At 35.8% G+C, this 72,089-nt stretch overlaps 1 pseudogene; it reads left to right on the top strand.

Annotated features, from left to right (window-relative positions):
- Positions 1 to 16,593: 16,593 nt before the first annotated feature.
- Positions 16,594 to 48,652, top strand: LOC122218507 (annotated as a pseudogene).
- Positions 48,653 to 72,089: the final 23,437 nt, after the last annotated feature.

A 72,089-nucleotide genomic window follows, 5' to 3' on the forward strand; every position in this document is an offset into this window, starting at 1 on the left:
TTTCTATAGTTTTCAGTGTATAGATTTTTCACCTCTTTGGTTAGATTTATTCCTAGATATTTTATGGTTTTTGGTGCAATTGTAAATGGGATCGATTCCTTAATTTCTCTTTCTGTTGCTTCATTGTTGGTGTATAGGAATGCAACCGATTTCTGTGCGTTGATTTTATATCCTGCAACTTTGCTGAATTCATGAATCAGTTCTAGCAGTTTTTCTGGTGGCATCTTTAGGGTTTTCCATGTACAGTATCATGTCATCTGTGAAGAGTGAAAGTTTGACCTCCTCCTGACTGATTTGGGTGCCTTTTATTTCTTTGTGTTTTCTGATTGCAGAGGCTAAGACTTCCAATACTATGTTGAATAACAGTGGCAAGTGGACATCCCTGTTTTTAAGCCTTTGTTTAACAGAAAAAAAGTGACATGAGAAAAATCATCCACAGAATTATTTGAACCATTAAAATAAGAAAAATTTAGTTCCATTTTTTTTTCTGGATGGCCCATAAAAATGGACTTGAATATTATGGGCATTGAAGATGTGTAGATTGTTAAGAAGTAGGTATAGATTGCCAGGCTTCATTGTAATTGAGTAAAATAGCTAAGTATTTGAAGTTTATTTTATTTTATTTTATTTTATTTTATTGCATTAAGAAATGCATGTGGTGTAAGATCATACTAGAAAAATAAGTAACATATCGTGCAGTTATTTCTTTTTCCTAAAAGGTATATAGAAGTGTAATTGACATACTAAAAACTGCACATATTTAGAAAGTACTATTTGGTAAGTTTTGGTATAAGTATACACCCATGAAACCACCCCCATGATGAATATAGTGACCATAATCATCACCCCCAAAGTTTCTCCATGCTGTGTTATAATCCCTCTCTTCCGTCTTTGTCTCCTACCCACAATCACCAAGCACTCTTCTGCTTTCTGTAACTATAAATTAGTCTGAATTTACCATATTTTTTCATAAATGGAGTCATGCAGAATTTACTCATTTTGCCTGGCTTTTTTTTAAACTTACCATAATTATTTTCAGATTATCCATGTTGCATATATAGGCACTTCATTTTTTTAAATAATAGAGGAATACTCCATTGTACACATTTACTACTATCTTTTTATCCATTTATCTGTTGGTGGATACTTGTGTTGTTTTCAGTTTTTGACTATCAGAAACAGACCTGTTATGAAGATTTATGTACAAGTCTTTATACGCTCTTATGCTTTCTCCTTTCTTATGAAATGCCTAAGAGTGAAAATACTGAGTTAAAAGTTGGGCATATATTTGACATTTTAACATATTTCCAAAGTGTTTTCCAAATGGGGTAGGAACATTTTACATTCTACCCAACAACACACATGAAATTTAATAGTCCACATCCTTACCAACATTTGGTATGATCCATATTTTAAATTTAAGCTGTTTAAATAAATGTACAGTGGTATCTTTTTGTGATTTTAATTTATGTTTCTTTAATGTTTAATAGTGTTGAGCATCCTTTCATAAGCTTATTTGACATCCTTATGTTACCTTTGCTGAATTATCTGTTCAAATATTATTCTCATTTCTCAACTGAATTGTCTATAGTCTCATTTTGAGAACTATTGAATTTTGAGAACTATTTATCTAGAATTGTCTATAGTCTCATTTTGAGAACTATTTGAATTTTGAGAACTATTTATCCATTCTGGATAAATCCCTTATCAAATATATGATTAGAAAATATTTTTTGCTAGTGTTATCTTTTCATTATCTTAACAGAATCTTTTAAAGAGAAGTTTCTAATTCTATGATGTCTATCCATCATTTTTTAAATAAGTGGTGCTTTTGATAGTGTATATAAACTTAGATAAATGCTTAACAGAAGTTCAAAAGATTACTATAGTTTTCTAGAAATTCAATTGTATTTTTAATATGAAAATTTCAAACATATGCAATCTAAGGGAACTGCTTACATTCGTCACCTCTTTTCAACAGTTATCAATTCAAGGCCAGTCTTGTTTTATGTGGATTTCTTCCCTCTTCCACATGCTTCCAAGATATTAAAATTTTTAAAGCATATTATTGATGTATATAGAGAAATCTGCAAATCATTTAGTGTTTAACTCAATAAATGTTCACAGATGAAAACATTTTACTGTATTTTCATTGTATGTATGTGTATATATTCAGAATCTCAATCAAAAATTTAAATATTACTAGCTCACAAGAAGACCACTCATGTTCTCAAAGGAAACTCTATCCTTTCACTATCATGCAAGAATTTTGTCTGTCGCTAAATTTATATAATATAATCATACAGTATGTCCTCTTCTATGTCTCAATTATTTTGTTCACTATACGTTTATTAGTTTATCTGTGGTGTTCCATGTAGTAAATTATTTGTTCATCTGATTGCCGTATAATATTCCATTGTATGAATATAACAATTTACTTATTATTAATTCTGTTATTAATGGATATTTGGATTGTTTTCGGTTTTTGGCTGATCTGAATATATATTTTTTAAGTTTATTTATTTATTTAGAGAGAGAGAGAGAGAGCAAGTGAGCATGAGTGGGGGAGGGGCAGACAGCTAGCTATATATATAGAGAGATTGAGAGAATCCCAACCAGGCTCCACACTCAGAATGGAGACTGACATGGGGCTCATTCTCACAACCAGGAGATCATGACCTGAGCTGATATTAAGAGTCAGATGTTTAACTGACTGAGCCACCTGGGTGTCCTGCTCCTCTGAATATTCTTATACATTTTGTTGTTATTGTTGATTATACACATAAATTTTTTGTTGGGTACATAGCTAAAGAAGAAATTGCTGGCTGATTTGAGTACACATATGATTAGTTTTAGTAGATACTGATGGTTTTTATAAGTACATGCACCAGTAAGATATGAAACAATATTGCATCCATGCATACCATATGATATTCTGAAAAATAATTTTTAATCATCTAATTGCCTTGTTATAGTATGCTTGCACCTATAGTTAATGAAAACAATATTGTTTTAGCATATTATTACACTTATCTGCCATTTGCACTTTTTTTTCATAACTAATTTCTGTGAACTTGTTCAATTCTTTGGTTCAATCGCTGCATTTCTAGAAGTGCAAAGCTGAAAACTGGATCTTAAATGAGGAAACTGACCACAGTTTTTCTACTCTCTGATGTTTCAACACAGTGTTGATTTGGTCTCCCTAGATAATATTTTTGGTCCATTTCATTATAACTGCAATAGTTTTAAAACAACACAAAACAAAGTAGTATCCTAAAGCCTGGTACATAGATGAACAATAAATGTGATTCTCCTCTTTCTATTACAGTAATCTTTTTACAATTTCCTTTAGCATTTTCATTATTGTTAACATCTAGTGTTTTATAAAAAGTGCTTCCATGGCCACAGCTTTAGTACCATCTAGACAAAAAGTAGCAATCCATTGCCATGTAACCCTTCAAGTTTCAATGACAAATCAATACCACATCTCTATGAAACAAGTATATTTTAACAGTGTTTTCACAAAGGACCTGACCTACCCCATCTTTATGTAAGTTTGGGACCAATCCAAATAGCAGTATAGATCTGAGTAAAATGTTCCCATGTGAAGAAATACTGTTGAAGGCTTTGAAATAAGCTCATAATAATAAAAATAAAATAATCACTTCAAAAATTCAAATAACTCACTGTTGTTATTGCAAATAAACCAGTTACTGATTCATGGTTTTCAGTATAGTGAGCAAAATTATTTGGATTACACATAGACTATCTTATACTTAGTTATTATTTAAAAACCATTGCATTTTTGTGTGTTCATATCTGTCTGGATTCCATATTTATTGGAGGTAACAGACAGAAAGCCAGAGAATTCAGGGAACAGAGTAGTAGTATAGCACAGTCTGGTGTTCTGTATGATTTTACTTATTGCAACTTGTGAATAAATATTTTCACATTGGATAGTGAACGGATAAATTGATTACAGGTTATAAACCAATTAAGTTGCCCGAAGTGATTGAGGCATACAAGATTAGAGCAGAAGCAAACATGAAGACTCATTTGTACATAAATAATGTAACCAAAGAGATATAAAAAGTAAAGCTGCTCATTCTTTTTCTCAAGTCACTCACTAATTGATGCGTAGTCTTCTACACAAGCCTGTTAGCAAACAAAGGACAAATGATAGAACTTGATCCTTTGATATTTGTTGATCCCAAGTAAGTACTAATTATTGCTGGAGATACTCTTAGAGGACAAAAGGAAATTAAAAAAAAAAAAAGTCCTCAGAGAGTTTATAGTTTAGTTGATCATATGTAATATGTGTGTACTATAGGTGGAAATTTAAGAAAATGTGCAAAACAATGTAGAGTTTCTAAAGGGTTGAGTATAACATTTATTTTGTTGAGTTTTTAATGGGAAAGGTCAACCGTTTTATTCTATTTAGTATTTAACCTATTTTAAGAAATCTTCTAATTTAGTCTGTGCCATAAGAATTCTTCCCATCTGTGTATGTTATCAGGGCTGTTCAGTAGTCTATTTAGTTTTTACCTGTAGAATCATTACCCTTTGTATACAGCAAAATTATCTGTGCAAATACAGACTCCTTAACTTTCTGGCTGGATATTAGATATAAAAGGTTTAGGATAGTGGCTCAGGCATTGGTATTTTAAAAAAGCTCCATAGAGAATTCTGATTCCAAGAATTAGTTTGCCATTCAATTCACTTTCTTTCCCTGTGTCTGCCATATGTCTGTGGCACTAAATTCTAGCAGCTCCACACCAGAATGATTGTTCTCTTCTTCCTTGGCAGACAGATTGCATTTCTCAGCCTCCTTTACAGTTAGGTATGGCCATTTGGTTGAGTTCTAGCCAATATGGTGTGAGCGGTAGTGATTTGTGATTTCAACAAAGAAGATATTTCTATTAAGGCTTATATGCTTTTCCTTTTTTGTCAGTTGGATGCTTTTTTCATGACCAGCTTTTATAGCCATGAGTTGAAGTTTCCAGACACACCATCAATCCATGTCCCTAAATCAATGTGTGGAGAAGAACATTTCTACTGACATAGAAATTGTTTCTGAACAAGAAACAAACCCGTATTGTGTTTGAGACATTATTTAAATGTAGAACTTTTTGTTATAATTAACCAGCTGTAACTAATATAGTACCAAACTACTAGTTACTAAACTAGAAGACATTGTTTCTGTCCTTTAAGAGGACCAAAGTCTAAGGGTAAAATAAATAGATAAATAAATAATGATGATATAATGTGAAAACCTATTTAATAAGATGAAAAATACAGATAGCAAGCAATTTGTCTAAGGGAAGGAGGGAGGAGGGGTGGATGATCAAAAGAGTCAGGGAGGTATATAGAGAAGAGGTATTTTGAATAAGGCCTAAAGAATGAATAAGACTTTACCAGGTAGATAAAACAGTTTAGACTGAAGGTTCAGGCACATAGAATTACAAGGGTGTTTAAGTGACTAGGACTGGAGACATAGCAATAGAGGCTGATGGCTAGTAATGGATCGGATTGTGATCTTTACACCATGCTATGAACTTGGAATTTATTCTAAAAGCAATCAATAGACACCAGTTTTGAAAGAAGTAATAGAATCAATAGAATCAGCTCTGTTTTGAGAAATAGTACACTCAAGGAAGAGAGAATGGGGACAGAGAATATGACCAGGAAGTTTTTTTTTAAAGTTTATTTATTTATTAGAGAGAACGGAGAGAAAGAGGGAGAGAGAGAGAATCCCAAGCAGACTCCGCACTGTCAGTGCAGAGCCCGATGTGGGGCTCGAACCCATGAGCCATGAAATCATGACCTGAGCCAAAACTAAGAGTCTAATGCTTAGCTGACTGAACCACCCAGGTGCCCCTGATTAGGAGGTTTTGAAAAAATGTTCTGACATCAAGTGATATAATTATGGTACTAACAATAGGATGGCTAGAAGATAGATGCAAGAGATCTTTAAAAGGATAAAAGGAAGTATTTAGCAAGGAATTGAATATCTGGGCCATGAGGATGTTGGTAGAATTGCTTCAAAGTTTCAACTTGGGCAAATGGGCATATAGTGGTGATCTTCACTGAGGGAGGAAACTTAACAATAAAAACAATAAAAGTGAAAATGGCTTTCTTTTATCAGGCTCTTAATATGTATTCTACTAAGTAATTTCTATTAATTTATTGAAACCATACGACTACTTTATGAAGTTAGTACTATTTTTTCTGCTCTTTGCAGAGATAGTAACTGAGATTCAGAGAAGCTAAAAACTTGCTCAAGATGATAATAAGGAAGTAGATGGAAAAGCAGGATGTGTGAGTATAGCCCAAAACCAAGATCTTAATCATCACACTGTTATGCCTCCCCCCAAAAAGATGGAAAATTAATTTCTGATATGCTGAATTGTAATTGACTGTGAGTCATTTGGCTGAGAATTTGTGGACAGTTTAAATATAGCTATGTGTTTTGTGACAGGACAGGCTCAAGCATAGCTATGACAGTTGAAGATGCGTAAGTAAATTCTATTTCACAGTGAGAATATTATAATGAAGAAATAGGAGGGATTGAGAAGGTTATATTAATGAATACCAATATTTATGGACATGGCAAGGAAAAAATCAGTAGAAGTGATAAGTATCAGCACCCTATGAATCAAAACATTTCAAAGGAGTTGGGGCATCTGGGTGGCTCAGTCAGTTAAGTGTCTGACTCTTGATTTTAGCTCGGGTCATGATCTCATGGTTCGTGAGTTCAAGCCCTGCATTGGGCTCTGTGCTGTGTCAGTGAGAAGCCTACGTGGAGTTCTCTCTCCCTCTCTCTCTGCCTCTCCTTCACTCTGTGCTCTCTCTCTCTCTCTGTATTTCTCTTTCTCAAAAATAAATCAATATACTTTTTAAACAATTAAAATGAGAATCAAAAAGGAAAGAATTTGGTGTCATGGACAGCTAGGAAATGAGAGTTCCTTAAGGAAGAGATGATAAAGATGCCAGGGGTAGCAGAGTCTTCAAGTCATATGAAAGTGGAAAGAAATCAGTGGTGACTATTGCCAGGTTAATTTGAATATATGCCAGTTGAAGCGGAAAGAGTTGAAAATTCTTTGGGGGGAGAGGTAAGAAAATAAGTGGAGGCAACAAAAATCTCCCAAGACTTGAGGAGATGGACGTCTCCAGGTAATACATTTTCAGGATGAACACAACTTGAAACTGTTTTCAAGATGTACTTTCATAATTTTCCATAAAACTGTCAATCTCCCAAAGTCTTGATTATCTTCAGAATTTTGACTCTAGTTTATAGCATTAATTGTTTATAAAAATCTATTTTGTCATACAACTCTCAGTAAGAGTCCTTCCAGTTATTTTATTTAAATCTTGCCTTCTGCAGTTTTACTCTTATTCTTTTATATGAGAGAACAACTATGGCTATTGCCCCTAATCATTTACCATGTCTGGGAACATTGCTGATTTCTAATAACATAAATCAACTTCCAGAGCTACATAAATGCTAACTGGACAGAATTGAAACCTAGTGATCCATTATAAGGCTTTAACTTAAAGCCAGAGAAACCATGGGATTAAAACAACTTGGAACAATGGAAAAAGCCAATAAATACAAATTTAGGCTTAATGCCTTAAAGTAAAAATTTTAAAGATAAAGATCTATTACTTTGTATAGAGATGATCAGAAATAAGTAATATGTTGGCAACCAGATTAATAAAGACTCCCTCCTAAACTGTTAAAATTTATTTCTCTGGTTTAATGTCTGATTAGACAGGGTAAGTCCTAATATATGAACATTAAATCTCTGGGACTTTTACACAAAAGAAAACCTGCACAAGAGCTATCCTTGGAAGCTGACTTTTGATTTTTGTTTATATTTGGGTGTGTGGGAGAGGACAAGAAAGCAAATGTTACCTATGAAGTTGCCAGTCTCATTTTCTTCATTGTCAGTTGACGTTTTTCTATATTTATTGATGCTCATCAATTAGGCCACTGAAATGAAAATGGGAAATATTTTGTCCTCAAGAAAATTATACAGTAGTGGTAAAGACAAATAGTTAAAAAATAATAGATTTAATATAGACTGTGACACATGGTGTAATGGAAGAAAGGAAAGTGATAAAGTAGTTCTGAAATAAGTAGGTCTGTTCTCATAGATTATACTGTATTCTCAATAGACAAATCAAAAAATAAATAGCTCTTAGTAGCTAATTACATTTTAATCCACAACGAGTTAGAGTAGAGGGTAGTACTGACATGGCACAAAAAGAGATGCTGGCCCATTTTATTCCCCAGCAAGAGCATACAAGGGCTTGTGATGTGGCATTTGTGTGCCCTTACTAGTGGTATCAGAACATCTGGAGCTTCAGGAACAGTAAGGAGAGAGTAAACAGCAATTCCTGGGAAATGAGTAAGTTATTAATAGACCTCGCCAAAAATTTAGGTAAGAAATGGTGAAAGCTAGGGCTAGTGGTAGAAGTTTAGGTAAAGAAAGGGAAGAACTGAAATTTAAAAAAAAAAAATATATATATATATATACACACATATATATGTATATATATGACAATAAATATATACAATAATGTAATTAATAATATATAAAATTATATATAATAGCAATATTATATATAATTATATGTAATAGCAATAATATATAATTATATATAATAGCAACATAACATATAATAATTAAATATATCTATCTATATCATCTGTACCTATATCTATATCTTCTATATCTATATCTATATCTATATCTATATCTATATCTATATCTGTGGCACTGGTTATAGATAAAATGAAGGAAGAGGGAGATGTCCAGAACTCCAAATTTTTGTCTTGGGTAATAACTGGAAGTAAACATAGAGATAAGTTTGGAGGAGATATGTAGAATTGGAGGTGCCTTTGAAATATCTGAATGTTGAGTGTCTTAGTCCTTTTGGGCTGGCATAACAAAAATAACATAGACTGGGTGGCTTAAACAGCAATTGATTTCCCACAGTTCTGGAGGCTGCAGAATCTAAGATTAAGGCTCTGATATATTGAAGGTCTGGTGAGGACTGGCTTCCTGCTTCTCACTATAGCCTCGCATGGTGGAAGGGGCTAGTAAGCTCCCTGGAATCTTTTTTATAAGAGCACTAATCCCATTCATGAGGGCTCCATCTTCATGATGTTATAATTTTCCAAAAGCCCCTCCTCTCTTTTTTTAAGTTTATTTATTTATTTTGAGAAAGAAAGAGAGACAGAGAGAGAGAGAGAGGGAGCACAAGTGGGGGAGAAACAGAGAAAGAGGGAGAAAGAGAATCCCAACTAGGCTCCATATTGTCAGTGCAGAGTCCAATGAAGGGCTTGAACTCATGAACTGTGAGATCATGACCTGAGCTGAAATAGAGAATCGGAGGCTTAACTGACTGAGCCACCCAGGTGCCCCTAAAAGCCCTCCTCTTAATACCATCACATTGTGGCTTAGTTTTCAACATGTGAATTTGTGGGAGACACAGACATTCAGTCTATAGCACTAAGGTTAGAGGTCAGCACTAAAAATTGACTTACACAATTGCTGATGGATCTCATACTATCTATCAGTAGTAAACAACCTAGATTTTATGACTATAAATAGATTAAGAAATAGAGCTGTATAATCCAAGCAAGCTGTCCGTTGAGACAAAACAGGAAAAATTTTAAGATGTAGTATTAATTCTCAGTGATATTTAGCTCATGCCCTTGATATCAGGAAAATAACTTCAAGATCTGTGATAGAAGATGTTTCAAAATATAAACCAAAACATGGTTTGTGAATTAGAAAACTTGATATCAATAGGGAATCAGAGAATCCTAAAAAGTGAAGAAAAAATAAACAAAAAATTGTGTTCTACTGGAAAAAATATAAAAGAGAAATAAATTTTAAAAGAGAAGAATGCATGAAATTTAAAAGAGTGAATTTGTTATTTATTTAATTATAAGAAAGGAAGAGTGAATCAGAAGGAAGATAGCCAATAAACAAATAAACAAGAAGAAACATTGCATGATAGCCAAAACCAAAAAACAATAAAACACCCAAACTTGTTCCTTAGTTACTGAGCAGGATTACAAAAAAAGTAGCTATATTAGATATTTACTAATGACATGTCTTTATTTTGCAACGGTAAAATAAGAGTTGCAGGTAAACTAAACCAGAATCCTACAAAATCCCATACATTGAACCAACAAAAAAAAAAACAAATATAAAAAGACTGGGGTCTGGACTGGTTTCAGGTGTCTAATATGGTAGTAAAAGTTTGGATGACATACAGCAATAATTATAGATTTTTGAGTCTTTGATTTCTATACCCAGAAAAATTATCTTCCCTTTGGGAAGTAGAATTAAAAAAAACATGCAGTTGATCTTCATTTGTGGGTTCTGTATTTGTAAATTTGTCTAGTCAGTAAAATGTATTTCTAACCCTGAAATCAATACTCATAGTGCTTTCATAGTCTTTCAGGGATATGCACATGTGCAGAACAGCAAAAAATTTGAGTTGCCTAATGCAAAATTTCCTGGTTGAAGTTAGACAAAGTGACACTCTGCCTTGTTTCAGCTCTCCTTCTGTAAAAGAGCATACTTTTCACAGTCTAGTGCTCTGTTTTTCACTTTTTTGTGCTTTTGTTAGTGATTTAGCTGTTTGAAATAATTTCTAAGGGTAGTGTTAAAGTGCCATCTCTTGTTCCAAAGTAGAAGAAAGCTATGATGTATGTTAGATAAGTTCCATTCAGGTATGAGTTATAATGCTATTGCTGTAAATTCAATGTTAAAAATTCAAAACAGATTAAATAAGCTGTCTTTAAACTGAAATTATGTATTGATGGGGTGGTGGAAATATTGAGATTGGGGACTCACAATAACCTAACTCTGTATTTCTGTTAGGAGTCATGAATCAACATTCACTAATTCTGTATTTGCAGCAAATTTATAGAACATAACTGCCGCAGATAACAAGAATTGTTGTACTTGTGGACATAAAGGATTAGCCATTTCTGAGAAGAAATCTAAAGGATGAACAAACTTCAGTTACAATGCTGATGAATCCCACAAACAATGTGTTAGGCAAAAGAAGCCAGACACAAAAGAGCATATACATTATTAATTCATTCATATAATGTTCAAAACCAGGTCATACTACACTGTCCTGGTAGAAGTCTGGATAGTGGTTGCTTTTGTGGGGATATGTGATCAGAGAGGGCACAAGAAGTGTTTTCTGGATGTGGTAATCTTCTGACATTGATGTAGATGCTTGTTACATGGATTTGTTCAGTTTCTGAAAATTCATTGAGATGTACAATCATGATTAGTGTCCTCTTAACTATATATGTTATACAGAAAAAAATGGGATATTATGCATAAACAAAAATAAGTGATTTATATTTATATTAATATAAAGGAATGTCAAACACAATATTAAGCCAATAAAGGAGATTGATGATAATGTATGATATCATTTATATACTTTTAAAAAATAGTCAAAAGCCTATAAAAGAATCAATACTGTTTACAGATAAATAGGCTTATGTTAAAATTATGACAGAATGCATGCAAATGATAAACATGAAATACAGGAGAGTAGATAATTTGGGGAGGAGAAGAAAAACTTAAGCAAAATTATTTAGAGGCTTCTAATTATTTTATATAATACTTTATTTTTAAAGTGTATGGTTGATACATAGATGGGCTATTTATCTACCCACATCTTGAAATAATTTCATATTTCTGATCAAATATTTCATTATATTAAAAAGGTACACATTAAGATAAATCTTACAGAAAATTCCTGATTGCTTTACCAATATAGGCAGCTCAAATATACAAGAACATTCTTTGTTTATTTTTTATTTTATTTACTATTTAAAAAAATTTTAAGTTTTAAAATTTATTTTGAGAGAAAGAGAAAGAGAGCATGAACAGGGGAGGGGCAGAAAGAGGGAGAGAAAGAATCCCAAGCAGGCTCTGTGCTGCCATTGTGGATCCTCAGGGCAGGACTGGAACTCAGGAACCATGAGATCATGACCTGAGCCAAAATCAAGAGTCGAATGCTTAACTGACTGAATCGCCCAGGCGCCCCACAATAACGTTATTTAAAAGCAAGTTAAAACTTCCATAATCACACTAAGGGATAACATTAAAATTAGGGGTTAGATATAGTTCCAAATAAGGAGCTTCTAAAATTCAGCTATGTCAAAAGAGTGAATGAATGTCCAGGATGGCATTGGGGGGGGGGGGGGGGGAATGGGTAACCTCAAGAGATTTTTAACCATATGAAGCTTACAATGCCATTGAGTGGGCATTTAGCCATCATGTGGCTGTTAATAGAATCCTGAAACAATATAGTATAAATGGACTTGCCAGAATATCATTTACATGTAAAGACTTTCTTGAGTTATTTCAATCTCGGTGTCTGCATTTATAAAACTGATATTGAAAAGCATTTACCACTCAAACTGGTAATGAGGATTAACAACAAAAAAGACTGAAGCTTAAAAATTTCTTGGGGCACCTGGGTGGCTCAGTCAGGTGAGTGTCCAACTTCAGCTCAGGTCATGAACTCATGGTTCATGAGTTCGAGCCTTGCATTGGATAATACTGCACTGGTAGAACAGAGCTTGCCTGGGATTCTCTCTCTCTCCTTCTTTTTCTGCCCCTCCCCTACTCTCTCTCTCAAAATAAATAAATAAACTTAAAAAAACGCCACATAATTTCTAAAGAATGATTTAAAATATTTGTGAACTGTAAGACTTTTTAAAATTTGTTCAACATTATATAATTATATGATTTGATATAATACTAAGAGAGATTAAGTTTGTTTGCTTTTGTGTTTGTTTTATGTTGTTGCTGTAAGCAACAATGCCAGATAAAACAAGGGATAGCTCCCAACTCATGGTAGGAGCAGTTAATTCATGTTTCTCTTACTGAGTTTAGATAGAATCCATTCCTATAGGACAATGGAAAAATGGGGTTGGAAGAATTCTCTTCCTCTCCCCTGTCTCCTTTAAAACAAACAAACAAACAAATGACCACTTCCATAGAAAGGATGCTAGACTAAATGGATCATTAATATCATTTGGAATGGCAAATTCTCTCCTTTTATGCTCAGAAAAACTGTCATTCTTTGAGCTATGACCTTTAGCCTGGTATTCTTGGGGACATGCAGTAATCTGTCGACAGATCTGGAGTAATGACAACTCTTATTCCTGACGTTATCTTGCCAATTCTCTCTTCTTTTGGTGGTTTAGCTAGTTATTTATCATGCAACTCTTCCACTTCCAATGGCTCAATAGTATGTGTAATTTTTATAACATTAAATATAAAAATAATATTTCACAAGAAATCAGTAAATAATGTAAATATTGTTTTAAAAACTTTTCTTGGCCTCACAGGCTTTATGTTCCCCATTTGCTTCCGGCTATTAAAATGTTACACAAAACACCAGGCTAAAAAAGACAGATTTCCAAGGAGCTGAGCTGTAAATTCTTGACATATTATTTGATGAAGGTAAATAGTGTCATTTTCTACTTTATTAACTTCATGTGATAAACACTCTGATCTTAAAAAATTTATTATATTTGGAAGAGAGAAGAGATAGCTTGTTTAGAGTCATCCTACCCATAATTTATTGGGCCCTTCTGTGACTGCTATGGATCTCAAACTCTGATCTGTTAATGTTATCTAGTATTTGGCTAATGGGATATATTTTCTTTTTTTCTTTATCTAAAAATGTGACAAAAGAAGACTAAGAAATGTTTTCCCAAAGGGCAATGGGATTTATGAATCATCAAATACATAAATCAGTTGTCTTCCTCTCTTTCTTTCTCTCTTTCTCTTTCTTTCTGACAGCAATCCATTCCTATTTAAATCTGTTTATAGATTATCATTATCCTAGTTCTCTTATAGTTTTTCTTCTTATTGTAACTTCTGTCATTTCCAAGCAACACATGTGAATTTGACCTTGACATTGTTAATCTTGGCTGTGCTTTGCCACAACTTTATCTTCATTTCCTCCCTCAAAGCCTCAGTAAATAGACTGTGATTAATCAGGTAACTGAATAATTTTTAGCTCATATATTTTTGAGCCTAAGCAGTCAAATTACTTCTTATATCTCGGGGAATTATTAAACAGGATGTCCATTAACATTAGTGAATATGTGTGGCATTTTTCCTTAATAAGGACGCTGAGTATATATATACTATAACAAAGGATAATTTCTCTAGATTAGTGGCCCTCATCATTTATTGTTTTTTGCAGAGATACACTTGACGGCTGATACTCTCATGACCAACATGTTCGCATGGAGTTACACTGGAGGACTTTCAGTCCCCCCTGCAAGTTCACTCTTTCCTGGTCACTCATGAATTCCCACTAAATGGCAGTGAATTACTATTAGAGTTATAACTACAAACAACTTTATTTAAATACTTTTTTGGAAGTAATTTATTTGGGGAAAGCAATGCTTAAATATCATCGGTAACCAATCAGTTCACATGCCCCTCTCGGCCTGCCAGTACCTTACCCACAGTGGAGCGTTGTGGCTCTGATGATATCTATGGATATAGACCTGAACTCAACACTGAAAACTCAGAGACTGGTCACATGGCTATCTTTGCACACCTCTTTTATAGAATATGCTGTTATGGAAGTAGTAATGGTTCAAGTTAGGAAACTAGAGAAGAGAGAAGTCCAGTTCCTAGACTTCTTGGTAACACTGGTAAAATAACAAAAGAATATTGACACTTGTTATGCTCTTGCTTTTGTTTATACTAAGACTTTGAACTCTCAAAATGAAAGAATGAGGATCTTACCAACCTAGAGGAGTCTAAAGATGCTATGGACTTGATTAGTAAAAACAAATAAAAGCAACGACAAAAAAATTGGTTCCCCATTAAAATGAAACCCTGATTACTGAAGGAATTATTTGCCTGATAGATCATTTCAGGTCACATATGCTTTTAAGTATTTGATGAGTTAGTAGGTACCATGTTTGATTACAGTTCTTTGACATTTTCTACTATGCTATTTAATAATAAATTGGAAAGAAAGGCCATTTAAAGCAAATGTTTACATTCTTTTAAATACACAAAGCAACTATGAGCCACAGAGACAACAAATCTAAAAAGAGAAGAGATTCTTAAGAAAAGGGCTTAATTCATAAACCCTTAAAATCAGTATGCAAAATTATGGGTATATGCATACGTGTGGTGAGAAAAATGTTCATAACCTTTATTGGTTTCTTAAGTGGGGTTCATGATCTATTAAAAAGCTAAGGACTAGGGGCGCCTGGGTGGCTCAGTCGGTTAAGTGTCCGACTTCAGCTCAGGTCACAATCTCGCGGTCCGTGAGTTCGAGCCTCGTGTTGGGCTCTGGGCTGATGGCTCAGAGCCTGGAGCCTGCTTCCGATTCTGTGTCTCCCTCTCTCTCTGCCCCTCCCCTGTTCATGCTCTGTCTCTCTCTGTCTCAAAAATAAATAAAACATTAAAAAAAAATTTATAAAAAAAAAAAAGCTAAGGACTAAACACTACTTTAATAGTAATGTTTTAAAAGAGACAGAATAACAATTTTCTGGTGGACTGGGGAATGAAAAGGATACAGGTTGCCAAGTTAGATTGCTTTCCAGCCATTCTGACTGAATTTGCCACAATAGTATTTCGTTTTTAGTTAAAGGAAGTTGGCACAACACATATAATCACAAAAATGTTCACAATATCAAATACAAACAATTCTAGGGCTAATCATCTTGTGGGTCCTTTTCTGTTGCGTCTCTACATCGAATTGGGCCGAAGTTTGGCAAATTACGACCCATGGTCTAAATCTGACCCACAGTCTGTTTTTATATGGTCTGCCAGCTAAGAAAGCTTTTACATTTTTTGGAGAATTTGCAACAGAAAGCCTATGCATCCTGTAAAGTCTGTATATCCTGTAAAGATATATACTTTATGTTCCTTTATAGAAAAGTTCAATACCCCCAATCAGTGAATTAGACAATTCAGTAAGTCTTTTGGACAGTAGCTAATATTTATTAAGGGCTACAAATTGCCTGGTTATGTCCTGGAGCTGGTGATACATCAGTGAGAAAAAAAATGACCCAGATTATTTGCTTTTACGAATCTCATTTAGAGGTTATTTAGAGGACACAAAAATAAAATAGCAGATGAATAAATTGAATCAATTTTATAGTATGTTCGAAAGGAATAAATATTGTGGAGAAAAATGGAGCAGGATATGGGAATTTGGAAATTTTGAGGGACGAGTGAGATTAGCTCTTGAAAAGGTGGTTAGAGTTGACCTCACTCAGAAGGTAATATTGGTGCAGACTTGAAGGAGATAAGGAGATAAAAGTGTAGCAAACAGTCAGTGCAAAGACCCTGAGGTTGTATCTGATGTTCAATAAAGGTGGAGGAGAACAATTAAAAACTGACTTTTTGCATTGATAAGCCATGTGTCAGTCTCTCTCAGGCACAGTTTCTCTTAAGCATATATAGTTTAAATTTTGCCACAAGTAAATCTCTCTTTATGTTATGAAAATTCACCCAAGCTTAATGAATGAGTCGTCAGGGTTTCTGAATCAAAATGTTATCTGACAGAGCATCGAGCGGGCTCCGTCAGCAGCTCCTGCTGGGATGTACCCGCCACGACTCGGTGGAGTGTTGCAGAGTCGAGGGGAGCGACATCGGAGGAGCCGGATCTTGCTCGGGTATCAGGTTCAGGTCAAGGCAAAAAGTAGGCGCCACCGCCTCCTCCTGGGTCGTTGCTTCTGGTCCAAGCTTGGCGGTGTCCCGGGCTCCGGAAAGGAGGCCTGCGGAGGATCCAAACTGATGAGGTCTGGGGTGCCCCTAGGGGCGACAGAGGTGGCGGCTAGAGGAACCCCTGCGAACCGCCGCTCCGCCTTGGATTGAAGCACGTGTGGGTCAGCGCTGTCATTGGTCGTGGCGCGTCGAAAATCAGAGACCTCCAGGGGTGCCTTGGTGGCTCCGGTGAAGCTCTTACTTCAGCTGAGGTCGTGATCTCACAGTTCATGAGTTCGTGAGTTCCTGCCCCGCACTGGGCTCTGTGCTGACAGCTCAGAGCCTGGAGCCCGCTTCAGATTCTGTGCCTCCCCCACTCTCTGCCCCCATCCTGCTTGCGCTCTGTCTCTCCCTCTCTCTTTTTTTAAAGTTTATTTATTTTTGAGAGAGAGAGAGAGAGAGAGAGCAAGTAGCGGAGGGGCAGAGAGGGAGAGGGAGAGAAAGAATCCTAAGCAGGCTCCAGGCTCTGAGCTGTCAGCACAGAGCTTGACATGGGACTTGAACCCACAAACCCTGAGATCATGACCTGAGCCGAAATCGGATGCTCAACTGAGCCACCCACGCGCCGCTCTCTGTCTCTCTTTCTCTCAAAAGTAAATGAACATTAAAAATTTAAAAAAAAAAAAAAAAGCCTCTTAAAAAAAAAAAAAAAGACCTCCAAAGTACAACAAACAGGAAAATACAGATAATCAAAGATTATCTCCATGCACAGGTCAAAATTTTTGGCAGCAAGGCAATGAAGAAGAAGCCAAAACAGTGACAGATAATTTTCTTAAAAAAACAAAACAAAACAAAACACTAAAATTACAATGCAAAGCCCAGAATTGATATTGTTGCATTCCAACCTTCTGTGCGAAGACATGTAAGGACAGATAGTAATGTTACAGAGAATCAGCTATTCACTGATTGAGATCAAATTGGAGAAAATGCTTTGAAATGCAGGGAGGGAATGGGAAGATTTACCTCCAGTTAAGAAAAACTTTACATGGAGTCAGAAACAACAAGTTCAGCGTCCAAGTGCAAGTAGACACTTGGAGGAAAGAAAATTTTGATATAATGTGTGATGACTTGAAAGATGGTCAGAAGTGTCATATACCCAGTCCTACTTGTAAATTTGAGGATGTTTTTCAATGCAGGCATGGCCAATAGTTCTACAAGGAAAAGATCTTATAGGAGTAGCCCAAACTGGAACAGGGAAGACGTTGTCCTACTTAGTGCCTGGATTATCCATCTTGATTTACAGCCCATAATTAGAGAAAAAAAAGAACGGACCCAGAATGTTAGTTCTTACACCCACTAGGTAATTAGGTCTTCACGTAGAAGCAGAATGTTCTATGTATTCATATAAAGGCCTTAAAAGTGTTTGTATATATGGTGGTGGAGATAGAAATGGAAAAATACAATAACTGAAAAAAGGAGTAGATATTATCGTAACTCCTGGAAGACTGAATGATTTACAAATGAGTAACTGTTTCAATCTCAGAAGCATAACCTACTTGGTATTAGATGAAGTCGACAAGAAGCTAGACATGGGATTTGACCCCAGATAATAACGATTTTATTAGATGTGCACCCAGACAGGCAGACTATTATGACAAGTGCAACGTGGACATATGCTGTCCGTGGACTTGCACAATTTTATTTGAAAGAGCCAATGATTGTATATGTTGGTACTTTGGATCTTGTTGCTGTAAGTACCATGAAACAAAACATAATTGTCACCACAGAAGAAGAGAAATGAGCTCATATCCAAGCGTTTTTAGAAAACTTGTCTCCCAAGGACAAAGTCATAATGTTTGTGAGCAGAAAAGTTTGCTCATCAAGTGACCCAATTCTGTGACATGGATTGGTGGGAGTCCCTTCACGGCGACAGAAAACAGATGGCCAAGAGAGAACATTAGAAAAGTTTAAAACAGGTAGAGTAAGAATATTGATTGCTTCAGATTTGACATCTTGAGGTCTCAATGTCCATGATATCACACATGTCTATAATTATGATTTCCCTGGAACATCAAAGAATGTGTACATAGAGTAGGGTGCACTGAAAGAGTGGGGAGGACTTAACATCCATTACCCTCATCACTAGAAATGACTGGAGGGTTGCTGGTGAGTTAATATTCTGGGTATCTTCTTTGAGAAATATCTGTTCATGTTGTTTGTCTATTTTTTACTTGGATTAGTTTTTGGAGGGATGTTGAGTTTTATAAATTCTTTATATATTTTTGATACTAACCCTTTACTAGATATGTCACTTGAGCATATCTTCTCCCATTCTGTAGGTTGCCTTTTACCTTTGTTGATTGTTTCCTTTGCTCTGCAGAAGCGTTTTTCTTTGATGTAGTTCCAGAATTTGCTTTTCGTTTTTGTTTCCCTACTTGGGAGACATATTTAGAAAGAGGTTGCTATGGCTGATGTCAAAGAAGTTACTCTGTGTTCTCTTCTAGGATTTTTATGGGTTCCTTTCTCACATTTAGGTCTTTAATCCATTTGGGTTTATTTTGCGTATGGTGTAAGAAAGTGGTCTAATTTCATTCTTTTGCATGTAGCCGTCCATTGTTCTCAATACCATTTGTTTAAGATACTGCATTTTTCCCATTGGATATTCTTTCCTACTTTGTCAAAGATTATTGACCAAATAATTGGAGGTTTCTTTCTGGATGTTCTATTCTATTATATTGATCCATATGCCTATTTTTATGCCAGTACTCTATTTTGATTACTACAGGTTTGTAATATAACTCAAAGTCCAGAACTGTGATGCCTCCAGTTTTTCTTTTCTTTTTTTGTTTTTTAAGATCACTTTGTCTATTCAGAGTCTTTTGCAGTTCCATGCGTATTTTAGGGTTTTTTGTTCTAGCTCCGTGAAAAATGCTGTTGGTATTTTGATAGGGATTACATTAAATATGTACATTGCTTTGGGTAGTATAGACATTTTAACAATATTTGTTCTTTCAATCCGTGAGCATGGAATGTCTTTGCATTTCTTTGTGTTGTCTTGAATTTCTTTCATCAGTGTTTTATAGTTTTCAAAGTACAGATCTTTCACATCTTTGGTTAGGTTTATTCCTAGATATTTTGTTAATTTTGTTATTTTGAGTACAATTGTAAATGTGGGTTGTTTCCTTAATTTCTCTTTCTGCTGCTTCATTATTAGTGTATAGAAATGCAACAGATTTCTGTGCATTGATTTTGTATTCTGCAACTTTACTGAGTTTGTTTATCAGTTCCAGCAGTTTTTTGGTGGAGTCTTTGTTGTTTATATGCTGTATTATGTCATCTGCAAATTGTGAAAGTTTTACTTTTTCCTTACTGATTTGGATTCCTTTTATTTCTTTTTGTTGTCTGATGGCTGTGGCTGGTACTTCTAGTACTATGTTGGTCATCCTGGTCATCCTGGTCTTGTTCCTTAACTTAGGGGAAAGCTCTCAGATTTTCTTCATTAAGGATGATGTTAACCGTTGGTTTTTCATAGATGGGCTTTATTATGTTGAAGTAAGTTCCTTCTAACCCTGTTTTGTTGAGGGTTTTTATTATGAATGGATATTGTACTTCATAAAATGCTTTTTCTGCATCTATTGAAATGATTATGTGGTCCTTATCCTTCCTCTTACTGATGTGATGTATTGCATTGATTGATTTGTGGATGTGGAACCACCCTTGAAACCCAGGAATAAATCCCACTTGATCGTGATGATAATTTTTTTAATGTATTGTAAAATTTGATTTGCTAGTATTTTATTGAGAATTTTCAAATCTATGTTCATCAGGGATATTGGCCTGTAGTTTCTTTTTTAGTGGTGTCTCTATCTGGTTTTGGTATTGGGGTAACATTGGCCTCATAGAATGGATTTGGAAGTTTTCCTTTCTTTTCTATTTTTTGCAATAGTTTGAGAAGAAAAGTTATTAACTCTTCTTTAAGTGTTTGGTAGAATTTGCCTGTGAAGCCATCTGGGCCAGGACTTTTGTTTGTTGTGAGTTTTTTGATTACTGATTCAGTCTTCTTGGCTGGTAATCAGTCTGTTCAAATTATCTATTTCTTCCTGTTTCTGTTTTGGTAGTTTATATGTTTCTAATAATTTATCTGTTTCTTGTAGGTTGTCCAATCTGTTGACATAGTTCATATTATTGTCTTATAATTGTACTTCTATGATGTTGGATGTCATTTCTCCTCTCTTTTATTTTGTTTGAGTCATTTTTCTTTTCATCTTGATAAGTCTGGGTAAAGATATATCAATTTTGTTGATTTTTTCAAAGAACCAGCTCCTGGTTTCATTGACCTGTTCTATTATTTTTTAGTTTCTATATCATTTATTTCTACTCTAATCTTTATTATTTCCTTCCTTCTACTGGTGTTAGGTTTTGTTTGTTGTTCTTTCTCTAGGTCCTTTAGGTATAAGTTTAGATTGTTTATTTGAGATTGTTCTTGATTCTTGAGTAGGTCTGTATTCCCATAAACTTCCTTCTTAGAACGACTTTTGTTGCATCTGAGAGGTTTTAGACTATTTTGTTTTCATTTTCATTTGTTTCCATGTACTTTTTCATTTCTTCCTTTATTCCTGGTTGACCCATTCATCGTTTAGTAGCATGTTATTTAAGCTCCATGTATTTGTAGTTTTTTTCAGAATTGTCCTTGTGGTTGACTTCTAGTTTCATAATGTTGTGGTCAGAAAATATGCATGGTATGATTTTGATTTACTTGAATTCGTCAAAGTTTGTTTTGTGGACTAGTATGTGATCTATTCTGGAGAATGTTCCATATCCACTTGAAAAGAATGTGTATTTTGCTGTTTCAGGATGGAATGTTCTGAATGTATCTGTTAAACCCATCTGTTCCAGTGTGTCATTCAAAGCCATTGCTTCCTTGTTAATGTTCTGTTTAGTTCATCTGTCCATTGATGTAAGTAGAGTGTTAAAGTCCCCTATTATTATTTATTATCTGTTAGTACCTTTATGTTTGTTATTAACTGGTTTATGTATTTGGGTGCTTCTATGTTGGGTGCATAAATATTTACACTTGCTGTATTTTCTTGTTGGATTGTCCCCTTTATTATTATATAGTACCCTTCTTTTGTCTCTTGTTACAGTCTTTGTTTTAAAGTCTATTTTGTCCAATGTCAAGTATTGCTACTCTGGTTTTCTTTTGCTGTTCATTTGCATGATGCATGTTTCTTCATCCTCTCACTTTCAATCTGCAGGTGTCTTTAGGTCTAAAATGGATCTCTTGTAGGCACACACAAAAATATTTTTATCGACTTTTCTTAATGATCATGCCTGCATGATATGTTGAGAATTTGTATGGATGTCTGCACTATTCAGTACAGTACTAGCTACATGTGACTATTTAAATTTAAATTATAATTAACAAAAGTAAGCATTCTGTTCTTTAGTTGTACTAACCACATTTCAAATGCATAATAGCTACATGTGACAGTAGTTACTATATGGAACAGCATAGATTATAGAGCATTTCCATTATCACAGAAATTTCATTGGAGAGTGCTGCCCTAACAGAAATACTGAATACACTTAATAGAACTTTTCTGAAGAATTGAGATTATAAGAATGAAGTTGCCTCCAAAGACAAGTATTTCACCTAAGGGAATAATATATGAGGAAAATTGGTCATTCAACCAGATAATACTTTGCATATTGTAAGCATTCTATAAATTTTTGAATGATGTCTACATGAGGGAGCAATGTTGCATTATCACCAAGTAATTCTAATCAACTTTCCTGAAATATAGTCTAGTGTTATCTTCTTTTTCCAGAAAAACGCACAATTTAAGTAAATTATTACTTTTAGAACTGATATGTTGACTCCATCCTCTTTTGAATCTTTAGCCTCTGTCTTTTTAATTAGATTATTTCTAGATATTTACTATGTTATTTACATATTAAATGCCCAGAAATTATCCTTATTTCAAAAATCTGGCCAGAAATGATATAAAAACAAAGTATTTTATGTCTACCTGAAGATGGTCATCCCCCCTTGAAAAGTAATGTTCTGTGCTCTAAGACAGCACTGTGATTCCTTTAATTAAGAGAAGATAATTTTTTAGCACCATAATTGAGGCCAGCACTGGAGCAGGAAGTCATTTTGGCTCCGGATTAAAGAAATATTAACTGCTTGGCCCCTGAAGACTCAAAGGCCGACTAGAAAAATGATAAACTTCAAAGTACCATCCCATAGATTGTGATGGTCTTTGAAGAAACCTAGACATGAAAATACTGGCTTCACCCTAGACATGCCAAAGTTCCTCAGCTACTGCAAAATTTAAGGTCAATAAGAAAAAGATTATGAAATAGGTTTTCCGTATATGGAACAAATAAATGTGAAAGCCCTGAGATTTGTATATTAGATTGGTTGTAACTGGTAACATGTTGTAATAGAGATCACAAAATAGAATTGATAAACTTAAGCTGGGGAGAATCCTATTTTTTTTTAAAAAAGGAAACTAACAGTGATGGACAGAAGAGGTCACACGTTGCTATTTTCCTAGTTTACTTCTAGATTCATGTGAAAAATGATTCATGATTCTAGCTTCATGTGAAAAATATAAAAACATATAGCAAATTTAGGTATGAAAGGCCAAAGAATGAAATAATGTTTCTAAAGGGACTTTAATACACCCAGACTATAGCATTTATAAACTAGGACATGCTACCCCCTGGTTCACTTCCAGACCATTGCTCAGTGTACTGAGAAACATGACCACATACTGACTGGCACATGTTCAGAACTTGACGATTTGACACGGGAAAAATATTTTCATATTTAAGTGTACATTTGGCAAATAGAAGTATTAACAATAAGACTGTGGGTAACTTGCCGTATGTTTTATACAACGGGTACTTATTGATCTTATAAACAGAGAAGAGCACAGAGCTGAATATTTTACAATTGAAAACCCTCGCTTACTTTCTAATATAATTTTTTTTCCTTAGTTCGATAGACATAACAAAGGGCACAGAGCCTAAATAGTTCTGTTAGTCTATGCCATGAATGGTAAATGGATGCTACCCATATCATTGGACCTACATTTCAAAGTGTATGTGAAATGTTTGTACTGTTAATATGTCCAGAGTTTCCCAGGTGAAACATAAACTTTGAAACATAAACTGCCAGGTTTCCAGTGTAAGGTGTTTTTTTTTTTTTTTTTTTTTTTTTTTTTTTTTTTTTTTTTTAAGCAGAGCAATAGGACTAAACAAAATATTTTAGCTTCTCTAAATATTTCTCCCCTTACCTTGCATCTCACCCTTTGGTTGGTCAGTAAAATGCTGCTAAAGTAAAAGAAATTTCTGATACTTTCACTAAAATGTGCTACAGTTATGTCCTGGATCTAAAATTGTAGGACAAGAGGACAAATAGATACCCAGAAACAATTATTAAAAGACACAAAGAAAAACAACAACTAATACCTAGGTAGCCTTGCATCCTGTAGATTTTGGATGAAGTTGTTACAAAATGCTTTTGTTGCTATCCAGAAGATGGTGGGAGAAAATACAGCCTTAATTCAGGTCGCATAATCATTTTCCGTTAAATGTTTAGAAGTCCTGCTTTCTTCCACAGCACAACAATTACACAGCAGAGCATAATTATTTTACAGTCAATTGAGTACACCAAATGGGCATATTTATGAAACCTGATTTATACTTCATGCTTGCAACACTACATGAAGCGTGGCTTTACCTCCCACCAAACCTGCAGTCAGTAAAACCGTCAGAAGGACTCTTTGCTTCAGCTCCAAAGCAAAATAACTGAAGTTTGAGCAATCCTTTTGAAATGTTGGTACCGCACTTAGCTTTTTCCTATCAAGTGTACTGCAAAGAGGAAAGGCAAAGAAAGCAATGTGGTATCTGTGGACAGGTTCCATAAAAGTTTTATGGCTTTAGTTCATGCCCTGATTCTTGCTGTGGTGAGCAAGTACATTTTTCATTAACCTATCCCACAAAGCAATGAGACAGTCTACATTTAAGTGATGACCTTCTCCATATAAGCTCAAACTTGTTTTCCTTGTACTTCAATAACTAATAATTATTTATGAAGGTTTGCATAATTACCTAAGATACTGCAGGAGTTTGGTCACATTGTGACCTTCATAAGAACTTCTTGGAACATGGTATTTCCAAATTTTTGAAGAGATACTCTAATTCCTTGTCTTTTTTTCTCACACATTTATATAGTTGGCAATGAGGCATCAATTCACAGTGATGACTTACTGGTACCATCAGTGAGTTTAAGGAGGCCTCTGTAAATATTTAAATTAGGCATTTCTGTTTTAGATGCAAAAAAAGTCCAGGCTGCTGTTCTAATGCAATTACAGAAAAACTAAATAATAGGTGATTTTGTTGAATTTGCTGATTAATCATGTGTAATGTCTATGTTTTTCTTATTAATTGCTTTATCTTAACTGCATAAGAATATCTTCTTTTGGAATAATTCTTTTGGAATTAATGAGCAAACTGTGGAGTCCCGGGTTTATCGGTAATTCTTTATCTTCAGGGTCTGAGCACGGCCTAATATGGGGACTATAAAACAAGATTCCTCTATGTGTTATTGACTTCCAAATGAAAAAAAAATTATTCACTCCTTTCATAAGACCTGTGCACAGCAGCTCATGTTGATGGCCTCCAAGCACAGTAAACTAACACATTAGGGTAAACAGATGTTTTCTCTATTAACAGTATCAACCATCTGGCTGCAGGCCAAATCAAGTCTGGGAAGTAATTTCAACTGGCCTGTCTGTTAATGCGAAAACTGACTGAACAGTCTCTCCTGCTCATCTTCCCATCCTGCAAAGGATGTTTCTTCCAGTGTATGATTCATGGAAGAACAGGAAGGAGAGAGATCATTTCAAAGAGTTAATTAATTCTTAGTTGCAATTTTATTCAATTATCTGTTTAAAATATAAAATGTACAGCATTAAAGATGCTAAGATCTAAACTAAGTATGATGTAGAAAATTAGGGAAAATGTAGAGATAAATTTTCTTAAACACTGGAATCAGCTGCGGTATCTAATTTAATCTTTATTTAAAGAACCCAGTCCCTGGGAGACCATGAAACTAGGTTGCCAACTGCCTACTAAAAAAATAAAGGAACAAAAGTAACTTTTGCTAAAAAGAGGTAAAATCATGACCATCTCACATGTTACTTATTTTTGGTCATTAAATATTGTTTATTCAGATATAATTGCCTTAGTTCATTTTATCTTTCATATAGTAATGATTCTTGAATTATATCAATGCAATATTAATACAGACATTATCTCTTAACCTAACCTAAACAAATCAGAATAAAACAAAGGAAAATTATAATTCATAATATCATTTGCACAGATGTAAAATCTCAAGTAAGATTTAGTAAAAATTAATTTCTTTCATTTATTCCCAGATACTTGTGATAAATACCCACCTTTGCAGAATTTCCTTTTGTTCTTATTTCTTAGTTCTTTCTTTGCCTCTAAATCATTTTCTTTTCCTAACCATATTAGCTATATATATAGTGGAAAATTGAATCCCAAGAAGACACATCTTTATAAATGGATGAATAATTCTCCTGGGCTAGAAATTATTTAACTGATACTGAGCTACAGAATGGTATCTTCACGAGGCTAAAACTAATACAACTATTTCTTGTCCTATCTGTAGACAGACTAGAGTTTAATTAGGAATTCTGTGGTTTTTTAAAAATGTTTATTATTTATTGAGAGAGAGAGAGAGAGAGAGAGAGAGAGACAGAGAGTGAGCAGGGGAGGGGCAGAGAGAGAGGGAGACAGAGAATCCCAAGCAGATTCCACACTGTCAGTACAGAGCTTGACATGGGGCTCGAACACACAAACTGTGAGTTGATGACCTGAGCCGAAACAAGAGTCAGAGGACTAACTGAGCCACTCAGGCGCCCCAGGAATTGTGTTTTAAGGAATCTAGTAGCAAGCTTATTTCTAGTGGTTTTCTAATGTTCCCACAAGATTTCCTGAGTTAATCAACTAACATAGACGTGCAGTATGAGGAAGGAGCTGCCAAAGCATGTTGCATAGTGTGGACAGAACGTGAGATGAGTAGATGTAGATGTAAATCCTGAATTAGGCACTTACAATTTGTCTATTCACTGAACAAACGCACACCCAAACTCCTTTTAAAAATTCATTAAAGTGCTGGGGCACATGGGTGGCTCAGTGAGTTAAGCGTCCGACTCTTGATTTCAGCTCAGGTCATGATCTCACAGTTTGTGAGATCGAACCCTGTGTTGGGCTCTGCACTGACAGCACAGAGCCTGCTTGGGATTCTCTCTCTCCTCTCTGCTCCTCTCTCTCGCTCTCTCTTAAAAATAAATAAGCATTAAATTAAAAAAACCTATTAAAATGCTTATTATGCTCCAGGTACTGTGTTTTAATATTTGGTATACCATAATGAAAAAGATTGACTAGACTCTCGACTTTCTTGAGTGTCTAGTCTAGTGGAGAAAATGTGTACCAACTGGCAACCTATCAAATAAAATAACTGAACATTGAGATCCATGCTGTGAAAAAGAAGAATAGAGCAATGTAACAGAAAGTAATAGGACTTGGGTTTTGTAGCTCAGTTGGTATTGATGGATCAGAAAGTACTTCTCTGAAGAAGGGGCATTTAAACTGAGACTCTAAATTGTAATGGAGGCAGCCATTTGGAAAATGACAGAAAGAATGATTGAGGCAATGAGGGTGTAATCTATAAGCCCATGAGAAGAAAGAGCTGAGCTCATTAGAAAGTTGAATGAAGGAAAATATGTCACCTCTTAGGTAAGATTTTAAACCTTTCAGAAAGCTTAGATGAGAGTCTGTAAAAATAGGTCTGGTGTGATCTGCCTCATATATTTGTTTGGGAATAATAATACCTAATGTATATTGATAAGTTCTATTTACCAGCACTATTTGAAGCGCTTGCTCTGAATTTCTAATTTAGATCCTATAACAAGACCTCTTCTCTGTCACTGTCTGTATTTATTTAGGTAAGGAAACAGATTTTTGGTAACTTAGGTAGTTAGTAAGTCAATCCAGCAATCTGACTCAAGAGATCATCCTCTTAGCAATAACATGAAATAATGTAGAAAAAGTTTCCAAGACATCATGCTTGTTCTTGTAAGTGTAGAAATTGTTGTTAGGAGCACCTAGGTAGCTCAGTCGGTTAAGCATCCCACTTCGGCTCAGGTCATGATCTCCTGGTTTGTGAGTTTAAGCCCCGCATTGGGCTCTGTGCTGACAGCTCAAAGGCTGGAGCCTGCTTTGGATTCTGTGTCCCTCTCTCTATCTGCCCCTCCCCTGCTCACGCGCTCTCTCTCTCTCTCTCTCAAAAATGGAATAAACATTAAAAATTTAAAAAAAAGAAATCGTTGTTATTATTATCAGTACTCTGACTGATATGTAAGTATTTCAGTCTGACCCAGCATTGATCTTTCCTACATGTATGTATAAAGTGATTAAATTTGTCTTTAAAACCAAAGTAATTTTGAGAGTGAAAGTGTTTGATTACATGGATACGACAGGCATTAACTAATACTGTCTTGGGATAGTATGGGATAAATGGCTGTTGTACCTAACATGTGAATTTGCCATCATTGGCCTGAGGTCACATTTGTAGTGAATACAGCAGCAGGCTACTGTTTCGTGAATTTCTTAAGCTGGGAGAGAATTTAGAGGCCATCAATTACAACATCTTGTTTTATAAATAATTTTCTTTTAAGGCCCAGAGAGATGAAATTACTTGCCCAAGATAAGAGCTGGTTAGTTCCAGAACTAGACTAGAAACTCAGTGATTTTTTTTTAGTATTCCTGGCTGCTTAAAGACAAATATGTATTTCTTTAGCTGGAACTGAATGGAATGGATAGAAATTTACTTATCCTATCACCCCACTGGCAGAGTGTTGTTTTTTTTTTTTTTTTTTTTTTAACTAGTAACTTGTATCATGAAGCCAGCCAGGATTCACAGACAATCCTAGGAACATTTTAGAGTAGGACCATCAGCAGTGTTATGGAATGTGGAATCAGAAGGCCCTAAATTAGGTTTTAGCTTTGACCTTGTCATTGTTTAATTTAAGGGCCTTAAGCCAGTTACTTACTCTTTCTAAGCCTTGATTTCCTCACTTTGAGAGAGAGGACTTGAAAAAAATCCCTTTGAAGTCCTTTTTTTTTCTTTTCTTTAAGTTATATAAGAACAATAGTCTGAGTTTGGGGAAGATAGTTGGTAAAGAGAAAAGTGAAGGTACCACAGACAGATTTCAATTTTGCCAAGGGCTAGTCTTGAGTCTGTTGCATGTTAAATCACATAGTTCTTGAACTGGATTAGTGAGTAGGTAGATAGAGATATTGATTAGGACACCAGTGATTATCCAGTAAATTATGCATGACTGAGTTTAAGTAGACCAACAGGATACTTTTGGACCATTTCCCACAAGACGAACTAACATTGACAGCTCATTTTCTGGAATCATGTGAGACTACTCAGGGGTTACAAATGGATAATAATGGGGATTTAAAAATTTAGATCCTAAAATAAAGGACAACTAAGGGCCTGGAAAAGAGTTCTACTATTGGAATTTGTTTTTAAGTTATTAATGTCCCGAGACATTTATTTGTCTCTACATTTTTATATAACATGGAAATAATTGCTAAGTGTTCATGTTGTTCAAGTCAGTGGTAACAATAAAAGAAATATAGGTAAATTTTTAGGTATTCAGTTCTAGAGTCAAATAAGTGGGTTTAAATAGTTGATTGCCTGATTTACAGGACGGTGGTGAGAATTTAGTGAGAAGGTGTACGTACTCAGTCACCCTAGTGTGCCTCAGCTGCATTGGCTTTCTTCCCCTTCTCTGATTGCATTACACCCTCTTCTCTTCTGTACCAAAACACAGAGATTGTGGAAAATATTGTAGATTGGCTTCCTCAACCTATGTTGTCTCTCTAATAGCATACCTTCCTTTAAACTAGAGTCTACAAAAATAAATAAATACCATATTTATTAGATTTCAATGTGTCAGGATTCCAATGAGACTGTCTTCCACCAAATAGATACACATATATGAGAGAAGGAAGGCAAGAATAAACATCTGGGACAAAGGCTAGTTGTTTCTTTTTATGAGAATTGTCTTGGAGGCCTTTTATTAAGGCCTGTTAAGAAGATTCTGCTATGTGAATGTATGAACATTTGGTTTTCATGACTGTCAAACAGCAGATGGTAGCATCAGTGACATCTCTGGTGATAGTGTTAGGCTTATCTTCTAGTTGGGTCATTTTGACTGTTTAGCATCAAGTTCAGTTCCCCGGACTTTTCCAAAGTTCTTTGAGTTAGTAAGAGGCTATAATAAGGGCTCTTTTGCATAAGTCAGCTAGAGTGGACTTTGTTGTCTGCAACTAAGAATCCTGAAGTAATACAGCAATTTTGAACAATGAAAGACAGAAGCCTCATTAACGTTTCTTAATATAAGATCATATTTATTCATATGTGTATTCCTTTGAAATAATTATTGAGCATAAGACACTGGGTTAGATGCTGCATATAAACTGGTGAATTAAAATAGGTATCAACCCTAGATATGGAAGCTAAAATCTATTGCAAGAGATATAATTAACAAGTAAATAAACAAATGAATATATGCTTGAATAATAATTAGTGCTCTGAAGAAAATCAGTAAGATATAATAATATAATAAAAGAAGCCATTTAAGTCAGAAGAGGTTCGCTGAAAGATGAAAAGAAGCTAGCTAGTAAGAATGTGGAAGGTGCATTTTCTGTGGTTCTGAATGGTGCACTAAGAGCTTCTGGTGAATTTTATAGTCACCAGTAAAATAATAGTTAAATAAGAGTGGTTAAATAAGTAAAACCTATAATTTGGCAGAAATCTGTAGCTATTTAGTCAACTAAATTTATAGAATGTAATACTGAAAACATAGAAACATAGAAAAGCCAGCAAGAATGACTTATTTCCGGTAACTGGCCACCTACATAATTATTATATCCAAATACCATAAAGAACCTCTTTTTTTCCTGATAGAAAAGGGAATGGTGATTATCTCTCAGACAACTAGATTTTTCAGTAAAACATTACTCAAGTGAATGTTATTCTTTCATTGGAAATTGTGTGACCTATTTATGGTGGTGGAGTCCCTATGATCTCATACGATAGAAAAATAAGGTGAGGAACCAATACAATTATAAATAGCACAAGGAGCAAGCTAAAGATTGTAGAATACCCAATTTAAACACTATCTCCTTCCACTGTCAAGAAGACTGTGATTATTGAGTTTTCTGTTACTCTTCTACAACAATCCTAATTTTACATAACTTTTATTTTATTATAGTTATTATTATAGTAAGTTATTATATATAGTATGTTATTATACAGTTATTATAGTAAGTCCTCTTACAAGGACTTACTGCTCTTAAAGTCCAAAATGAAGTGCTGAAGGGTTAGCAGTTAGTTCCTACAGTTTAAATAAAGAGACTGGGATTAACACTTTGAAGAACAAACTGGATCTTCCTTTTGAAGGTGAGAATTTATCCTGATCAAGAGGTGTGAAATGATTTTAGTGTTCATAATTCAGATGTAGAGCCTTCAGAGACCAGGCACATTTTTTTCCCCTTTGTATCGCCATTTGCATGTGAAACAAACTCCCTTTCTAGCCTCTCCTTGGCTACACCTTTGTCCAGATAAACCTGGCAGAGCATCTTGTGAATGGGCACATTGCCATCATGGCAGATGGACTGGGCAAGCAAGTTCAAGAGCCAGAATGTATGTCACATTTGACTAAGAAGGGCACATTGACACCAGTGTATGTAGAAACAGCATTTGGTGTACATTCTCACTCCCTATGGCCAAGGGAATATGACCCAGCACTGTAGCTGAGCAATACATTAACTTTGTAAATCTAAAACATTTAAGCCTAATCACTACAGATCTATTGCCCAGAAATTATGGCTATAATTTAGACTTCTTGGGAGAAAAAATGTAAAGCTTTGTCCTAAATATTGGATATAGATATTTCTTCACAAAAAGCATCATCATCAACCACAAATACTATATTGATCATTTGTTCTATTCATGCCATTTGTAAGGTCGTACATCTTACAAATAATCTTTCAGAGAAGAAATTTGTGGTTTTCCTTTTCACATAAGCACAGGTACATTATCTGAGCAATAGTGATTTTATATTTTATATCTTTCTTTATATAACTTATTAATATATCTCAAACTATTCTCATCCATTTCTTCAATCTCACCTTTTCTCTCCAAATGCCCTGATGTAATTTATATTTCACTTCATCGGGAATGAATATTTTGAGAAACATGTTTTAAATCATTATCAACCTCACCCCCATGCTCTTAATCCTTCCACTTTTGTGATCTCTGCCAACAATGTTATAATTATTCTGATTTAAAACATTAAGACCAACTTTAACATTAACTTGTCTTTTATTTCCATATCTAACTATTCTTCAAAATTTTCCAATGACAAATCAATCCTCTCCTTTCCAGTCATAGTTCTATTACTTTAATTCTTAACCTCATTATATCTCACCTAAACCAGGAAAGCTCTCTATTAAGTATTTAGCATAATGGCTTCAAGGTCAGACAAACCAGGTCATAAATCCAGCCAACCATTTATGAATATATGTAAGTATGTATGTATACATTTATACACATTCAACTGTTTTCTTTTTTAGCCCAACTCAGTTAAAAGTATTTTACAGAAAAACACAAATGCCATTCCTAAATACTTCAGTGTATCGCCCCTAAGGATAAGAACATTCATCTACATAACAATAGTATGGAAATATTATGAAGGCAGGCCTGGAAGGATGTCCTGATGGGTTGTTTGTGAGGATATAAAAGAAAGTCAAAGATATTTCCAGAGATTTTGGCAGGAGCAAATGGAAGTATGGAGATATCATTTACATAGTCCAGGAAAACTGCATTTAGAAGCTATTTTGGGATTATAGAGATAAATTTCCCCCCATTCTTTGCTAGAGATTGGCTGGGTCAGGCCATAATTGAAAATTCTGGAGTGTGTAAATTTCCTCGAAGTTGAGGAAATCTTGCATGAGGCAAAATAAGATATCAAACCCAGGTTCTAGAATATTTTTAGTGAAATAATTTAACAAGAATCGCAAATGGAAAATGGAGCCATTCCATTTAGCATGCTTTGGCTGTCGGCAGAATATCTCACTCAAATTGCTCTACAGTTTAGAATATGTAAAGGTTCCAATGTGAAGAAGTACAGACTAGGGCAGTCTCCAGAACTGGCTGAGTTAATGGTTAGGGCTGTGACCAAAAATCCAAGTTCTTTCTACATCTCTGTGCTATCATCCTACTTGTGGACTTCATTTTTATATTGGTTCCCATCATATTCTTAAAACAGCTGCTGGAAGTATCTATGGCAATGTTTATTTATTTGTGTCCAGTGGAAGGTCAAGAGAGAAGGTGCTTGCCCAAGCATGGATTATAATTCCCTCTTTTAGTCATGTTTGGTCTGCTTGAGTTACCATTTCAGTAATTACCGAGATCGCGCTCTGGAATTAGGAATGAGAGAGATAACAATAAGTAAGTAAGAAAGTAAGTTAAGTAAGCAAATAAAAATAAAAACTACAATATGTTATTGGGAAAAAGATAGGTAATCAACAAAAGTCATTACTCAGAAAGTTCTCTTACCTCTCCAAATACAACCCATCCCCTGAGACATATACTCTTCGTATGTTTTTTACCATAGATTAATTTTTCCTGCTGAAGGGCTTCATATAAATTGAGTCATATGGTATGTACTCATTTGGGTATGGCTTTTTTCTGCAAAATTATTAATGTGTCTCTGTGAATTGCTTATTTTTATTCTACAGTAGCACTCTCTTGTATGAATGTAGCACATAGTATTGGGTTGTTGACACTTTTTGGAATAGGGGATAAAGCTACTATAATTATTGTGAACAAGTCGTTGGGGAACTGCACGTATATTTTATTTCTGTGGGTAAAAAAATCTAGAAGTAGAATGTCTGTGTCATCGGATAGTCTACGTTCAACTTAATACAAAAAACTACCAGATCTTTATTCCAAGTGGCTGTACATTACTGGTCCTGAATATAACAGAAGAAGAGACAAGGTCTGCAGCATTAGCATTTTTGGTTATGGATTTGTAAAACAAAATTTAAATTATTATGAACTAATGCTTCATTTCCAAATTACCATGTGTACAGAGAGGTGTGAGACATAGGTTTTATAAACAGGGTTGATGAATCCAAAACTGCTAGCATGTGATATTTGAAGCCCAGAAAAGAAAGTGTCTATGTGTCTTCCTGATGAAATGAGTACTCAACACTCTCTTCAAGATTCAGAAATTGAGTGTGCAGTGACATTCGGTCACTACAGTAATGGAGGGGCAAGGACGCAGGACTGGAGATAATTCCTCATGTTTAAATAACATGAAATTCCAAGAAAAATAATATCCGCCGAATGGCTTGTGTTTTCACTGAGTTAGGAAAGGCCTGGTTCCTTGCTAAATTACAGACATAATCAGTTTTACCTCCGTGCGATGGGCAGTCACACTATCCCCGGTAGGTCGGCCTTTGACTCAGCTGTGTGTTCCTTCACTAGAAGCTGACTGACAACTTCATGTCTATTTATGTGTCATCATCTGTTATAAATTGGATGTTTATGTCCTTCCAAAATTCATATGTTGAAATATTGACTTTCACTGTGATTGTACTAGGAGCCACGGCCTTTTGGAGGTCATTAGGTCATGACAGTGGAACCCTCCCGAATGGATTTAGTATCTTATAAAAGAGACCCCAGAGAGCTCTCTTGCCGCTGCTTCCATGTGAGGACACAGCAGCAGAGGGCTATCTGTGAACCAGAAGTGACCAAACATGGAATCTGCTGGCACCTTGATCCTAGATTTTCCAGCCTCCAGAGCTGTGAGAAATAAACGTCTGCTGTTTAAGCCACCAGTCTGTAATATTTTTGTTATAACAGCCTGGACAGACTTAAACACCATCCATCTGGGGTGTGGGTGAAGTCTAAGATATTCAATTTTAATATATACATAGAGTTGAAAAAGTCTGTTTGTTATGGCATAGTAGTTTTATGTATTAATTTGGCCTATGCTTTACCTCGCTATGAGCCCTGAAAAATGAACATTTACAGATAATAAGCTCTTTCCTTCATCCTTTCTTTTCCTTTCCTTCTTTTTTTCTTTTTCTTTTCCTTTTATTTCTTTTTTTTCCTTTTCTTTTTTACTATCAATGATTTAAAGCTGGATTTTTGTCTATATCCCCTAGTTTCATGACCTCATAAATATAACACTGTGTACTTCTTATCTCCTAGATAGAAATTGTTTGCGCTGTATGACTCTATTTTATCTAACATGTGTAAAAGGTCCCCACCATCAGTTCAAAAATATATTCTTGTTACTCCATGTATGCATGTGATTTTGGGGGTCCTGGTCACTAAATGAAAGCTGGTGCACAGCCAGAGTTTAAAAGTGTCAACTCTGTTTAAAATGTGTTTTGTTTCCTTCATGTACATGATGCTTTGTTACTGGCAGACAAAAATAAACAATTATAGGCCTAATGTAATAATTGTTTCCACTCTGTTTTGAATAAAACCAGTAGATTGAGGTCACTGTTTTTATTAGAGAAAATATGATAATGTGATTATTGTATTTCTAGCTTGAGATCTAGGTCTCTGTTTTGATGCAGTAACTACTGTGGGAATCATTTGCTCTGTGAGTTGCAGGTGTTTTTTAGGTGCTTTCTATATTTGTTCATGGGGATGGACATGAGTTTGGGGAGTGTGTATCATTCTTTGTAGCCCCTTTGTCAAAATAATTAAAATTTCCTAGGCAAAATAACTTTCTCTCTCTTCCTTTTATCCCCCTTTCTCCCCTCTTTCTTCCCTCCCTTCCTTTCTTCCTTTCTTATTTGACTCTCAGACAGATTATTTGAGCTTGAGCTGAGTCTCTGGGGCCACCTTTATGTCTCCAGTCACTTGCACAGGGCTTACAATGCTCCACTTACAGGATGCTTCATCCAGCTTCACCATTTTCTTTTCTTTCTTTTTATTTTTTAAGTTTACTTATTTTTGATAGGAAAGAGAGGGTGGGGGGGCAGAGAGAGAGGGGGAGACCAAGGATTCGAAGCCTGCTCTGTGCTGACAGCAGCAAGCCCAACGTGGGGCTCAAACTCACAAACCAGGAGATCATGACCTGAACCACCCAGATGCCTCATGTCTTCATCATTTTCTCATCATCACTCTAAACTTCTGCAGCTGCTATCATGCCAGACCCAGACAGCTTGATTTCTCCCTTCATTTTCCTAAATCATTACACAAGGTTATTGCATATTACCAACACTTACCAAAGGGGTAGCAAAGGGTAATTAGAGCCCAAGGAAGAAGAAAATTTCAAATTCAAATAGAAACCACTAACCTGAAAATTTATCATCTCTTCTATGCCATAGGGGATTTCTTGCTTCATTAGACCTCAGCTTCTCACCATCTCCTTGGGCCTCTTTCTCTAACCTGATATCCTTTGCTATTTCCACTAGACTACCAAATTCAAATCCTCACATTGCTATTATTTCTCATGCAGAACAATTTCATCTCCTGTCTTGTTCTCATTCTCAACTTTCCTAGTGTCATGGACTCAGCAAGTTTCTACTATGTGTTTAATATAGTGAAAGCAATGAAAACCATTTTCTTTCCTTAAGAGCAATTTTTAATCCTGCTACATCTTTAGTTATGGACCTACCTCTTTTTCCCTGTGTTGAGATTTCTTATCCATATCCTCATTCCAATTATAACTTAATCAAAGTTCTGAACTCAATGATTGAAATCATTTTTGAATAAACTCAGTTTAAAAAGCAATGAACAGGAACCACATTGCATTCAGATTAAATTTTCCTTCAGATGGCCCAAAGTAGTTTTCTCTTCATATTTAAATATTAAACTGGGCATACAAGAAGGGGTTGCCAAGTAGTATAAAGCAATTATTAACAAAATAGTAAATCATAGTAAATTGAAATATCAATCTAGTACTATTTTTCTTAGCTTTGTAAGGGACATGGTTAACTGAAAGTTTGGGTGATACAAACCAAAGATACCTCTTTAACACAGCTCCCCTATATTTTTGCCTTTCTATTGCTAAAGTCCATCCTGCAAAGATACATTGGTGTCTGCAGTAGTCTCCACCACTTTAACATGACTTGACTTTCCAGGAAGTTTCTTTCTCAGTCTGCTGAGCAGATGAGAGATGGCTTGAAGAGAGATGGCTGCTTATGATCCCACTTCCGCAAAGCACTTAGGAAAGACCTAGAAAGTGCTTAACTAATGTTAGCTGTCATTAGTAAAGAGAGGTAGCATAGGTAGTAGTGAAAAGACTCACTGGAGTCTTCCAAAAAGTGCTTCCAAAAAGCACTGGAATGAGACTGCCTGCATTTGAATCCGGACATACCACTCACGACTTGCTGTGATCTTAGGCGTTAGCTTAAATTTTCTGGGACTCAGTTTCCTCATCTGTGAAAAAAAAGAAGTCAATAATAATAGCAACTATATTAAGACATTGGTCAGAGGATTAAATTACTTAATAGAATGTAAAATGCTTAGGATGGTGCTGGTGCATTGTAGGTGCTTAGTAAGAGGTCCCTTCCTCTAGTTTTGTTTTCTCCAGATGTGACCCAGGCTCACTTTTCTATATGTCATGATTTTGATTTTTCAGAGGCTGGTGAAGACTTTGTAACTGTAGTGAGTACTGCATCAAGACAGTGGTTTTGGGAGAGAGCCTGCATTAACAGGATTTCTGCTACTATAGGCTAGGTATGGATCTGCCAAGAAAACTTTAGAAAGGGGTCCTCTTGGGGAATCTCAAATATGTGTGTGATGATACCAGTGGAGGTTTGGTGGTGTATATTCCATATTCAAATGGAGAAAAGTTAAAAAAAAAAAAAAAAGAGTCCAGGCCTGAATGAAGTAAAATGTCTTTTATCTGGGGATCTCACAAGTTTCAACAACTCATTACAGGAGGAAAATGGAAATCTTGCCGTGTGAACCTTTTCTTTTCATTTTGCCTTTTTAAATGTTTATTTCTTTGAGGGGGAGGGGAGGCAAAGAGAGAGGGAGAGAGAAAATCCCAAGCAGGCTCCAGGCCCCATGAAGAGCCTGATGAGGGGCTTGATCCCACTACTGTGAGATCATGACCTGAGGAGAAACCAAGTCAAATGCTTAACTGACTAAGGCACACAGACACGACCATTTCTTCTTCTTCTTCTTCTTCTTCTTCTTCTTCTTCTTCTTCTTCTTCTTTCTTTAGTGCTCAAATTTGAAAATGTTGCTAGTCTAAGTGCATATAGGGCTTCGCATTTATTCATCATGCTTCTGTTTTGGCAAATGGAGGTCATGAGGACTTTATTAGGATTTTCTGAAAGGGTCATGGGAGGCCTTTTTATTCCACTAGTGTGTCCCTAGCCCCTGGCACTGGTTAGTGGTGTTTATACATGGAATGAGTTTGGTGAACCTTGGTAAGGCTTCGACCATCTCGCTGGGAACCCTATTTTGGACTTATTTTAATTTTGTGAGTCTTTCATTCTTCAGTTTCTAGAATTGGGTTTGGAATTTGTTGGCTCTGTTTGGCAGTATGCAGCTTCTGATTTGTAATGGAGGGCTGGGATAATATTCATACATCTGCTAGGAGGTAGGAATTGAGCCAGGGCAACTGCTTGAAAGCATTTGACTTTTGACAACACAGACCGGCTGTTTTTGCTTCCACATATGCAACTCTGTGAACAAAGGCAGAGGGGGAAGTGATGAGTGTGGTATGTGGCCTCTTATTTACTATGAAGCAACTGTGCAATTTACTGGCATCTCCAAAAATCTAGCTGTGTGATGCTGTGGCTATATGCATGGAAGTGGGTGTAAAGCTGAATAAATGGGCAAAAATGAGCAAAAATCCCAGCATCTTTTGGATCTTGGCTGGATTAATGAAGTGGCCTCCACATGAGGCAGAACAAAAAAATAAATGGATTCAGAAGAAGAAGAAAGCCAATGTCATACAAGTCCACAAAACCAGAACTGAATGTATGATCTTCTAAAGGCTGCTCTAACATTTTAAAAGTAATCAGCATCATAGAAATACTACTGACAGGGTTTTCGTTGGAGCAAATGTTTCCTCTACACTATCTCGTACTCAAGTTGCATGCTTTAATTGAAATCAGACTTTAATGCTTAATGTACATAGATTTATGTTCTTAAATGAAAACCCCAAGATAATTTTTGATTGTGTCAAGCAGCGTAGTACATGAGTCACTTGTTAGTTCACTGATGGTAACGAATAGATTTACTATGGCCTAAAACAAACAAGCAAGCAAACAAACAAACACAATGTAAATGTTGGAAATGCGTTTAATATTAAAAATAGAAATGGCTTTAGAACCCATTGCTTTGGTTGTGTTAAGAAAGTGAGAATTGAGATACTTGCCTCAATTAACCCCATTGCTCACTCAAAGTCATTTACTCAGTGACTCCTGAGTGCAAGGCACATTACTGGCTCTGATGTTACTGCTGCATAAGGCTTATCTCTTAGCTTGGAGAAGATGACAAACTAAAGAAAAACCAACACTGAACAAGTAATCATGATAAACCAGAATTATGCATTCTCTGACAGAGGCATCAAGCCTGTATGTACACACCGTCAGGAGGCTGGGCCTTAGCTGCACTTCCAATGCTTACAAATGCTTTAGTTTTTGGTTTTTCACCTCTCTGAACCTCAGTTTCCTTCCTCAAATGGAGATAAAAGTAGTACCTAACTCATTGGGTTGTTGTATATATCAAAGAAATGCCTACAATATGTGTAAAAGTACCCAGCATATACTAAGTCCTTAGTATATATTTTATTATTATTAGCTTTGATACCTATCTGAGAAATTGAAAACATAATGCAAACATCCTGATCTTTCATATATCTTGTACATGATAATCTCATCCGTGTATTTATTTCATTGGTTTAAGAAATATCATAATGATGTCTGTATGGATTCTAAATATTCATCCATTTCATGACAAATCTATGTGCTATTTATATCTCAGTGCTACACAGCTAGCTCATATCTAATGTAAATGGATTCAACTCCTCTTACATCTAACTTAAATACTCAACACTTCCACTTGAATTTCTTTAGTTATGATTGTTTTGGCCACATGTGACCAAAAAAACAAATAAATAATGGTGCATAGGCAAGATAGAGTTCATTTTTGCCTCAAGTAAGAGAAGTCTGGAGGTAGAATATCCAGGGCTGGTTATGATCAGGGAGCCAGGTCCTTTCTGACTTTCTCCTTAATTCTTAAAGTACAGGTCTCTTCCACCGGCTCCAAGATGACTGCCCAAGTATGTCTGGATCCCAACAATCAGAAAGGATAAGGAGATAGAAAAGAAGAGTCAAAGACACCTTCTTGACATCTGGTAAGGAAGTTTCTCATTTAGCTTCCTCAGAACAATTATTTTTATATCTTTCAGCCATAACATAGGCACATAGCCATAACTAGCCCCATGAGAGGCTGGAAGTGTGTTTTTTATGTGAAGCATCCATGTGTCCAGCAAAGAGTTGGAGTCTAATGTTAAGAGAGCAGCAGTAACAGGATAGTGGAGGAGAATGCATTAATCAGTCAGCCAGTTTGGATAGAACTGACGTAGAAGGAAAGACCATAAACTTCAAAGTTGACTGCCTCTTACTGGTTAGATAACTTTGGGTATGAAGCTTAATATTTCTATGCCTTAATTTATTTATCAGGATCTTAAGTATGTTTCAGGAACAAACGAGTTAGTGCACGTTGGCACTTAGAACAGTGCTGTGTATGTAAAACATGCTTATTTTAATGTATGGAAAGCCACTGGAGAAGACTGAGTAGGAGAATGCTGCCATCTGAGCAAAGTGTTAAAATGATCACTCAAGCTGATTGCAGGAAAAATATACAGATGGAAAACATGCGTAGATGTACAGAAAAGCATTAGATTACTACCATAGAAGCAGTGATAAGGGAACAAAATGGTGCCAGTGGAGTTGTAAGGCGTGGTTGTAGTTAGGATATATTTTGGTGGTGAACAAATAGGACTTATGTGGGCTGACAAATAAGAGGTAAAAGGACTATCTTTTTTATGACTATGCCATCAAAACCATCATGTCCCCTCAGTCACATTATATACACCACAATATCTTGCACATGATAAGGGCTACACAAATGTTCTGGTCAGTTCAATTGGAAAATTAGCTGCTCCCCCAATTATTTGGGGGGCCTCCCATTCATTCTCAGACACACACTTACTTATACCAGGATCATAATGTTATAATCATATCAGTTTAGTGAAAGGTGTTCTAATTAATATATAACGAAGTCATTTAAGTGGATCAAATTTTAGATAATCATGTAATTCCTCCTAAGAACTTAAAAACTTCTGTACCATGCTTTAAATAAAAATACATTTAAAATAGATAATATTACTATCAATATAGAGTCATTATGGTAGAGTGAAAAGAATAGGACTTTATAAGCAGGCTGTCTGAGGTTCAAATACCAGTCTTCTAAGTTTTCTTATTTTTTGAGTTTTATTTCCCAAGTGTTTCCAGTTCAGGTCTCTGTATGGCACCTTTTCTAAGGCCTTCTAATTTAGAGATTTTTGTTACTGCTGTTATGCCACCCATTTAAATTATAATTAAGGTAGCTATCAAATTATTGGCTCAATACTATTTTCCTTTACTATTTGAGGAATATTATACTGTCTCCTTGTATCCACTGACGTTGACATTCTTTGATCCTTGCACTTTTATACATGATCACTTTCTATGGGCTTTAGTGTTTTCACCTTTCACATTATCTATCCCCTTTGTCAATGTATAGATCACTTAGATTTGTGATCTTTCATCTTTCACTTGTCTTTTTTTTATGCTTTTAATTTTCTGGGGCTCCTGTTATCTGATATTGGCATCTCTATCTCTCTGTGTATACCTTCCATGTCTCTTTATCCCTTCCTGCTACCTTTACGAGAGTTCATGCATCTGATCTTCTGACTCACTAATTTGTTCTTCAGCAGATTGCATCTTACTACTTATGCACTATATTGTCTCATTTGTTTTACTCCATTTTTCTTCTTTTTGATTCATGATTGCAATTTATTTCTGATTTACATTTGCTCCCATCTTTACTTATGTACAAACGTATTATTTTAAATAACTTGTGTGCCCATTTCCGTAACTCTGTTCGGAGTGATATGTTTTCCAGTAAGTTACTTCATATTTAAGGTAGTCATGTAGCTCAAGTGTCCAGTTACTTTGCCCTGTGGCTTCATGCCCTTCTAGGGAGAATTATCAGCCACACTGTCTGCAATGTGTATTAGGAAGGACAAAAGTCAAGAGTTATCCGTGTTGGTCACAAGGAGTTTAGGGAAAACTGAACACCGAGTGCCAGAGTGGCTGACTCCAAAGCCACACTCTGCCAAAAATTGTCTTGAGTGAGGTATCATTATAAATCCTTACTGAGAAGCAGCTTTGTGGGAGTATTGTCTCCAAGCTGTAATCTAATCATACTGGATATTTGAAAAGGAAGTAGTGGAGGAATGAATTTTCATGGTTTTCTGGTCAATCCTTCAACTTCTCGTCTCAGTAGGGAGCAGGACTTGTGCTCACCTGATAATCCTCCCATGGACTTCTGTGCTAATGTCTGGAATGCTGCTGTTGGTTGGTCTGATTGAAAGGGCCCAGTATGACTTTCTAAAGTCTGTGCTGGAGAGAGGTAAAAACGGAATATAAAACTCTGCTTCCCACTTCCTGACATGGATGGTTGCCTTTGCCTCTGGGTTGGCCCGCTGACCCTCATTCTTCCTGCCTCTAGCACCTACCCATGGAAGAAAATGGTCTGTCTCCCCAGGGGGTTGTCATTTCTATTGTTGCTGGAGTTTTGTTGTTTTGTTGTTGTTCCTTTTAATTCCTAGTTTAAGTCCAAGTTCTTCTCTGGCTCCGGTAGCTTTTCTGGATTGATTTCATAAAAGGAAACAAGCAGTCCATGCCAGTTCATTATCTAGTGTGATCCTTTACTCTTTAACAGACAGAAGGCCACAGGCCTTCAGAGATCTTCAGAGAAACTGAGCATATCTATTTAGGACAACGTGATCTCTCATTTTCATATTAAGGCTTTGATAATTATTTTTACAATTTTGCTTAAATGTCCTTCCTAAAACAACATTTTCTTTCATTTCTCCCCTAATTATTAGACAATGAGAAGTGTATAATATTTGCTTGTAAAACTGCCCATACTTACGCAACTTGAAAAATTAACTTTCTAAAATATAAGCTCTATTCTATTGTCACATGTTGTGAGATGATAAAACTGTAGGTCTACAATGTGATGCATTATAGTTATATTTTGTCTTTATTGCCATGGCTTTGCAAAAACACATACTTCACTAACAAAGTAGATAAGTAGTAGGCTTGGCTACAAAAATATTGCAAATAATGTTAGAGGAAGTGACAGCTCTCTGATCTTCCAAATATTGTAGAAACAATTGCTGTGAAAAGAGATTATTATTTTTTCTCCCTATCTATTTATTATTTCTTCTTCCTGACTTTGTTGAAATGAGTTTTTGTTTGATTATGAAAAGGTACGTATTTCAGCAATCCAAGCACAATATAGAACATGAGGTAGTTAAAGATTCAATGTTTCACTTATTTTGTTTGTTTCAGGAGTCCAGGGCCAATTATAATGATAATATATTCATTAATGAGCTTATCTAGATGAAGCTAATGGACATGATTCATTGGACTTTAAAGAAGCACATTAAATAGTGACGGGAATTTTTTAATGATTGAGAAATGTAGGCTTGACTGGAAAGGAGGAGGTTGAAGGAGGGAAACAAAATATGTGCTGGTTTTCTAGGCTAGACCCTCACTCTACTATATAATTTGGAAGTTAACCTGGCACATTCTGCAGTTGTTTAAAACACATTTATTGAATGTTTTACAATTATGTGTTTTCCCTGTTTGCTTGGGTAGGTGACCTTTGGTTCAGCTTCTGAGTATGTACACAATTTAATTGAAGCTTTTAGAGAGTTCTAAGGAAATGGAATTAGTTTTCAAGATGTTGTCTCTTGGAGAAATCTAGCCAGGGGGCGTGAAGGTTCTGAGGTTAAATAGCTCTCTATGTAACAGTAGGACTATACAATTTATTTTCTTTACTCCATTTTCTTTTCTTTTCTCTCCTGCTGTATTTATATTCTTCTCTTTTTGGTAAGTGTGTATTGTGAGATAACTAGAAACAGGACTAGAATCGATTAGACAGAATGGAATATGACCTTAAATAAGTCAGTTTCAGATTATATATATAAAAACCTAAGAGATTTATTTTGTTATATATATTATGATTAATACAACCACCACATATAGTATTATTAAATGAAACTGGTTTTAAAAAGCCATACAACAAAATATGTAATTAGGAATTATTTCCAAAGCCAATGCTATTTAAAAAAGTCCTTTTTAGTGGAAAAATTATTTTTATAATATTAGAGTTTTTAATTGCATAAGATATTCACAAGCAAGTCTAATTAATATAATAAAAGAGTTACGTTAGTAGTAGCATTATGTTTATATGGTTAGTACAAAAATGAAATGTAATTTAGGGAAAAGAAAATAGATTTTGTAGGTTCTAAACATATTGAGATGGCAGTTTCTGAATAAGGAATTCAGGTGTGATAGAGTACAAATAACATCATTAAAATAATGTACAGACTTCAACGGGGATGACAGTTAGAGAGTACTTGTTCGTATTTTAGCCCCTACTGTGTTTGTAACTAAATCAGACATCCTTCTAGACTAATATTTTGTGTAAAATACTCCTTATCCATTTCATATATTGGGAGAAAAGATGAAAAAAGAGAATGAAAGAAGAGAGAGGTTTTACGTCCTGTTTATGTGCAGTGAAACTCAACTGGACTGAAACGGTGACACGAAGGAGCAATTTTCCAGGCAAGAATACTATATTACCCAACGATTACACCTGAGACATTTAGGTTGCTGGTTATTACATGACAGAGGGGAAAAAAAAGGTTTTCTATTTTGAGTCACTATATCTATCAGCTCTTTTTATTTCTTAAGTTTATTTATTTTGAAAGAGAGAGAGGGAGGGACAGCAAAGGATGGGTGGAGAGAGAGAGAATCCCAAGCAGGCTCCAGGCTCTGAGCTGTCAGCACAGAATCTGACATGGGGCTTGAACTCATGAACTGTGAGATCATGACCTGAGACGAAATCAAGAGTCAGATGCTTAATTGAGCCACCGAAAGCCCCGTCAGCTCTTTTTTATTAGAATCTAGAAACATGGGAAAACTGAATAGAGTTAGATGCTAAGAAAAAAGAAAGAAGATAAATACAGTTTAATCTGTTTACCGTTTATTCACATGCAGAATAACAGAACTTAGATATGAATTCTATAGGAAATCCCTAACTACATGCTGGTCCTAGGATTATATTGTTTGGTAATGTAAAAGATGAGTAATGTACCATTCCTACCCCCAAATGCTTGCTGTTACTCTAGTAATGATGTATTATTCTTTCTTTCTTTCTTTCTTTCTTTCTTTCTTTCTTTCTTTCTTTCTTTCTTTTTCTTTTAACTTTATTTATTTTGGGAGAGAGAGTATGAGCATGTGTGTGCATGTGCCCATGAGTGAGAGAGGGGCAGAGAGAAAGGGAGAAAGAATCCCAATCCCAGTCCCAAGAATCTTCCCTGACAGCATGAAGCCTGATGTGGGGCTCAAACCCACAAACCGTGAGATCATGACCTGAGCCAAAATCAAGAGTCACTGAGCCACCCAGGTGCCCCATTACTCATCTTTTCATCTTCAGATAAAAAAAACAGGCTTTGGTATTAACTATAGAGAACATTTGTCCACTTCTTCCCTTCCCTTCCCTTCCCTTCCCTTCCCTTCCCTTCCCTTCCCTTCCCTTCCCTTCCCTTCCCTTCCCTTCCCTTCCTATCCCTTCCCTTCCCTTCCCTTCTCCCTCTCTCCTTCCCTCTGCCCCTTCCTTCCCCCATTTTTTTTCAATTAAGCATATGAACCCCCTTCTTAGGTTTAGAGAATTTTCTACTTTATTGGCCTTAGTTGGGTAGAATCTACCTGCAACATAGAACCTAAGCAAGACCTTACAAGCTTTATGTCAGCTGAAGCATGAATATGCGACTTTTTACCAGCACTCAGGGTTTGGTAAAGGGGGCAGGGAAAGTGGAGCATTCAACCTGGTCATGGACGGAAAGCCACCTGTTCCCAGTTACAGATATGCTGTGATACCAGGGGCAGCATCCCATGTCTGGTGGTGGAAAGTGCTTGATGCCATAGTTATTCCATAAATGAATTAGCAGTGTGATCACATCACATATCAATTAATCTCTTGAGGGTCACACATGTCAATGTATGTATTTGTAAATATTACTTATTATCATATCCTTCAAACAATATAAAAACAATATAAAAATAAGGTAATATTTGGAGAATTACTTTGTAAACCAACAAGATTAAAATCATTTAATTTTAGGGGTGCCTGGGTGGCTCAGTCGGATAAGCGTCCGACTTTGGCTCAGGTCATGATCTCACAGTCCGTGAGTTCGAGCCCCGCGTCGGGCTCTGTGCTGACAGCTCAGAGTCTGGAGCCTGTTTCAGATTCTGTGTCTCCCTCTCTCTCTGACCCTCCCCCGTTCATGCTCTGTCTCTCTCTGTCTCAAAAATAAACGTTAAAAAAAAAATTTAAAAAAAATCATTTATTTTTACATTAATAAACATTATTCCTAATCCCTTGGATACAATCCCTTTATGTTAGAGATAGATGATGTGATAGTATATATCACCCACCAACTACCACAAATACATCTGTTATTGTCCAGATAGAAAAATGGAAACAAATGCACAAATTCAAACAGAGAAAAAATTATCACAAGGAATATGTTGTAAAAGTATTGGAAGGGTTTGAGAAGCAAAAGGGGGAATGTGGTTTTACTTAAACTTCAATAATTACTGGAAGTCTTTACTGTGCCTATTGTTGAAAAAATAAAAGAAAGAAGTGTGACCCAAAGAACAGTAATTGTAGAAAGCCCATTTTCGCCCTGGAGCTGAAGGCCTGGTGTGGGGTTAACTGCTAAAAGATATCTGACATTACATTAACTTCTAGAGCCATTTTAATGCATATCCATTAAAATATCATTTTGCTTAGCAAGTTATTTTTATTAAGAAATTTATTAAATTGGGGGCACCTGGGTGGCTCAGTCGGTTAAGCATCTGACTCTTGATTTCGGCTCAGCTCACGATCTCACCGTTCATGAGTTTGAGCTCCACATCAGGCTCTGTACTGACAGCTTGGAGCCTGCTTGGAATGTTCCCTCTCCCTCTCTCTCTGTCCCTCCTCTCTCTCTCTCTCTCTCTCTGAAAATAAATAAATAAACTGAAAAAAAGAAGTTTATTGAATTGTTGTTGATTGCAAGTATATCGTTAGGTGGAATTCTACTAAGTATGACTATCATACTCTCTCATCTCAATAATGAGCAGATAAGAATATTTAAAACATTTATTGACATTTCATCAATTCCATAAAATGGGCCTGTGTTTTGGTCAAGCTTTATAATGCTGGCTAAGGGTTCAATTATTCTTCAAATCAAATATCATAATACTATCAAGTTTCAGAATAGGAAAGAAGTCTTTGAGACTTTATGCTTTAATTTAATATGATATGGAACTGGGTGACTCCTTACTCTGTCCTTTAATTTGTATCTGAAGATCCTGACATAACTACTAAAAGAACAAAAACTATTTTTGCATATGATAGTATATAGAAAGGCATGGATCCCACTGTGTCCTAATGACATACCCTACTATGAAGAACTAAAGTTCACTTAAAGTGTAGCTATAATGGTAACCATGTTAGAATCAGAAAGAAAATTCTAAAAAATAAAAAAAAATTAGGCAGTTCTTCTTCAACACCCAAATGAGCATGAGCATCAGTGAAAAATAATCTATCTAGAATGTTATTTCAAAAGGACATTTGAGAGTTTATTTATACTTAATTCACCGTTATGGACACTCCAGGATAGAGTGCCATCAAAAATCAATCGATCAACAAGTTATTTTATTAAGATAATAAATTAATGAAACTTCCTCTCTTCATACAAAAATTCTAATCATCTCTCTTAGACGTATTTGTTTACTCACCATTTAAGGAAAGAAATGTTAGTAACATTTGTTGCGTGTATACTCGGGGCTAAGTGCATTCCTAGGTACATTACATATGTTACTGGTTTTATTTATTTTTATTTTTATTTATCTTTATTCTTTTAGTAATCCTATGGAAGGGATATTAATCATTTTTACATTTAGGAAAATTGAGACTCAGGGAAATTAGTCTAGGAGGCGGAAGAGCTGAGATCAGAATTGACATTGCTCTGATTCCAAAGCAAATGTAAATTTCAACACAACAAACTACATGAGAAATTCCTTGGAGGGAAACAAACAAGTGTTATTACCTACAGATAATCGGCCCATATAATTTTTTCTATGTTTTCAAAACGTAAAGGAATTTTATGATATCTAAAGCATATATACTTTTATATAGATGAAACTGGTAGAATTAGAAGAGAAACTCTCCCACATATTGTAGTCCCATGGCAGCACTGGTGAAGTCCGTGGCATCTTCAGAGGAGCAGGGCAAACCATCCTGGGACTGGAAGTCAGATTTATATACAGGAAATGGAGAAGAGGCCATAGACACAGTGGCAGGTGTAAAGAATTTAAATGAAGTAGAAAGACCGTAGTTCCAGGGAATGTAGTGACAGAAGCCCAGACCTGCTCTCAGCATGGGAGTTGTTGAGAGTTGGGCTTAACTGGAGAGAGCCAAGCTGCCAGGTATGAGTAGTTGATTAAGGCTACTAGCCAAAGTGAAAGTTACAGCCACACCTTTAATCACTTAATGTGATAGTATAAGCAAGAGGCTGAACAGGAGAGAGTGCTGGCTCCTACAGTGTTTTACCTTTTCTCATAGACTGTTGCCAGATAGGGAGTATGTGGATCAGCACCCAAGGTGGGGATCGCCTCTCTCCCGACGGACTCTGTACAAAAGTCTCCTGCCATTTAATGGACCTGTGGGCTGAGCGGAGGGAGAGAGAAGGACTAACGGAGCATGAGAGTGGAGGAAAGCACTGAGAGTGGAGGAAAGCACTGAGAGTGAGAAAAGTGCTTCAAGGTACTCCCTTCCCCATAAAGGAGGTCTCAGCGGAGGCACCTGGGGAGGCCTCCAATGAAGGTCCCTATAAAAGGCCTGTGAGGGGCGCTCCTGGGTTAGGGATGCGGCGCTGCTGAAGGGTGGGCCGCCCAGGGTGGGTTAGCTGAGACCTCAGATGCAGCTCCAGAGACCGCGGTGCATCGGCTGTGCACAAGTCTGTGGGGGCATCTTCCCCAGGAGCACTGCCAGGTGATGCCCTCCTGATTGCCTACCGTCAATCCTGAGAAATCCTTCACAGCATATCTGCTCGGAGCCAGACTTTTCAGAGGTAAGCGGGGTGCAGTGCTCCTGACATAGGCAGGCAGACGGTATGGCAGAGAGTTTGGAATTGACACTTTTTAAATGGAGGTGGAGCACCCACAGAGAGTGGTACACTTGGCCACTGGGTCTCCGACTTTGAAGGACCAGGATTATGAGATCCAATAATATTTTGAGGCTTTACAGGATGTGTTTTCTTTCTTTCCTTTATTTTGGAGATGGGTGAAGAAAGGGGAAAATAGTGGTCTCCATGATGTTTTTTCTCCAAATAATTCAACCCCAAAGTGAGAAGAGGATTTACAACTAGCATTATGAGATGGATATTTTTCTTGTCTAGAAAAAGCCTCATTCTGGGTAGCAAAAAAAATGGAAGGGGAGCGAATGGAAATCTGTGGGTGCTAAAATAGAGAGGTAGAAAAGCTCAAAAGAGGGATGGTGGCAGAGGACATCTCAGAGTCAGAGGCATTCATGAACAGAGACAACTGATGACAGAAGACCTTATATCCTCAGCCTCCTCCCATAACCAAGAACTTCACTACAGGTGGCCGAAGGCAGGCCACTAGCATAACCCTGGTGTGGGGGTGAGAAGAAGTGTTTCATCATCTGAGCAGACTAGATTTTGAGTAATTAAGCTGAGTTGGAGAAAATTAAATTTTGACACGAGCCAAGACTCACATGTGTTGCTATGATGAAGACAGAGGCTAATGTGATAATAAGCATTTCGTTTTAATGAACATTTATTGTGTGCCCGATGTTTTAAGTGCTTTAAATATATTAGACCTGATCGTGAAAATCCTTCGAGACAGATATTATTAATAAATGCTTTTTATTGATGAGGTCGTTGAATCTCGGGTATATGAAGGGATACTCTCCTACTCTTGAAAATTGGTAAGAGTGGTTCACCTCATACTTGAACATAAGGATCTACCTCTAAAGATTATGCTTTTCACATTCACAATGATGTGAAGAAATTAGGTGAACAACAAGACTGATTCTTACAACTGAAAAATAATTAAATCTTAGATAAGAAAAAGTAGAGACAAACTTTCAGTAAATGTTCCTTGGTGCTATATTTCAGACCTCTCTATAGAAGTTTGAGCATGGCCTAAAGATGCAGGTTGTGTTGGGCCTTGCAGAGGGAATTCAGATAATGTGGATGATGAAAGAGATTTGTGTGGAGGGCCCAGCTTAGAGACCACATCTATCTTGTCATCATTTATTAATATATCCCCACTGCAAAAACCATGCCTAGAATAAGAAAAAAAATAAAAAGGCAGTGAATAGACTGCTAACATCAGTTAAGGAAATAAATTGATCTTGGACATTCCACCTTTATTAAAGCTTCAGTTTTCCCAACTGTAAAATGGAAAATAAAAATGTCTGTAATCTGGAATGCCTGGGTGGCTCAGTTGGTTAAGCGTCTGTCTTCGGCTCAGGTTATGATCTCAGGGTTTGTGAGTTTGAGCCCTGCATTGGGCTCTGTGCTGACAGCTCAGAGCCTGGAGCCTGCTTCGGATTCTGTGTCTCCTTCTCTCTCTGCCCCTCCCCACCACTCGCACTCTGTCTCTCTCTCTCAAAAATAAATAAACATAAAAAAATTTTTAAAAATGTCTGTAATCTAAGGTTTTTTTTTGGATGAGATGATATAAAGTGTTTCATAAAATTTAAAGAGCTATGAAAATATAAGATATGACTCGTAACCATTTTTCATGATAGAATTCTATAGAAATAGAAAATTGGACCTTGAGTCATGTAATTTAGTGCTTGCCAAAATCTTTGTGCAAACATGTGAAATCTGAAAGTGAGAATATAAAGAACAGATCAACTATGTCATTCTCTTTAGGTAGTTCTTCTAAACACACCCCTTGTATTAATTTAGGGCATGATAAATTAAAATACCTGGATATTATCTGAGTTACTCATACAAAGGCCTTCTTGAGGTATCATTTTATTCCATGTCCTGGATATTTTATACCAGTGCTTATTAGAAGATGTGGCTTTTTGAAAAATGATTTTATATCTGTTACAAAATCCTATCTGAAAATCTTACTCATTATGATAATGTTATATTAGGAAGCAAGCGTGGGTGCTGCATAGACTTGAGTGCAAAGAATGTATTTGCTTTCAAAATGCACTTGGATATTCCCATTTGTCCCACAAGATAATCTATATTTACTGTATTTTCCTTATTGCCTTGGCTGCCAGGAAAAAAAAATAGGAGCTAAATCTAGAGCTTACTTGAAATAAGTAGATTATCCTATGTCCCTGATTTAGTTTTATACTGTCTTCATCATGCACAAGTTTTCTAGTATATCTCAGGCACTGGCCATTAAACAAATAAACCAAATCATTGTTGTTAATGTTTGTTCTTACATATGGTTATTTTCCATATAAATTTCATAATCTTTAAGTTTTTCATACAAAACAAATACTCAACTCCAGTCTTGGCAGACAGCAAATTTTAGAGCAAAAGGTAGACATTTCTCTCCTAGTCTGGTTCTCACAGGTCTCAGGACTTCTTACTATCCTGTTTCATTTTTCACATTAATAAGTTTAAGAGAAGAATTGTGATGACTTATTGGTCATGCGATATAAGAGAAGACAATTTTGTAAATTACTATAATCTAAAGCACCAGGGAGCTTAAATTCTAGGAGCGATATAAATAATACATTATATTGCAGTGCCAGTTAATTTCCATAGACATAGAAAATAGTAAGTATATGTAAGGGTTGTAAATTATTGTTTAAAAAAGCATAACTGATTTTGGGTATATTTCAAGATCAGATGATGCTATTAATATGCTTGCCTTGGTCATAGTCATGTCATGGAAACAGATGCTAGGAAACCTGAAGCCCAACTGATTGAAGATATTGCAAAGTAGCTGTAAAATAGCCTATGAAGATATATTTTGCGAGGTGAGGATGGTGAGTCCAGGTTAGAAGACTCCTTAGAATGACACCTTATACTTGGTTGAAGTTCTCTTTCATTTTGATTAACCACTAAACAGGCAAAAAGTAAGAGAGGTCAACATTGAAGTGTGGGGGAGCCTCTGTGCTGATTGCCTTAATTCCTCCTGAGGAAAACTCCAAGTTCAGGCATCAATGCAGTCCTTGAAGACCAGGGAATCTATCATGTAAAAGGAGACCATGAGAGCGGGGCTTTCAGGCTGCTGCTGCTTCTTCTTCCTCTTCTTTTTTTTCCTTGATTTTATTTTTTAACTATTAGCCTGGGGACAAATCCAAATTATAATCAAAGGTCTCTACTATCACCAGTAAGGTCATTCTGCCATTCTTGATGTGCCAGTGTTCTCTAGGTCCATCTTTTGTTTCTTAATGCCATCATCTGGCCCAAGGCAGGCTGGTTCCTAGCCTATCACAAATACAAGAATGAAAAAACAAACAGGGGGGCAACTGGGTGGCTCAGTCGGTTAAGCTTCTGATTTCGGCTCAGGTCATGATCTCGTGGTTTGTGGGTTCGAGCTCCGTGTCAGGCTCTGTGCTGAAGCCTGTGCGGAATCTGAAGCCTGCTTCGGATTCCGTGTCACCTTCTCTCTCTGACTCTCCCCTGCTCACACTCTGTTTCTGTCTCTCTCTCTCAAAAAATAATAAAATAAACATTAAAAAAAAGAAAGAAAACCCTTTTGGATAGAAGTATCAGGGCTCCTGGGTGGCTCAGTCAGTTGAACATCCAACTCTTGATTTTGGCTCAGGTCATGATCCCAGGGTTGTGGGATTGGCCCCGCATCTGGCTGTGCACTCAGCATGGAGCCTGCTTAAGATTCTCCCTCTCGCTCCCCCTCTCTCTCCCCCTCTCTCTCCCCCCTGTTTGAGCTCTCTCTCTCTCTCTCAAATTGAAAACAAATGTTAATAATAAACAAATTGTTATATATGAATATTTATTTTCTGGTGTGTCTCTACCCAGAACTGAATGAAAGCTCATTGAAGGATTGTAATCCATTGTTACCAATGAATAATTTCCTCTTTGGGGGAAAAAGATACTAGATAAAGATATTTCTTGCAACTAAAGACTATTCTAGTTCTTTATACATAAAGCATACTTAGAATCGGATACTTTGAACAAAAACAAACTATATAAGAATGTGATTTTGATTATTTTATTTGAGATTCACTTTAGGACTTTGGACAACTTCCTGACTTTTTTTTAAGACCCTTCTCCACCTTGGAGCTTATGACTGTAAGAAATTATAATAATAATAAATGCCAGTATATAAAATGTACATAGTTTACAGCATGGTTTATAATAATTCATATTTATTGACTAGATATAAGACTTAGAGGTCCATGAAATATTACCTGGCACAAGAAAATATAATCAAATGAACAATGATTTGGCTATTTTTCTTTGAATTCTTGACTCCTCATTTTCCAATATTTATTTGACTACCCAAGCTAGAATGGTTTTAAATTACAAGGCTCTGTAAATATAACTTTTTATATTGGTACATTATTTTATAACTTTCTGAGATAGCCAGTTACTTTTTTATAATGATATTGTTTAAAATTAATATGACACTACAAACCACTTTTACTTTTAAAGGTCCTAGAAATATATATATAGATATATATATATATAATATATAATACATATATATATACATATATATATGTAATATATATTATGATCAGATTTCAGTAGTGGATCAATGAAAATGATAGCAATTAAAATGTGTATGTATCAACTCTCTTTTCTAGTTTCTGAACTTTCCCTTAGCATCATTGGGCTTTCTTGAGTGGTTTGGGATTTTGGATAGTAATTTTTGCAGGTTAAGGAGAATAAAACAAACAAACGTAGGAAAGAGTAAAGGAAGTTAAAGGGTAATTACTTCCTCTGGGAAGAAACAAGATATAGCCTATTAATTTGCAGCTATAAATTGCACCATTGTCTTTTCTACCTGTCCATAATACAAAGAGCAAATGGCTATTTTATTTACTATGTATTGTTACATAACAAACTAGCCCAAAACTTAAAACAACCACCATTTCATTTACTCACAGTTCTCTGGGTCAGCTTCTAGGTAATTATTCTGGTATGGATTAGCATGGTTGATATCTGTGCTCAACCGGTAGCTTGATTGGTGCTGAAGAGTGTAGGATGATTGATTTCCATGCTGGCACTTGGTAGGTCCAGGGAGCCTTAACTTGCTTCTGCTTCATGTCTATCCTTGTGCTCAATTATGCTGGCCTGGGGCTTTTTCACACGGTGATGAAAAGGTTCCCAACAGCCAGAGGGAGCAAGCCATAAGGCAAAAGTGATTTTTAAGTATCTTCTTACATTCTGCTTGCCAATGTCTAATCAGTTAGAGTGAGTCATATGGCCAAATGCAGACGCAACAGGTGGAGAGATAGAAGTCATCTCCTGATGTAGCAATGTCACATTGCAAAAATGTGTGCATAGAGGGATAGAGGAATTTGCGAACGTTTCTTTTTTGCAATCTACCAATATATAGTTAGACACAATGGAAAGCTCTGCTTCTGTATATTACTTAGACAATTATTTGTAAAACTCCATAGTATTTTGTTTTTTTGGGTAGTCAGCTGGGGTCTGGATATAGCTTTATTGATTGATTGATTTTATCTCATTTTTTTATTATATGAAATTTATTGTGAAATTGGTTTCCATACAACACCCAGTGCTCATCCCAAAAGATGCCCTCTTCAATGGCCATCACCTCCCCTCCCCTCCCTCCCACCCCCCATCAACCCTCAGTTTGTTCTCAGTTTTTAACAGTCTCTTATGCTTTGGCTCTCTCTCCCACTCTAACTTCTTTTTTTTTTTTTTTTTTTCCTTCCCCTCCCCCATGGGTTTCTGTTAAGTTTCTCAGGATCCACATAAGTGTGCAAACATACGGTATCTGTCTTTCTCTGTATGGCTTATTTCACTTAGCGTAACACTCTCCAGTTCCATCCATGTTGCCACAAAGGGCCATATTTCATTCTTTCTCATTGCCACGTAGTACTCCATTGTGTATATAAACCACAAATTCTTTATCCATTCATCAGTTGATGGACATTTAGGCTTTTTCCACAATTTGGCTATTGTTGAGAGTGCTGTGGATACAGCTTTATTTAAAGGGCATTTGTTGGGGCGCCTGGGTGGCTCAGTCGGTTAAGTATCCGACTTCGGCTCAGGTCATGATCTCACGGTCCGTGAGTTCGAGCCCCGCATTGGGCTCTGTGCTGACAGCTCAGAGCCTGGAGCCTGTTTCAGATTCTGTGTCTCCCTCTCTCTCTGCCACTCCCCTGTTCATGCTCTGTCTCTCTCTGTCTCAAAAATAAATAAATGTTTAAAAAAAATAATAAAGGGCATTTGTTTGTAGTTGTAGGCATTCTACTAGAAATCTCCCTCTGCTTAAGTTTGTGCAAGAAAATGCATAAGAATAAAATGTAATTTAAAAAATTAGATGAAAATTTAGCCTTTGAGTCAGTTGAAAATGAGATGCTCAGCAATAAATTTTGATTGCATTAGAAAAGAAACATCTATAATATGATGTCCTTAGAAGGGGAAAAATGACAGAAGTTGAACGAAATTAACTGGTTTTCTTTCAAAATTGAGGCTTAATCACATAAGGTTTTGGTATATAATAGGAAAAAAACACTTATATAGCATAGCATGAAGAAATAAATAGATGCGTTGACTATTTTAGATGGAGAGCTGGACTTTCTACCATTTTGATGCAAATGTGAGTGCCCAAGATGATTGTCACATTCTGAATCATGATTTGCTTTGTAGCTCTGTTCATGCTATTCTTTCACATTATAGCTACCAGGTGGTTATTACTGACAGTTTAAGATAGGAAATGTACATGGTGGACCAGTCCTAGACAAATAGCAGGTTGCTGCCCCAGAGAGCTTGCAGTTAAGAGACATGAACAAGTATAATATAGAACAAACAAGACAAGAATATGGACTGTCTTCTGCAGCTAAAACTCTTAATGATGCAGGAAAACTTTTTGGAAATTAGTGAAAGAAAAGAGACAGGACTCTTGGGGAAAAAAATACACTAAGGGTTATTATTAACCCTTCTTAAATATCTGTGACTTTAGAGTTAAATAGAATGCTGATGTGTGATGTTACCCATTTATCTGGGAATGTCAAAATAAGCACAGGAAAAAAAGAAGCATGAGCAAAAACTATATGAAAAATTTATTGGTTTTATGAATAGCTATCACAGGGAGTGGATCTGCTGATAATGTTTGAATCATGAAGACAATTACCCTACATTTTATTTTTAGGAGATAACTCATGATATTTTATATATATATTAGATATCTCCTACTTTATAGCAAAATTTGGGAAGTATTTACAAATTCCTTCAGGGGCTATAGATGCCTTCTAAAACTGCATTTTCTTAATGTAAAAGATTATTAGAGGGACTACCTTAGAGTCTAAAATTTATCCTAAAAGGTATCCCAGTGATACTAAAGGATTTTAAAAAGGGTAAAAACTAATCAAATTTACCTTCTGGAAATATCGCTGTAGTAACAATGAGATGGAAGTTAGTGGAGTTAAAAGGATAGGACTATAATCCAGTTTGTAAGGGATAAGAACCCTGAGAATGACAGGAGAAATAGCAAAGGTGAAATGATTTCAAAGGAGTTAGAAAGAGAGAATCTATGGGTCTTAGTAATTAATGAAAGGAGTCAGCAATTGAGAGGGAACAAATCTAAGGTAATCAAAAGTTAATGACCTCAGTGGTAATGGTACCCTTTACTCACCAAGCATGGAAAAAGGGACCTGCTTTGAAATTTTGTGTTGAGGGGTACGAGACATCCAAGTGAAAATAGTCAAAAGTCATGGGATGTATAAATTTATAAATCAACAAGGGAATTCTAAACTAAGTAAACAAGTGTTGGAAAGAGCATTTACTTATTCAGTCCAGAGTTATTTGTGAAATATGTACAGTGCACTACAGGTACTATGCTAGGTACTGATAAGACCATGGTTAGTCAGACACCTCTCTTCAAAGAGCTTACAGTCTGCTAGGCAATAAGAACAACAGTTTAGAATTATAATAAGACATTGGTAGATATGACCAATGTGCTTGAATTGGTTAGTTGGGTGAAAATGAACATCCCCAGTCACCTAATTGGACAAAACTGGTAATTTGGAGCCCCAGAAGGTTTATTTGAAAACTATCAATATTTCCTTTCAATGTTTGTGGGGTTTTTTTCCAGTGCAAAAATAATACATAATCATGATGCAAGATACATATAAAAAAGATAATTCACAAATATTTATAATGTGCCTGATACATATCACATATTGTGGTATTTGCTGACAAGGGATTTCTTGTTCTCTCTCTTCTGTATCTGAGTGTGCTTGTTTCTATCAGTCTAGAGTGTTATACATGTAGTATCTTCTCCTCCTCCTCCCTCTTCTTCCTCTTCTTCCTTCTTCTTCCTTCTTCTTCCTTCTTCTTCCTTCTTCTCCCTTCTTCTCCCTTCTTCTCCCTTCTTCTCCCTTCTTCTCCCTTCTTCTCCCTTCTTCTCCCTTCTTCTCCCTTCTTCTCCCTTCTTCTCCCTTCTTCTCCCTTCTTCTCCCTTCTTCTCCCTTCTTTCTTCTCCTTCTTCTTCTTCTTCTTCCTTCTCTATTTACACCTTATTTACTCCTATTTGTCTCTCTGGTTTCTTACTCTGGGATGCCTCCTTTGACCCATTATATCTGCCAGCCAGATTGGGTGATGTGCTTCCAGATCATCTTCAACTTACCCAGCTCTCATTGTATTCCCTAACATGTTGTAATTGCTTGTTTACTAGCACCTGGTGACTCGGCTAAAAATAATTTGGTCAAAAGCATATTGGTTAACTTGGCAGTAGGTCTAAAATGGCATTTTGATTGAAAATAAATGTTTCTAGTCACGGGATTTGGTTTTTAACATTGATAATTTAGGCATGTGTAAAGGTCATTTGCAATTCATGATGAATCATCATACATTTTGCCCATTCTTTACTAATTATTTCTTATTTCTCCTTCTCGAAATCAACTTGTCAGCCAATCTTCTGCTTTGTAATCTTTTCAGTTGTAAAATGTTGACATAATTTTATGGGATTATTTAAAGCAAATTAGATGATCAATCATATTGACTGAGATGAGAAGCTCAAAAGCTTAGGAGGTCTTTATAAGTCATTTGAGACATGCATTTCAGCTGATGCCATTAAGATCAAGTTCTAGTACTTGACCTTTGCTGTTAGTAACTTTACTTCAGTTACAATTGCTCTCTAATTTTAACTCACTGTTGTCACACACCTGGTTACATCAAAAATAGAATGGCAGACTCAATAAATAATATTTATTATTAGTCTTCATTATATGCACAATCAATATCAGGGAATATTTAGCGTTTGACTCATTTAAAATAGATCTATGAGTTGATGTCCCATCTTTTAATTTTTTTATTTTGAGAGAGACAGAGATAGCACAAGTAGGGAAGGGGTGGGAGGATGGGGACAGAGAATCTCAAGCAGGCTCTGCATTCAGTGAGGCTCGAACTCATGAACCGTGAGATCATGACGTGAGCCAAAATCAAGAGTCGGGCACTCGGCCAACTGAGCCACCCAAGTGCTGCTTCCTATATTTTAAATTCAGATGGCCTGAGGATATAAGATCCCATGGCCAGAGAACCATAAGAACATGAACACCAGTGGTCAGAAGCCTCATCATCCTCAAATCTAGGTTACAGTTCCAGTTTCAGAGAATGAGTCACTAACAGGAAAGTGAATTTGGCCTTTTTTCTTGATTATAGAGTGTCTCTTTCTATAGGCCATATGAGGTCCCTGTAAAATTTTATCCAGTTACGTTTTATCTCCACATTGCTCTTGACCTTCTTCCAACCATTCTGCTGGAAAATTATAAGAGGGAAGGTGGCCTTTTAAAAAAAATGTTTATTTATCTATTTTTGAGGTGGGGAGGGGCAGAGAGAGAGGGAGACAGAGAATCCCAAGCAGGCACCACACTGTCAGTGTAGACACTTGTGTGGAACTCAGGTCATGATCTCACGGTTCACGAGTTTAGGCTGAAATGAAGAGTCAGATGCTTAACCAACTGAGCCACCCAGACACCCAAGAGGCAAGGTGGCCTGTTAAGTCTAGAGTCCCCAACTGTGTCTGTATTCACAACATACAGGCATGAATCATGAATCATGGATCATGAACCAAGCTAGAGTGCTACCACTTTCTACCTTCCTGCAATGAACTCCACACTGAGCTTCATCACCAGCTCCAATACCTGGGTCCTTCCAACAGGCAGGATGCATTTCTTAGGTATAAGTATAATCCAGAATACCTAGACTATCTCTATTTCAAACAAGGGATTTGGGTCCACCTAGAGCTTTTTCTTTGCTTAAAGCATTTATTGGAAACAGACACTTGAATTCTACATTGCATGTTCAGAGGAAGAGAAAACCAAGGTCTTGTTCAGTTTTCTGGCCTCATCCAGAAAGATAGTGGGCCTAAAGGCAGAACCATTACTTACTCTGTATTCTGAGGGATAGAGCAGTGGCTGGCACTTTTGAAATATAACTATCAACTTCCTCCTCTGGATTCCTCTAACAACACATTCATACTGCCATGTAGTCATTAAATTAACAAATATTTGTTAAGTCTCTAGAACATGTCAAATATTCTTTTAGGTGATGAGGATATAGTAGTGACTAAAACAGATAAAATATCTTCCCTCATGTAGTTTATAGTTTTGTTTGTTTTCAGAAATAAGCATTTATGGACCACATTTTAATGCTTTATTATGACATGTAAATTTTACTCAACTGTGATTACTTAAGAGAGGAACATCACAAAATGTCAGGTTTCCCTTCATGCCCTGGATATCAGACATAGGCTCAAAAATAATTTGCCCTCAGGGTATCAAGGTATCAACTCTTAGAGAGTAAGAGTTTAGCCTGTACATAGGAGCTAGTAAGCTGGCAGGACTTAGTCCATTGTTGCCGGTTTTTTGTTTTTGTTTTTTTTTTTTTTTTGTGATATAACTAGGTGTATGACAACAATGGGTTAGAATCATGGAGCATCCATCATTGAAGTAAAGTTGCCAATACTGATGGTCAAGTACTAGAAAGTGATCTTCAGGTCACATGCTGACACGCATGTCTCATAGTCATTTATGACAGAATGGTTGGCCATCAGCAAAGATTCTCACCTCTATCATTAGATCCCTAGTCAGCACACAGATCAGGACTGATGTTACTGTAGAAAGGTCTTAAGTTTTCTTTCTTTATCTTTTAGGTGATTCTGCTTAGGTCTTTTTTATACCCTTCAGTAGTTTTTCATAATTTGACCTTGTTTATTGTTCATGTTTGTGGTGAAGATGAGAGAATGAGCCAGCATTTGCTGTTGTAGCTATTTGATCTTGTGATATACCCCTGCCCCTAGCATATCCAAGCATTCCAAACAATCACACTCTAGCTATAGCTCTGTAAAAAGTATAGTAAAACTTACATTTGCCCAGGGTGTGAGATACATTTTTTATTTCCTGGCTCCTGATGGCAGGTGATGATGGCCCAGTGCCTCCTTTGTCTCCAGTGATTAACATAATTAGAGAAATGTCAGATTTTTAAACTCACCCTATAGCAACTGGGGCCCTAGATATGGTAGAAGGGATGGAGGGGCAGATAGCATAGATTACAAAGCATATCTGGGACCAAAGTCCAGACATGGCAACACGTCCCAATATTTGGGGCGAAAGGGCATTGGAGGAGAAGTATATATGTGACGGGGAGATGCAGGTGATAGACCATTAAAAGATTTTGAGGGTGGTGAGTCTATTGAGCCGGGACAGGCACAAGGGTATTAAGTTTGCTGACAGGGCCAGAACAGTTTGTCGAGAAGAAAAATGGCAAAGATGTGGAGGTCGCTAAGTCTATTGCTCCATTACCACCACTGTGTAAGAAGGTGACACGTTCACTAATGGAATTTTAGTGTGACAATGACAGCATCAGGTTATACTTTCAAGGTATTAGTGTTGCTTCAGAGTGAAGACCTGCTATGTGCTGGTAAATCAACTGAAGTGTTTGTTAATTTCTGTAGTACAAATACTTGCTCTATTTCTGGTCAATTTCAAGCTATCATGAATGGTTTGAAAATTCATGAAAAAAACACAAACAAGACAAAACAAAAAAAACCCTGAGAGATAACCATTGGTTCTCCTGAATTGGTAGGAGCTGATTCCAACTCCCCACTTGCCAGGGAGTGGTATTTTAATTATCTTCTTTTGTTTTGTTTTGTTTTGTTTTTGTTTTGTTTTGAATACCTCATCTAGAGGTAGGACATCCTGGTAGAAGGATGTTTCGGGTATTCAAACACAAGAACATAGATGATGGTAGATAAACAAGTGTAATTTTATGGAAATTGATAAAGAGTGGATCTAAAGCAAAAAAGATAACTTGGTTTTAAATTTTTACAAATGAGGGCACCTGGATAGTTCAGTCAGTTGAGCATCTGACTTTGGCTCAGGTCATGATCTCATGGTTCATGGCTTTGAGCCCCACATCAGGCTCTGTGCAGACAGCTCGGAGCCTGGAGCCTGATTCAGATTCTGTCTCTCTCTCTCTCTCTCTCTGTACCTTCCCCTGCTCACGCTCTGTCTCTCTGTCTCTCGAAAGTAAAAAATTAAAAAATATTTAATCAAAAATAAATTTTACAAATGTGCTGAATTAGTGGAATGATTCAAGGATGGCTACAGGGTCAAGTTTGGGTACCTGGATAGATGCTGGTCTCATTCACTGAGAAAGGGAATTCTCAGTGAATTCACTGGGAAGAGGGAGAAATCCTAGAAATGGCCTTCTAGGATTAACGATCAAATTCAATTTTGGATATGCTAAACTTTAGGTATATGTAGACCTCTAGTGAGATTTATTTCAGTACAGAATTGATGATTGTTATTGCATGGTCTCTAATAAGGCAAGTGATGGCAAAACCAAGAACACAGCTGGTGAATAGTCTCTCACTGAAAGACTATGTTGGGAAAGATAGAGAAAGTATAGATCCTAATAACTTTGTTGGCCTGGAAGGAAGTTGAAAGAGTTCTTGGCTGATATCCTTGAGTTACTTTGTAAAGTAAGTTGAGGTATAAGTAATATAGGGGTATCTACTAAGAATGCATAGGAGAGACACCTAGAAGAAAAATTTGTAGGGAGTATTAAAGACCTAAATGAAATTAAATTTGTAGTGGTTTTGACTCAATGCTTTAAATAAATTACATACCTTTTTGGTAATCAGAGATTTATATTTTCTCTAATGCAAACTTGCCACTCATTCTGCTATCTCACACTAAGAAAAGATTGCTGTATATTCTAATAGCAAATACTTTTATGGTGCTTTGCCTTTAAGAGTTTTGTGTATTATGCACTCCTTTATTTTTTTAAATTTAATTTATATATTTTTTAAATTTACATCTACATTAGTTAGCATATAGTGCAACAATGATTTCAGGGGTAGATTCCTTAATGCCCCTTACCCATATAGCCCATCCCCCCCTCCCACAACCCCTTCAGTAACCCTTTGTTTATTCTCTATATTTAAGAGTCTCTTATATTTTGTCCCCCTCCCTGTTTTTATATTATTTTTGCTTCCCTTCCCTTATGTTCATCTGTTTTGTATCTTAAAGTCCTCCTATGAGTGAAGTCATATATTTGTCTTTGTCTGACTAGTTTCGCTTAGCATAATACCCTCTAGTTCCATCCACCTAGTTGTGAATGGCAAGATTTCATTCTTTTTGATTGCTGAGTAATACTCCATTGTGTGTGTGTGTGTGTGTGTGTGTGTGTGTGTGTGTGTGTGTGTGTATATATATATATATACACCACATCTTCTTTATACATTCATCCATCAATGGACATTTGGGCTCTTTCCATACTTTGGCTGTTGTTGATAGTGCTGCTATAAACATTGGGGTACATGTGCCCCTTTGAAACAGCATACCTGTATCCCTTGGATAAATACCTAGTAGTTCAATTGCTGGGTCGTAGGGTAGTTCTATTTTTTTAATTTTTTGAGGAACCTCCGTACTTTTATGCGGAGTGGCTGTACCAGTTTGCATTCCCATTCACTCCTTTAATCTTTATGGTAATGCTAGAAGGCAAGTGCTATTATTTTTCCTCATACTGGATGAAGAAAACTAGTTGTAGAGGATTAGTAGCTTACCCAAGGTCTTATAACACAGCAGAAATTACAACCAGTTCTACTGGCACCAGAGGTGGTGCTTTTAATCATTTTACCTGCCTCTTAGTGTAGAATATCTCTATAGTCTATTCATAAAAATCGTATTTTATTGTATTTTATCATTATGTAGACTAAGAATATTAAAACCAGAAAATGTAAACAGAAACAAACAGTTAAGGCAATAAATGAGCACCTTTATTCAATCTTAATTATTGATACTTGAAGAAATACTTAATAGTTCAACACAAGATATAATCACAGATGGCATAACCTTTACGAATAGAAGAAACATATTCTATGATGATCTGTGTGAAAACTGTTTTGCTCTTTTCAAAAGTCGAGAAAATATACAAACTTGCTTTGATCCAGCATAGAAACCATTTCCAGGCAATCGTATGCAACCATGATATTTAACAGAATTTCCACAGGTCAATAATAAAATAAATATAATGTTAGAGTTATATAAGCATACATGATGAAGTCTGAGTATTTTAAGGACTGTGTATTTTGTAATTACATAGATTTAAATGTCTTTAAAATTAGCATGTCATTTCTATTATAAGGATATGATCAGCCAAGTTAAGTAAAATGGCAAGAGAAAAATTTGACAGTTCTCTAATGGTTTATGCATGGAAGTTTTACACCTAAGAACAAAGGATTTTGTATCATGTATATTTTGTAGTTTCTATCTATACTAACACTAAAATTTATTATTTAAACAATCGAGTTATAACAATTCTATTAAGTTCAACTCACCAATTAGAAAAAACTAACTTACGTTTTTTTTAAAGAAAAAAGCCAACCAAACTGATATTTATAACTAGAATTCTAGTGGCCAGAGAGAAAAGCTAATCAATTTAGCTGCATTCCTCACAAAATTTTTTCTAAGTCTGGTTCATAAATCTCCACAACTTTGTAATATCACCACACCTTAAGTCAGAATTTAAGTTATATTAATATTCTACTAAACTTAAAAATTAAATCCACCTTGGATTTAGTTAGTGTTATATATAAAATAGAGCTTTGGTGTCTCCATCTATTTTGCTGTGATACCACTGTTTGCTGAGAGTACATAAACTTTAGTCTTACCACTATTTAAAAGCATCAATCCAAAGAACATCATGCTTTTAAAAATGGCCTGTGGCATCCCAAACTCATTTATATTGTATTAGCTACTAATTCAGTAATGTGCCGCTTTTTTTGTTGCTCTAATAACGTCAACAATGAGTTTGAAAAAAAACTCATGGTGCTTAGAATGAGAATTAGGTACATTTAAAAATTTTCCTACTTCTATTTTCTCAACACATTAATCCTTATCACATATCAATTTAGTTCTACAGACATTATCAAGGTTGTACTATGTGCCAGATGGTGTGCTAAATGTTGGTGATACAAGCTGGATGAGATATAATAAAAGTATTCTATGAGGGGTGCTTGGGTGGCTCAGTCAGTTAAGCGTCTGAGTCTTGATTTCAGCTCAGGTTATGATTTCACAGTTCATGAGAGTTAGCCCCACATCGGGCTCTATGCTGACAGCCTGCTTGGGGTTCTCTTTCTCCCTCTCTGTCTGCGCCTCCCCCACTCCTGCACACACACTCTCTCAAAATAAATAACATTAAAAATAAAAGAGTATTCCATGAGTTTATTGTAATAAAGATACAGAGTGTGAGGCAATCTGTAGAAGTGTATTCATTAAACATCTAGTTATTGGGCACCAATTATGTGCCAGACACCTATACATGGTGCAGCCCCTGAGTCGTGAAATATTTAACCTTGAGAAAGTTAGGTGAGTTTTCCTGAAGAAGAGAACATCTAAGCTAGGTGGTACTGCAAGTAAGGGAGCAACATATGCGAAGATACAGAGATGTGAAGTAGCGAAAGTTGGAAATATTCAAGTAGCGAGATATTGCTGCATTACGGAGTATAAAACAGAAAGTGAATCAAGACTCATATCGGAAGGTTTATAAGATCTTCCTTAATTATGCCTATAATTACTCTTTTCTGCTTTCATAACTTCAGGTGTTCTCAATTCCATATCAAATCGATCGTGACTATACATGGAGATACAGATCTTTTAAAAATCTAATACCAGCTACCTTTTCATCCTTAGGAGCTCATTCTGTCACTGCAGGCAAATTTAGTCTTTGCTGTTTTCACCTAAAATATTTGACATTTCCTCACCTTGCCTCTTTGTTCCTGCTGTTCCCTAAGCCTGAGAAGCTGCAATTTGTCATGATTCCATCCTTCCTTGAAGCCAAACGTCAGAAGGTACAATTGCAAGAAATATTCAAAGATCTCCCAACTCCATGTTATTGCTTGTCTTCCTAGATACCCTGAGTTCCTTTAATTGAAGATATTTTTTTCTCCTAGAAACTTCTTACAACATTGAGCTTTAAAATTGTGTGTGTGCTTGCATTTCCGTAAGTTTAAAAGTTCTTTTAGCCCCCAAATGTGTCTTATTGATATTTTTATTTATTACTATCTATATTAATTAGAAAAGCATAGGGTACCGTAAAAAAAAATCCCCAAAAGAGTACTACTCAATAGGAAATTAATATCATGCTTATGGGAAAGTCCTGGGCAAGTGGATGGGTTAGCTGGGCAGCTCTGCTCTACACATTCGGGAAGCTGGGCTGTCAAAGATTCCGCAGTTTTCACCAAGTTCCTTCCAAGGCTAACTCTGGCACTAACACTCCAGCCAACCAGCAGGGAGACTGGGAATGGATTGTAGGGAGTTTTTCTAGGCCTGGCAGACTTCACTTAGATTCCCCTAGCTGTAGCTGAGTTACATGTGTACAGTTAACAGAAGAGGGCTCCTACGTTTATACTCCAAATAATTTGGATGTTCAGCTACTGATCCCTATCATGTTGGATTGTGTAGCACCTTATATATAGTAATATTAGCCAATATTTGTAGAATACTTCTATGCCAGACCGTTTTTCCTAAGTGACTTACGTATATTAACTTATTTACAAAAGCCTCATAAATGTAGGTCTTCTCCTATCTCTTAGAGTTGAAGAGACTTAAACAGATTGTTTTTTGTTTTTTGTGTTTTTTTTTTACTAACAAACAAAAAAAACCCTTTACCGGGGTCACATAGCTAGAATGTGGTAAAGCAAGCATTTGATCTGAGTCCATATGCCATGCTGCCTTTAGTAAACCACTATGCATACTGCCTTCAGGAGATTAAACTACATAGATATTAGTTGAATTAATATAATGTAAGTTTTCAAGTAACTAATCCTGTCTAAGACTCAAGTTTGAAATATTGGTATTCACATTTCACTTTCTACATATACAAAATAGGGAAATGGTTTATTTGAGCTATCCTAAAGAAAAAATTTAAGGATATACATGAAAAACATGTAGAAAATACTTTTAAAAAGACAATTATGGAATGGTTCATAGTATCATATTGAGTCTCATTATCAACATATGTGGAAATATTAGGCAATAGGCAATTTCATATTTCATTATTTCATATCATTCTTAATAGATAAAAGTCTACAATAAATATAAAGGCAGTTTACCAATGCTTGATTTAAAATACTGCCTGGAGGTGCCTGGTGTACCAGACATCTTGGAGACATTGTATTGATAGCTGAGCCTCTGAGTAAATCAATGGATTTGTGCCTTGAAACCAGTTCAAAAAGCATTTTTACCAATCCATTGAAGGATACTGAAGGTAAAATTGTAATGGGAAGGCCTTTAGTGAGTGGGGTCATCCATTCTTGTAATTTCTTTTTACTTTTTAATACACAGGTAACCAATGTGTCTTCACAGGTCATCACTTTTTTAGTTTGCATCAGTTTTATGCTCTATTCTGTGTGATCCCCTCTACCAAGAAAAGCATGTATTGATTTCACTTTGAGTGGCCACCTGCAAACTTAGAGTCTCTTGGCTCAATCAACCAAACCCAAAGCATTTTGCAGAGCATGAATATGGATTGATTTATGGGATGTTTCTTAAGTCTTTCCTTTATTAATTGAGGGAAGTGTATTTATTGCTTGATAGGCATAACTTAAATATTAGCATTGGGTTTATGTATGGATGTTTTTATTAACACAGAGATAAAGTAGTAACTGCCATCTTTTGAGTTCCTAACAATGATACCACATTCTTTTGGTAACAATACTTTAATTTTCATTGGGGTAGTTGCCATTTCTCTATCCTTGATTGAGGTAGGTCAGTTACCTTTTGGAGTTGGCCTCTGCCCATGCCTGGGGAGGGAATCACTGTGTTTGGTTTGAAACTCATAAGAAAACTCATAAGATTGAGACTGGGGCTACCAATAAAGGTTGACAAACTGTTTTCTGCTGAATTGAAGCTGGGAGGATGAGAAGCTAGGGTTACAATAGCCACAACTCCTTCATATAATTTAACAAATATTCAACATCCACTATGTGCCTAACACAGGATGTGGGATACAGAAATGAACAAGATAGACAAAAATTCTAAACAATTAGATGTAAGAATTAGCCTGAGAATGGAAATAACACAGATGAAGTAGGGCTGAAAAATTAGAGGATTCGGATTTTGTTGACATTGTTTGTGTCATCCCAGGATCAAGCCTGCCTGAAATTTCCACTGAAATGAAAAATTCTGTTTCATAGCCAATACATTTCCTTCTTAAAGTGCGGGTTTAATTTGTTACTTGTATTCAAAGGCATCTCAATAAATACTCAGACTTAAACTCATGGACACTATAAAAGTAAATTGAATATTTAATCTGACATGGACTATCTGTCTTGTTATTGTAAATTCCTCAGTTTTCTTCTTGCTACCACTGCCTTATGTTTTAGTCCATCTTGAACCTTGTGGGAAAAAAATATAGGGATCACATTATAATCTCTATTTTATGGCTGAGAAAATTGAGTATCAGGTACTAGGAAATATAAATATCATTATGTGTTCCTACTGCCTGGGGCTTGGGATGTAAATTGGAAAAGAGAACTGGCATGGGTAGGTGCATTGCTGATCAAAAGTGACTAAATCTACTTTATATTAATCAAAGGTATATAGCTTAAAATTTACCTTCAACTTGATATTATTATCCTATTATGTACGATATGACAGATTTTAAATATTTAATGGTTTTTTTTCCACACCAGTCATATGATTTAAGCAAAAATGATCATGCCCAGTCAAAATATTTTTAAACTGTGCATGTGATGATACTTTACTAATTCTGCTTCTAATACCCCTTAGTCCATATCAAAGCTGTTTGTTTTTAGGTGTGATACTGTATTTGTTTCCGATGTGGGAAACAAAAATATCTAACCTACAGATTAAATTATTTATATTTTTAGATTATGAATCAATGTATGCTATTACAGAAAATACAGAAAAGTTTAAAGTAAATAAAGTTAGCACTCCTAATGCTGCAGTCAACTGCTATTCTGGTGCATTTACTTCTAGAAAGTATTTAAATAGATAAATGTTTATTCAATAAACATTTTAGATGAATTTTTGTTTCTTGTGTTGTTGATTTTACCCATTTGACAGGTGGGAGGTGATATCTCATTGCAGTTTTGATTTGCATTTTCTTGATGATGAGTGATGCTGAGTATCTTCTCATGTGTCTGTTGGCCATCTGTATGTCTTCTTTGTAGAAATGTCTATTCATTTCTTCTATCCAATTTTAATTGGATTATTTGGTTTTGGGGTGTTGTATCACTTTTTGTTTATATATATATATATACACACACACACTATATATATATACACACACTATATATTATATTTTATATATATATATACTATTTGTATATATACTATATATATACAACATTTATATATATACAACCATATATATAAATATTTTATAAATATATACTACATTTTATATATGTATAAATACCCTTTATCAGGTATGTCATTTGCAAATACCTTCTCCCATTGTGTAGGTTGTCCTTTAATTTTATTATTTCTTTCACTGTACAGAAGCTTGTTATTTTTATGCAATCCCAATAGTTTACTTTTGCTTTTATTTCCTTGCCTCAGGAGGCATATCTAGAAAAAATGTTGCTATGATCAATGCTAGAAAAATTACCGCCTGTCCTCTCTTCTAGGATTTTTATGGTTTTAGGTCTCACATTGAGATCTTTAAGTCATTTTGAATGTATTTTCGTTTATGGTGAGACAAAGTGATCTTCATTATTTTGTAAGTAACTGTCCAGTTTTCCCAACTTCATTTGTTGAAGAGAGTGTCTTTTTGCTCTGGATATTTTTTTTCCTGCTTTGTCAAAGGTTAATTGGTGATATAAATGTGGGTTTATTTCTGGATTTTTTATTCTGTTCTCCTGAATCTGTCTATTTTTGTGCCAGTACTATACTGCTTTAATTACTACAGCTTTGTGATGTAACTTGAAGTATGGAATTGTGATGCCTCCAGCTCTGCTTTTCTTTTTCAAGTTTGCTTCTGCTGTTTAGGGTCTTTTGTCGTTCCATGTACATTCTAAGATTGTTCTAATTCTGTGAAAAATGCTATTGATATTTTAATAGGGATTGCATTAAATGTGTAGATTGCTTTAGGTAGTATAGACATCTTAATAATACTATTTCTTCCCATCCATGAGCATGGAATGTCTTTCCATTTCTTTGTGTCATGTTGAATTTCTTTTTATCAGTGTTTTATAGTTTTCAGAGTATAGGTCTTTCACCTCTTTGGTTAGGTTTATTCCTAGGTATCTTATTATTTTTGGTGCAACTGTAAATGGGATTGCTATCCTAATTTCTCTTTCTGCTGCTACATTATTAGTGTATAGAAATGCAACAGATTTTTGCCCAGTGATTTTATATCCTTCGACTTTAATGAGTTCATTTATTAGTTCTGATCACTTTTTGGTGGAGTCGTCTGGGTTTTCTACATATTGTATCATGCATCATCTGCAAATTGTGAGAGTTTTACTTCTTCCTTACCAATTTCAATGCATTTTACTTATTTTTGTTGCTTAATTGCCGTGGCTAGGACTTCTAGTACTATGTTGAATAAAAGAGGTATAGTGGATATCCTGTCTTGTTCCTGACCTTAGGAGGAAAGCTCTCAGTTTTTCCCCATTCAATATTATGTTCACCCTGAGTTTTTCATACACGGCCTTAGTTATATTGAGGCATATTCCCTCTAAGTCTACTTTGTTGATGGTTCTAGATGAATGGGTGTTGTACAGTGTCAAATGTTTTTTTTTTCTGTATCTATTAGATGGTCATATTTTTTTTAATCATTTCTCTTACTGATGTGATGTATCACATTAATTGATTTGTAAATATTGAACCACACTTGCATCCCAGAAGTAAAATCTACTTGATTGTAGTAAATGATTTTTTAAAATGTATTGTTGGATTCTGTTTTCTAGTATTTTCTCAAGGATATTTGCATCTATAGTCATCAAAGATATTGGCTTGTAGCTCTCTCTTTTGTGTGTGTGGTGCATTTATTTGGGTTTGTTTACATGGTGATACTTGCCTCAGAATAAATTTGGAAGTTTTCCTTTCTCTTCTATTTTTTGGAATAGTTGGAGTAGAATAGGTGTTAACTCTTCTTTAAATGTTTGTTAGAATTGGCCTGTGAAGCCACCTTGTTCTGGACTTTGTTGAGAGTTTTTTGATTATTGATTCAGTATCCTTGGTAGTAATCAGTCTGTTCACATTTTCTATTTCTTTTTGCTTCAATTTTGGTAGGTTACATGTTTCTACGAATTTATGCATTTCTTTTGGGTTGTCTATTTTGTGGCATAGTTTTCATATTATTCTCTTACAGTTGTGTTTCTGTGGTGTCAATTGTGATTTCGCCTCTTTAATTGGTGATTTTGTTGAACTTCTTTCTCTCTCTCTTTCTCTCTCTTTTAGTGAGTGAGGGTAGAGATTTTTCAATTTTGTTGACCTTTTCAAAGAACCAACTCCTGGTTTCATTGATCTTTTGTATTAAAAATTTTTTTTAATGTTTATTTTTGAGACAGTGAGACAGAGCATGAGTGAGGGACGGGCAGAGAGAAAGAGGGAGGAACAGAATCCGAAACAAGGTCCAGGCTCTGAGCTGTTAGCACAGAGCCTGACGTAGGGCTCGAACTCCAGAACAGCAAGATCATGACCTAGGTTGAAGTCGGAGGCCCAACCAACTGAGCCACCGAGGCTCCTCTCTATTGTTTTTTGTTTTGTTTGTTTCAGTTTCTATTTGTTTTATTTGTGCTCTAATCTTAATTATTTTCTTCCTTCTACTGGGTTTGGGTTTTGTTTTTCTTTTTCTAGCTCCTTTAGGTGTGTGGTTAGGTTGTTGGAGATTGTTCTTGCTTCTTGAGGTAGGGCTGTATTAATACAAACTTTACTCTTAAAACTGCTTTTGCTGCATCTGAAAGGTTTGGGACCATTGTGTTTTCATTTTCATTTGTTTCCATGTACTTTTTGATTCCTTCTTTAATTTCTTGGTTGACTCATCGTTGTTTAGTAGCATGTGGTTTAACCTCCATGTATTTGTTGGTCTTTCCGGATTTTTTCTTGTGGCTGATTTTCTAATTTCCTCGTGT

The sequence above is a fragment of the Panthera leo genome, chromosome B1, assembly GCF_018350215.1.
Source record: "Panthera leo isolate Ple1 chromosome B1, P.leo_Ple1_pat1.1, whole genome shotgun sequence".
In the NCBI taxonomy this organism is placed as follows: domain Eukaryota; kingdom Metazoa; phylum Chordata; class Mammalia; order Carnivora; family Felidae; genus Panthera; species Panthera leo.